Here is a 70,677-nt window from a genome sequence, read left to right as displayed (position 1 = left end):
AAACTGTTAAGTGAATTTCTTTTCTCTCCGTTCTCTCTCTTGCTTATAATCCCTCTCAACCCAAGCCTTCATCATGTCTCAATTCAACTCTTTCGATCCTCAAGCGCAATCTGTACTTGAATATTTTTCTGAGCACATAGCTAAAGAGCAAGCAAAAAAGGTTGCAAGTGAAAGACCCTCTAGGTTTCCTACTATGATTGTGGGTCTTTCCACTGGGCAATCTGCATCTAGAGAAGTCTCTCAATCCAGAAATGAAGAACCTCAGCAGCAAGAGGAAATTGACTCGGCAGACCGAGCAAGAGTCATCCCAATTACCCAGAGGACTGTTGCTATTCACTACAACTTCTCAGTTAGAGAACTCAAGGTTCTCAAAGAACTTAGGGTTAATTTTGAGAATTTGGCTGATAACGGCATCGACATCCTACCGGAGATGGAAGCACAAGGTTAGAGTAATTACTTTGAAAGGCTAACTGGGCCTATCTACACCAATCTAGTCAAGGACTTCTGGAAACATGCTGAGTGCGACAACTACTATGTTGTTTCACATGTTCTGGGAAGGAAGATTGTCATTTCTGAGAAATCAATTTCTCAACTTCTTGGAATGGAGTTCGGTGTTGGAAAGCGGTTCCAGAATGTAAGCAACGGGATTCGCGAGATGAAGTCAATAGTCAACAAGGAACTCTTTGTCAACTGGGACCAAAGAAGATAGAGTACAAATCCATTGATCTTTATCCTGAACTGAGGGTTTGGCACAAAATCATCCTCTCTTACATCATCCCTAGGACTCTGTCCAGTTCAACTGACTACATCAGCCCTACTCAGAAGTTGATGATCCTCTTAATCAAGAAGAAAAAGAAGTTGTGTCTTCCCTTCTTCATATTCACATATCTCAAGGAGTGCATCAAGAAATCAAGAACCACAGTCGGTGCCTAAAAGACTGCAATTTATTACATTCCCTTTGGAAAAATTCTCTCTGAAATTTTTATGGAGAGTAAGCTGGTTGAAGACCTGATTGCCACGGGCTGTACAGAGGATCTGACTGCAGCTTCTGGAGAAGCTTTCAATGTAAAGAATTTGAAGAGGATGAAAATCGTTGAAGAGATTGTTGTTCCTCCACCTGAGGAGCTTCAGGAAGAGATAATCCAGAAGAGGATTGTCATTGATGACTTCCCTCTTTGGACAAAGCTGGACTCTCCAGATGCAATTCAGGAGTATGGCAATCTTCTGAAGGAACAAGGAGTTGATGTGGAATTTGAATACTTTTTCAACTCTCTTCCAGATTGTCTGCCAAATATGTCCAGACCTTCCAGGAAAAGGCCTCAGGAGTCAGACTCAGAACCTGAGAAGAAACCAAAGAAGAAGAAGGTAAAGAAGATCAAGACGGAATCAAAGACTGCTAAGCCTCAATCAACTCAGAGCAGAGTTCCAAGGATCACCAGATCCTCTGCCAAGGAGACAAGTAAGTCTCAAGCTGTTGTTTGTTCTGCTCCTGTTATTATTTTTAATGTCATTCCTTCCTCCTCTTCATCCCAAACAATTCCTCCTTATTATTCCCCAATTGTCCCAAGATATCAATCTCTCACAACCCCTTTTCCCTCCACATCTGCAATTGCAGTCACCACCACTCCAGAACAAAACTCTCCTCTACCTCCCAAACCTGATCTTTTAGATCAGATTCGTCAAGCATCTTCTGCTCCAACTCCTCCAATTATGCATGTTCCATTTCCAAACAACCCAGAACTACCACAACCATCCTCTCCCATAAACACTTCCTCCACAGAAAAATAATTTCAACAAGTCGTAGAAAAGAAGATCTCTGGACCCCCAGAAGATATCTTTAATCCAATTCCACCATCCTCTTCTCTCTACAACCATACACCTCTGAACATAGTGTTTCCTCCTTTCTCTTCACCTGATTCCTCACAAGTCTCTTTGTCTAACTATTCCCCAGTTATTTCAAAAGACTTTGTGTTCGCTAACCCAGACGCACAAATCATTCCCACTCCATATCAGACTACTTCTGATCAAGTGACTCAGACTCTACCCCCAACTCCTGAAGCAGAAGGCAACCCGTTCTAACCAAGCTGTCGTTCCTCAACCCACTCCTCAACCAAACCTTCCTATCATTCCCTATACATATCCAGAGCCTACCACCCTTTTGGAATGCATTAACATTTTTAATGATAGGATGCATTGAGGACATGCATGCGTTCGCAGATCAAGAACGTTTTGATCAAGTTGAGGCTGCAAGGGTAAAGCATGAATCTCTGACTGAACGAAGACGAGCTCATCGAGAATCTAAAATGTTCATCAAGCTGAGAGAAGCAATTCAGAATACAAAGAATCAGGAAGAACATTCAGAGGAAGCCAATGCTAAGAGAGCTGAAGCTGAAGCCAAAGAAGCTGAATTGGAAAGACTAGTTGCTAAGGCTGAAGAAATGGCCAGAGCCACTGGTGCAAGACTTGAAGGTGCCAGAGTTGAAGCTGCTCAGAAAGAGGCTGCTCGCCTAGAAGCTCTGGAACAAGCTGCTAAGTTAGAAGTTGAAGCCGCTGCCCTGAAGGCCAAAGCTCTTGCTTCTACATCTGCTCCAGATCCGCATGCAACTTCTGTTATGGATGTCAGCTCTGCCTTAATTGTTATATCTGCTCCTACTACTTCATCAATTCAAGCTGATCCGCCTGTTTCTGCTCAACCTGATCTTACTGTAATAGTGCAAAGGCTCGATAGCGTTCAGAGGCAAATTGACGAACAAACTGCTTTCAACAAGAGCGTGCAAGAAATGTTTGCAGATATTATGAAGAGGCTTCCTGATCCTAAACCCTAGTCTTCTAGGATTTCCTTCTGTTGTTCTTTTCCTTCTAATTTTTACCTTAGTATCTTTTATATCTTGTTGATATTCATTTTATTCTCTGTGTTACTTTACCTTTTTATTTTATTTTTTATTTTTTTACTTTTACTGGTCATTTCTCATCATCTTCTAACACATCTCATACATACACAAAACGCTTTAAAAATCATAACTTCTTTTTATTCATTAAAATTTTGGTAACCTTTAAAATGGAGTATTTCTCCTCATTACATGATATCGTTGGCGCATAGCGTCCAACTGCCTCTCAATAGGCTGGATTTGTGTATGAAGTAGTGCCCACTCCTGCCTACACTCCTCCTTCTGCTCCTTCGTTTCTTCTGCTCGGAGCTCCAGCTCTGTTTCCCAAAGCATATATCTCCATGCGAATGTCAGCTTCTGCTCGAAAGAGCTCCCCAAGCTCCTCAACGAATTCCAGGAAAATTCGAAGATTGGCGTCCAGAATGGGATCCAGTCCCATCCCCAGTAGATGGTTGATCAGCTCTCGCATACTGCTCACTGAGGTTGTTTTGAAGTTCATTGCTGAGTAGAGATTCTGCTCGAAGGCACGCGCCCTCAACTCCTTCATATCCCTTTCCAAAGTTGACATGCTGGCTCTACGTGAGTTGTTTGAGGATTACTTTCAGAGTAAAAGTGAGTATGCAAGTTCTACCCGGAAGTCCTTCTATTTATACTCCAGGAACGGCTATCAGACTTTATTGCTGAAACACTTTTCCAAGAAGCTGTTACCAAGATCACCATTGAATGTCTTAAATTCAGTTGGTCGGTGGTAAACGTCAGTTCAACATTTCCCAATCTTTGGCCGGTGTTCTTCGCTCCATTTCTCTTCCTCTCTCTATTTTTACATATATTTTTGCTCTGATTATATGTGTTTTTATTATCTATCTTATTCTCCTTTCTTTTTGTGAACTTAGTCCTTTTCTCAGGGGGGGAGTACCTTGTACTTCAAAGTTAAGTTTTTCACACTCCATGTCCTTTTTGCTTATGACAAAAAGGGGGAGTACAACCCAGTTTTTGATGTTTTATTTTTCTTTTGGAGAATTTGAAGTTCAAATCGTTATGACTATAGATCTTTCATGAGGCACTAGCAAGGAATACATTTCACTTCTTCTGAAGTGATCATATGCTATGATTCCCTTAATGCTCTGATATACTAAATGTTTATATGTTATATTATATGACTGACTCTGATTGATATATCACTCTGATCATTTATCTATTTTAGCTCAGAATCTAGACTATTCTAACGTTTTCATTAAGTCATAGATTCAGGGGGAGCTTAGCTCATAATCAAGTTCATTACTTGGATTCAGAAGGAGCTATATAAACTATACATATCAGGATAAGTTTAACTCTAATACCTTAAACTCTGAGTGTATTCAATTTATTGTTTAAAAATTGTTCATCAAAATACTTGGTTTTGCCATCATCAAAAAGGGGGAGATTGTAAGACCAAGATTTGGTCAGGTGGTACAACTCTATGTTTTGATGATAACAAGTTTATTATTATGTATGAACAATTATGGTACTCTAATGTTTGTCTTTTCAGTTGTGGCAAACGGGCTCTGACTCTGATTCAAAGACTCAATATTTATCAGAAGTTGAAGACACAAGAGTAGCCAACGTTACGCTTCTGCATTCACTACGTTCTTCTGAACGGTAGCAAACGCTTCAGATGCTCTGAAGATTAAAGCTCTGATGTAGACTCTGAAAGATTCAAGCTCTAAAATTCTGAAGACCAGATGTTCTGAGGAACGGTCCAGAAGCTGAAGACTTGGAAGCTCTGAAGTCCAAGAGTAAGCTGGCTCTCAAGACCAGAAGCACTTCATGCTCTGAAGACCAGATGTTCTGATGAACGGTCCAGAAGCAGAAGTTCTGAAGGTTAGAGGATCCAAGCTTCCTTCTGACTCTGATCACACAGCTTCACAAGTTCCAACATGAAGCGTCGCCTAAGATCAAGAGTCAACTAGGCTAAGGCAATGTCATTGTCATTCGTACAAAAGCAAATGTACTATTCTGACCGCCTTACCTACGATGTTCAGCCACAACAAGCTCTGGAAATTCCAGCACTGCCCTCCAACGGATAGATTCTTTCAAAGGAAACAACCTCAACACCTTGGAGTATTTAAAGGTTGAAGACAGAAGAAATCAGCTAAGAAAACTATTGTGCAAACACGTGAAATACTTTGAGCGAATACCTTAGCAATATTTCTTCATTGTTCTTATTGTGTTTACTTCTACTTGTTTTAGAAGCATCTCTTTGTAAACCAAACTCTTTCACAAACTTTGTTTGTAGATCCTTGAGAGACCGGTGAGGTCAGTATTCTTGAGAAGATTAAGGCAAGGTTGCCTTAGTGCTGCTAGTTCTTAGTATTGTTAGTCACTGAGCAAGGTGTGCTAGTGCAGTTGTAACAATCTTTGAATAGTGAAATCACCTTAACGGGTGGACTGGACTAGCTTGAGTGATTCATCAAGTGAACCAGGATAAAATCCTTGTGTGCTTTTCTTTATCCCTCTTCTTTAGCACTTTATATTCTTTCACATGAAAGATTGTTATTATCTTCGAGAGAAAGCGGTTAATCTTCAAAACCCTATTCAAACCCCCCTCCCCCTTTCTAGTGTTTTTCATACCTTCAATATGTTGCAGTAGATCAAAAGTGCCTTGTGCAACCTTGCACAAGCAAAGGCACATATTAAATTTGTCTCCAATTATCTCCAAAAACTTGTTAATTTAAAAATAACTGAACAATCTTAAAAAAGAAATTGTGCAGCTTAAAGAAAAGGAGGAGAACCTTCCAATGAGACGTAAGGAAGAACTAATTCTGTCAGAATGTTTGAAAAGTCAAAGTTGGAATCTCAAGAGAAGGACAAGACAATTGAGACTTCTGAAGCTCATGTTACTTACTGGAGTTTGTGATAGATGTTGTAAGTTAAAGGCTCAAATGAAAGTTTCGGTGAATTTGTATTTAAATTTGCAATGAAAAACACCACTGGTTATTTAGTAATTTACGTTGTAATGTCCCACTTTTTGAGTATGATTGCACCGTTTTAAACTGATTACAAGCACAACCAACCTTTTCAACGTGGTCTCTAAAAGCAATAAAATTATTTCCACAAAGCCACGAGGATCTAACAATCCATATTTGATTATGTACGGTTATGTAAAACCACAGACAATGGAAAAGTTTCTTGTAAGCCATTTTAATTACTTCAATGATCAGGATCAGCTTTTTCAACGTGTTCATAAATTACTTCAACAATTAAAGATTTGCTCAATTGAGTAAGAAGGTATCTCAATTTGTGCTTTTGTAAGAAGAGCAAATGTTATTTTAGTTTTAAACTTAAGGTTACTGTAATGGCAGAGCAAATATAAGTATTTGTTTCTTTAAAAGATTGGAAGATATATGTGATGAGTGGACTCATCAAGTAGGGTGAAAAACCAATTCTCTAATGGTTTCACTTCAAGCCTTATACCCACAAAAAAAGTCACAAGCTAAAATCACAACTCACAAGACTTATCAAACTAATTAAAAACTAAAATTAACTTTTACTTGTTAAACTGCTATAGTAGAAAAAAAGTATCTGTACGCATTCATAAAGTACAATATTCAATTAAAAATGATAAAGTTATAAATAAAAAATTATGAAGTTCCACTAGATATACAATGTCTCTCCACCTTCATCTTCATCTTCCATCTTTCTGCGCCATATATCTAAAGCTCTTAACTACAAACATTAACAGAAAATTAAAACATGTGGTCATTTGGGAAAGCAAACACACATTGGACAGCAATGAACACGTATTCTAAAAAGCAAGCAAACATTTTACATACGTGACAACAAGAAAATTTTACTACACCGGAAAGAACATTTTACTATAGGAAGGATATGTTAAATAATCAGTGAAATAAATTGATCAACAATACATTTTAAATATATTTTTCTTGAGATATTTATCAATCAAATCAATAACCCGACTAAAATTATTCCCCCCTAAAATGACCATTTTAACATGTTAACAAATTAAATATGGAAAATGTGTCGAATAAAGAGTTTAAAATAGTAAAAGAAGAACCATTCCAAGTATATTAATCAAACTTCTTAAGAGGTGCGCAATTAGTTGCCTACTTACTAGTGTAGCTAGATGGATATGATAAATAACTAGGACACAATAAAATTAATACAATGTTCACAATTATTTACTATATATGTTCCGGATTGAACATTCTTTTAGATAGATGCCAAAGTCCCTTTACAGGATCCCAAAGCTCCCTTTTATAGGGAAAATACAAGAGGTAATAGTTTCTAAGCTAACTGGGCTAGTTGGGCCTTTGTTCAGGCAGAGCAGGTATATCCTCAAACCTTTGTAGATCATTGAAGAAGGTAACATCAAAGGGGAACACTAGGCAGGTCGGGTAAAAAGTTGTTATATCTATACAACCATCACCAAAACTCTCATGATCCACATAAGATTGTAATTCATTACGATCAGTTAAGGTTATGATATCAGGATCAACTTGATGGTGCAATGGATCTTCATTAATACACTCATCAACTTCCACATTATCAAGCCGCAAGGAAGACATGGAAAGTAACGGAATAGGATCTTGTTGATTCTGTTTCACATTCAAAACCTCATCATATTATTCATTGTGGCAGTAAATCACCAACGTCGTCATATAACTGTCTTACTCTTCTTTCATGAACAATAGTTCATCATCGTAAGATAATTGCATAATATCTAAAAGGTATCAGAGGATTGCCATTTCGGACCAGCGCTGACCCAACATTAAATGAGGCCTAAAGAAAACTTTAAAGTGAGATATTTTTACCTAAAAGGTATTTCTTTGTTAAAACTTTTTACGTACAAATAATTTTTTATTAATTTTTTTTTTTCGAGCTTTTTGAAATGCAAATTTCTAGCGGACTCCGGTGGAGATATCGTAAGCCGGTATTTCCCCTAAGGTTTACGCAGCTGATGATCTAACTCGTGCACTCGAGGTAGAGCACCTTGGAACCTTAACAGATCAATAACTCAGAAATATCAGGTATGAAAAGGATGAGAGGTTGTAGCAAAACAGTACAAAATATATGAGAGGATGTTTTGTGTTCGGTGTCTAGAAAGCTAGAACCTTTGTGGCCAACACCTTATATAATATAGCAGAGAATGGAAATAGGAAATCAAATACGTTTTTATTAAACTTATAATATAGTCATAAGTCATCAAATAAACCATCAATGCATAACTTTTTTATTTTTAAAACTAATGCATAGGGTAAATATCATTGATGATTATGAAAATAGGAAATCGTCACAATTAAGGGATCAACAAATTGTGTTTGTCGAGAAGGTGAAAAAGGAGAGAAACATAATTCTTATTAATATACTATTAATGCTTGGTTTTTTAGGACCGTTTTGGCTTAGTAAAAAAAATTGGGGGTCTTTTTTACTTAATAAAAAAATTTGGGGCCTAAAGCCCTTATTTGACTGACTTTGGCTTTGAATCGGCCCTATTTAGGATAAAAGTCATAACTTGATTGCCTACTTACTAGTGTAGTTAGATGGACATAGCCATGTAAAATAAATTACTATGACACAATAAAATTAATACAATGTTCACAATTATTTACTATATACATAAGGTGGTGGATTAATGGAGCGACTGTTTCCCTCTTGGAGGAATGGATGGTTTTCAAGATTAAGGAAATAGAATAAAAATGGGAAATTTGGGAAATAGTGATGATTGTCTCATGAGTGTTGTCTGAAAGGAGTGAGAAGGATGAATGTATTTAAGCAAAATGGCAGAGAATATCAATGTGAAAAGGAAAGTGGTGTTGGTGTAGAATGTGTGTGGCGTGAATTATGTAGGGATGAAAATGTCATGGTTATGTGAGCTTGTTGAAGGGAGAGAATGTGTGTTAGTGTGAGTTGACCGCATGAATTGTGTGTGAGTGGTAAGATATGTGAGGTTAGGAAAATGAAAGAAATGTGAGTTTGTGCATGAGGGGTGAATGAGTTAATTTTTTTTTTTACCTTTTTTTCATTATTATACCTTGATCTTATATTTAAATTCTTAACAAAAACAAATTTAAAAAAATTTAGTATTTTACTTTTTTTAAACCACATGCTTGGATGAAACTCCGGTTTTTCTAAAAAAATTGTTTAAATAATACATACATACTAACATGGGATGTATCATACGAGAAATGTGTTCTTATGTGATAAAGTAAGAATAAATCAAGTTCGTTAGATCTAATCATGAATGATCAAGATTAAAATATAAAGTCATGTGACATTTTAAAAAAGTCACATGACATTTTTAAGTGGTCATGTGAGCATTAAATTATTTTAATCTTGACCATTCATGATTAGATCTAATGATCATGATTTATTCTAATTTTCTCACATAAGAATATCTTTCTCATATGATACATCTTCTATACTATCATACATCTATATTTTTTATAATAATCTAATATACATATCTATATAACTTTTAAAAAATAATTAGGACTATAAAATTCCTAAAATATGTTTACTTTTTTTTTAAATAGAATGCGTGAAAATTGTTGAGTCTTAATCAGATAAGAGGTTTATGTGCTTTCCTCTTGTAACCAAAAAAAGATAAGAGGTTTATGTTCTATTATATGCATGCTGAAAAATCCTTGTTACGCCAATTATTGGAGTGGAATTGAAAGTGTCTCTGTGTCATCTCCCTAAAAAAACTAATGTCTCTGCTGATTGTTTAGCTAGTGTTGATGCAAGTTTTCCCTGTAATCTTTCTACTTTAAATGTTCCTCCGGAGAGGATGCACCGTTTCGTGGCTAGAGATATCTACATTTGTAATTTTTTTTTTCTTTTTTCTCATTCACTAAAAAGTTACATACTTACGGGAGTTTCTTTTTCAAGATAAAGATAAGCCTTCTGACTAAGTTTAAGTTAATTTCAAAAAAAAAAAATTAAGTTTGCCATTAATTTTTTGTTTTAATTCGATCAACTATATATTTTGCTTAAGGGAGTCTAGTTATTTTACTATAAGTAACTATACTTTTATGATTTAAATAAAATATAACTTAGACTCTTAAGTATATAAACTGGAGTATTCTGTACTGAAATATTTTTTTCTTCTCAATTTATTCTCCCCCTCAAGATTTTAGCTGAAGCTCTGCAATGCATTCTCCATTCAGACAATTTTGTTTGAGCTAGCTCTATAGGATCAAACATCTCCCTACCAAGTAATTTTAGTTGAAGTTATTCCCTATTTTAGTTTCCCCTCTTTTTTATGTATTTTTTTAATTATGGTTAAGTAGAAATTAAAATTATAGTCTAATGCTAAAATAAAATATAACTTAAATATTAACAATAGAAAAAAATTGGGTATTGATCGTCGTTACGAAATAAAACGATAGACACACTCTTTTTTCCCAATATTGACGGGTCTTACGCATTGAGAGAATAAGAACTCCTAATTAAGATAATATCTCTAATTACTTGATAATATCTATTACATAAACATATCATATTTGCATTGATTTTTCTCATGTTTATTAAAACCCCATGTATACAAAAAACTTGCCATATAGTGACGGCAGCTTACCGTTGGTAAAGGATAAAAAACCGTAGGTATAGCCCGAAAAACTTATACCGACGGACAAAATTTTCGTGGTTTTTAATTCGCTATACCACGGTTTTATATCCGTCGGTATAGTGTTTAGTGACGGAAATACATCCGTAAGAATAACACTTTAAGATTTACCTACGAATTATGCACCGTAGGTATAGGTAAAAAATCACTAAAAAAAAGTGGTATTTAGCGGCGGTTCAAACCGCTGCAATATTAGAGAATGTAAGAAAAGGATATGGCAGACCCAGCCGCCAGTGACTGCTTTATAAGTTCAAGATGAAGCCATTAAACCTAGAACGCTAACTTGGCATCATCATCCTAAACATTATACATCCATAATCACAAAAATGATATAGAATAGGATTAAAATGCTTCTCTTAAGCCATGAATCAAAGAATAATATAAGCATGTATATGAACAAAAATGCTCACAACCGACAAGTTACAAAATAATCTCTTACTAATACACTTGTTAAATCATGAGAAAGTAGAGTCCAAGCTAACTTAAGAAGCAATGAAACAAATATGAAATTCAGAAAAATCTTAACTAAACATTGAGTTATATTGTCAATTCTAAACATCAAAGAAGAGAAGTGATTTACGTGCTCACCAGCTACATAAGAGAAGTGAATGCCTCCTTCAGAAGCAACTGTAATTAAAACAGGTATTATGTATTAGTGCAAAAATTAATCACATGAAATCAAAAATTAAAAGAGAGACAAATAAATCCACAATCACAGAAAACAAAATGCAGTACCCCATCCAAAGCCACAATAGTTGCAAGGACATAGTCAAGTTGGCAAGCTCTGTGATTTGAAACAAAGATTCCAGCAGCTCCAGCTTGTATCTTAGCTACATTATTAGCATAAGATATTGGATTACATGCAAGATTAAGAAAATGGTCCTAATAAAGACAAAAGGACAGGCAACATTAGAGTAAATTTGTTTGATACACTTACTATCTTCAGCAGTAAGTACTCCCTCACCTTGCATACATAGAATACCAAAGTCATTGAGCTCGGGAAATTTTAATAGCCCTGGCAGCCTTCCTTTGAGCATTTGCACTAATGCTAGTTTATAAAATGAACAAGAAATAATCCGTAAGATCCCACAATTAAAAATACTTATAACATGCTTGGTACATAGGAAACAAAAGGAGAACTTACCAGTTTTCTACCAAAAAATGAAAGTAGCTAATAATTGTACTTCCATGGCCATACCCGAGGCCCTTGTTAAAGATATATACCTTCCTAAACAAAATACACGGGAGCCTGCAACAAAAATTTCTTCCTCAATACACAAATAAATACAATGATACTAAAGAAACGATTGAGGAAACATAACATTAATCTCAAAGAATCTAGTGTAAATGCCCCAGATAGACTTAACACCTTGTGACTTGTGAGTTGATAAACTTTCAATTGGAGAATGAGTGTTCAACTGATTACCCTGTCCAGCACCAAAAACTACACTTATCAAATTTATGCCATATATAAAATTATAAAGCACAAAGCACATACATGATTTATTTCTTTAATAATAAAAGAACCTCATTTTGTATCCTACAGAAATTAGCAAATAACACCATCATTTTATAGTCATACTTGGAAGTTCTGCAATTTGGCTCATTGATGTGAAGGATGAAGCTACTTCTACAAAGGGTGAGAGACAAATCCCCTGGAAACCATCTTATCCACCAGGTCTTCATGCTTTTTTAGTTGTCCAGCCTTACCCAGCAGCACTAGAACCATTTCCTGAACTTACAGATTAAGAATATTCTTTTTAGGTCTAGAAAAAAGTTAGCTTCCAACTTTCTATATGATTAGTGGGGAGATGGATAATTGAGTCATTGACAGCTTCATAGCAAAAACTACTACTATGTTATAATACAAAGCATGTCTTTATCTCCAAACCAAAAGGACACAAAACTTTAAAAGCATTGAAATGGAAGCTCTCTAGCCATAAACTTGTATCAACAAAGGGAAAACAATTAAGAGATGAAAACAAAAGCTCTAAAATTTTAACTCAATAACAAAAAGCTCTCAAGTTTTAACATGGGATTTATTTATCAGTTTTAAAGTTACCAAGGAACATAGGCATAAAACAAATAGCTAGTATGGCATACCTCATTGAGGACCATCCTAGTAAAAGGCCTCATTTGTGCAGGAAGGAATGCCATGATTCTTTTCCTAATCAATATGCCATGATCATTACCAAACAGTTGCAGCATCAATTACATTTTTTTTATAAGCCAATGAATTGAATAAATAGGAATACAAGGGGTATTCCAACCCATGGTACAGCTGATAAATGGAAAAGGAGACAGTTAATAAGCTAAACAAACAGCTCCTAATCTAAATATCCTAAGAGCCAGCGAGGAACCAAAAAACAAAGAAAACAAGTTGTTGCAGAAGCAAACAGCAACAATGAGGCCTAGGGGAATCACTCCACTGAAATGTCAACGTTCCCTTACGGTATCAGAATGCTCTGTCTCCACTCCTTTCTTATCTATGCCAAGCACAAATCCTGTCCAATTCAAAAGACAGTAACAATTTACCCACATGGTTTATGCATTAACAGAAATTGGGTCCAAAAACCTTCAGCCAATTCAAATTGAATCCAAACAAACTAGGGGATTTGATGTCTATTCAATTAAGGAGTAGCTGAACCCTTTTACAACAAGACCTTTGCTCACTAAAGTTATCAAAACTTGAGCTACAAAATCCTAAATGACATGATACCAAAGCCAAAATTTCGTTGAAATTCAAAGCTTCATTTCATATGAGTACAACTTTTACAAATTACATCATTTTCACTCCGAACAGGAAGGAAACAACAGTTCGAAAACTGCAGGTTCAACCCAATGGTTTCCAAAGTCTTTGATTGATCAAATTAAAGTATTAGACATAGATACTACCCAAATAACACCCATAATATTAATCCAAGTCAACATAAATCAATTTTTAAACCCTACGTCACTGAGGTAAATTAAGAAATAACTAGCCTCACCAATTTAGGATTTTGAATCAAAAACTATAAGCAAGTAAAAGAAGTGAATAGAAATAGGTGAAAGGATTTGAGAACAAGAACAAGAAATGAACATAAATCTATGCATCGAAATAGGTAAAAACGCTAGTTTAAATCAAAATATTTATAAAATGGTGAATTCCTAAACAATGTGCATAATCTTATATGTGATATGAGAAATTGTAAAGAAGAATATAAAGTTGGAAGGAACGAGTGTACTAAATTGATTGGTTGATGTTGCTCTAATGTGGTTTTGGTAGAGTCAAAGTCATGACTCACTCACTTGTCGGTACCGGGGACACACACACGTTTGCAACACGACACTAACTTCCAACAAGGCAGTTTCCTTTTCCTTTCTTTCCTTCTTCCTTCAGTTGTAATTTGAGCCTGTGTGCGGTTCTTTCCCTTTCTCATTCATATCGAAATGGACAATTCTTATTCTGCGTTTAACATGGGAGATGTTCGTTCCTGTTCCTCTTCTTCTCATACTCAGAGGGATGTCCACTACAGGTTACTATCTTTCTCTCTATTTCTCTTATTAGATTCTACTTTTGCTTTGGTTACACACAAAATTCGGTTTTGCTTTTTCAAGAATTGCAATATCAATTTGCTTCTTTCTATATAAATATCAATAATTATCCATCCAATTCATGACATGTTTTCTGATTCATCTTGGTTAAGATTTATTTTTTTTCGTTTTCAACTTACTGTTTAAACTATCTGTAGAGTGTTTTGTTTCTAGACCCTGTGAACCTTTAACACTGGTCAGATATAGACCCATGTGTTGAAGGGAGTAATACACTGAGATGGTATCTAATTCCCATTCATGATCCTGTTTTCATGGAAAATGGATTGGGTTATTTATTTTGAATCCTTATAGCATTTAAAGTTTGAAAACAGTTGAGGGAGTTCTTTTAAGTAATGTAAGTGATCACTTTTGGAAAAAGAAATTTTTTATGTCACCTAAGTCAATATTTGGAAAGATAAACAATGATTTGATACTTTCAAGGAGATTTGTTAGCAGAAACGGTAGTGTGAGCATTTTTGACCAAAACTATATTCAAAATGTCATGGGAATATCATGCTATACATCTCAAGTGCTCAAGCTCTACTTGGGCCACATCTTACCCTAGATAAGAGGGTAAATACTAAATAGCATGTTTGGATATTCAAGTTGTATTTCTTGAGAATTAAATATGAAACTCAGAAAGCTACTCACATAAACTTCTACATCCATAATTGATTTTGACTAAATAATTAATTGTTAAAAGATTTCTAAATATGTGATAAGCTTTGGACCCAAAAAAGGAAAGGAGTTAGCTTCCTACTCGACCTTATCTTCCTACCTAATCACAAAAACCATGTGTGTTTGTTACTTTGTTTAAATGTTGGGTGAATGTAAATGGTCGTTTGCCCAATCCAACCTCCAACATCCATTGGCTTTTTTGCCTTGGAATGTATGTGAGTGGACTTTGGACTTGGAGAGGGAACCAACAGAAAAACAAACTGAAGTTGTGTTTTGGTTTTCAACAAAAACAGGAAAACACACATCACAAACGCATAAAGAGAGAAGCTAGTTAATTCAACATGAATTTTCAATGAGATCAACTGAAATCGAAACATACATATTAGTTTCGGCCTCTTGAACTTAAAATTGAAAGGAAAGGGTTTCTTTGCCTTTCCCTTTCAATAAAAAGAAGCCATACATATGATTATGGCTATGATAAAATGATAATCATTGCCGCATCTTCTGGTTCCAACTACATTCTCTACTTCTGTAATTGTTGTTCATACTTCATACCATTACCACTACATAATTTACATTCAAGAGTTACCTGGTTCTTTTGATTAAGATTTCACATTATAATTCTGGTTTTCTTTCCTTTCTAGTTAGTAATTTCAATGTCTATCTCTATTTTTTTCACAGCTGTGGCACTTGCGGGTATGAGCTTAACCTTTCCTCCTCCAACAGAAACACCTCATCCATCGGTTCAACCAAATATGGGAAATCCATAAAGCGAGGTATCATACCATTCTTCAATATTGATGATAGCAGATTTACCCAGGTTGATGAAATCGAATGCGCCCCGCACTTTTCTAAGCACTCATGGGGTCTGTTTCGCCGGAAAACCAAGCTTCTTTGTCGCAAGTGCTGCAACTATATTGGAAATGCTTACGATGGTTACACTTCATCATCATTTCCTCTTGTTGTATCAAACGGAACAGAATCATCCCCTGCTGCCACTGAATCACCGAATCAGGCGAAATATAACATTCGCATTCGTGCCTTGCAGCCTTCATCATCTTCTCAAGAATATGGAATCTCTGTGTTTGCTTGAAATTTTATATGAAAATTACTACACTGTTAATTCCTACTCTGTTTGTTTTCCTCTTCCCTGTCTATCAAAACTGTAACATACTACTATACTAGTATATCATAGATGTAATTGTAAATGTTAAAGTGAATGAGTTTGATTTTTCTTATACTCGTTTTTTTTTTCTATGTTCCAAATACTCAATCTAACACTAAAAACTTTATAATAACTAGTGTTCTTTTTACCCGTGCGTTGCACGGGGAATATGTTTATTGTATTTGATACATCGATCATATTTTAAATTATAAAAAAATTTAAGATACTAAAAATGTAAGAAAAATCTTAATGAAGCAGATGATAAACACATATTAATCATGGAAAAAAAAGAATGTGCCTATTGTATTTGATACATCGATCATATTTTAAATTATAAAAAATTTAACATACGAAGAATGTAAGAACAATTATAATAAAGCAGAGGATAAACATATATTAATCATGGGAAAAAAAGAATGTGATAGTAGCACAAATTAGGGTTGTGAAAGATAAATCATAAAAATATGACATCATTTTGTTTATTTGAAGTCATAAAATAGCAATATATCAGATTTTGTACAAAATTTACGAACCTTAAACCGACAAAAATAATTTTGCATAGATTTCAAATTAGCCAACATAGATTTGTTTTGGCAATAAATTTTAGGTGCAGAAATTTCTCCTCTCCATTTATAACTGAATGCATTCAGTTCGTATCCCATTTGATTTTATTTGAAATTTAACATAATATCAATCAATTAGTTTAGAATATAATGATACTTTTTATATAAAATAAAATCTCACGTTACATATACATAAAGAAATCTCTAAAGTTGAAAAGAAGATTTTAATATTTTATGAAAAAGTTTCTCATATTTAAAATTTTTAAATTAGCCAACATAGATTTGTTTTGGTAATAAATTTTTGGTGCAGAAATTTCTCCTCTCCATTTATAATGGAATGCATTCGGTTGGTATCTCATTTGATTTTATTTGTAATTTAACAAAATATCAATCAATTAGTTTAGAGTATAATGATTGTTTAAAAAAATATAATGATACTTTTTATATAAAACAATATGTCACGTTACATATGCATAAAAAAATCTCTAAAGTTAAAAAGAAGATTTTAAAATTTTCAGTGTAACACATGTCAAAATAGGAGAAGGATTTACTTATACATAGGTGACAACACCTTGAAACATCATTACAACAAACATTGATCTTTGCATGCTCTTTTTTGCCACCATTTATCAAGAAGTGTGGTTCTTTAGAGCTGTATAGTAGCCACCAACTGTATTTAGAATAACACATTTTATACTATTCTTGGTGTAGAACTCATGCTCCATTTCTTGCAAATCCATCACATATCATCAATCAGCGTCATGCTTCTTTGGTAGTTCGGAGCATCAATGTCTTTCTTTTACTCTACAACATTGGGAATGATCTTAAATTGTGCAAGATGATGCATCTGTTATAGAAAAAAATACAAAACCAAATTGCAAACCAAGCAAGAGCTTACATTGCACATGTGAGATGGACAAAACAGATTGAGAGGAACAATGAAATAATGTTTAGGTAGTGGAAAACAATTGAATTACCAAAAAAAAATGTGAGCAGCAGACATGCAAGTCCATAAAACCCGGATAAGAGTTAATAATATTTTTATACTAAGCAATCAGAATGTGTGAAGGCTATAATAAATTTCTTCCCTTACCTAAAATTGGGATGAGAAGTGATGTCCATAGAGCTCAGCAAAGTCTCTATCCCCATTATATGAACCAAGAACTGTGTAGGCCATAAATTGGTGAATGAAAATAAGGAAATTCTATATGATTCATTCTCCTTATCCACATTCCCTTTCCATTCAGCTCATTAACTGTGTTAAGGCTTGCTTCCCACTAAGCAAAAGTTCAAGTATCAGTTATGAAGCCAAACTAAATGTAACTTATGAGTTATAAAGATGCAGCTATGAGTACAACTAATACCCATGGATGTGACAGGTATAAAGATGCAGTTCTCGGACCATAACCCCAAACATTCTTGAGCCAAATAGGAAACTGCCTGAAAATCAAATAGAATCAGACCTTTAGTTAAGCAAATTTAGAATTTTAACCCATGTACTAATTGAAAAAAAGCTTCCACTATTGAGATAGTAAAGCAAAATAAAAGAGACTATAGCTATGTCTAAAAGCGATTTACAATTGACAACAAAAAAAGCTATTAATTAATAAGAAAAATAGCAAAATCTGGAATTGAAAGCAATCATATGAATAAGTATCTTACCTAAATCTCATTTCTTTAACTGGGATCTTGGGTCAAATTTGTTGGACGTCCCTTCTTCTGAAAGAGTTTCTCTGCCTTCATGATGCTGACATTGTAGATGAAGTTTTGACAGCCAAAACTGGAAGACAATGATGCAATTAAATAAACTTGCAATGGGAAGGATAAAAGCATGCCGATTAAGAACATTCAGAATAAGGGTTGCATAAGAGAAAGCATCACAACATTAGTTTATTTAAGAGATATGGAAGCATCACAGAGACCACCAACAAATACTAAAGCATATATGAAATTAAACAAAACAATCACAAAATAGGGAACAATGAACAAATTAAGAGAAAATTAAAGGACATGGCTTTTAGGAATTGAATCAACACTACCAAATATAGTGCTCACTAATTAGGTCAATCAAATTCAACAACAAAAAAACATTTAGGAAGCGAAGCATAAACATTTATGTCAAACACTTACACAATTATCAACTTACACAATTATCAACACCACATTAAGCAAGTTGCATACTCGAGTAATCTTCCTCATTTTTCCTCCATGTCAACCGGTTCACAGTGGAGACATGTAGGGGAGGAGATGACTGATGCAGTATTAGTAAGGAGCAATTTAGGTAAATCTTAGATAATTAAGGCAAATCTTTTAATATTTTAATATTTTATGAAAAAGTTTCTCAAATTTAAAATTAAATTTAAAAAATTGGTTTCAAGATTTGTTATGGAAATAAATTTTAGGTAGGTAAAAAAAGTTTATTTTTAGAGTATTAATTAAATTTTATTTTATTTTTATTGAATTTTCGGATTTTTATTTAATTAAGGATTTTATGAGTTTTTATTGTGATTTGATAGTTTTTATTAATTAATTTTTAAGGTATTTTTATTGAATTTTTAGTTTTTTAATCTTTTAAAATTTTAAAATTTTATGAAAAAAAATTTCAGATATTAATAATCTATTTAAATCATGATGAAATAAATTTAGTAAGGAGTAATCTAGGTAAATCTTAGATAATTAGGACAAATCTTTTAAATCAAATTTAAAATTTAAAAAGCTACTAAATAAAGATGGATAAAAACTACAAAAATCTAGAAATCACAATAAAAACTCATAAAATCTTGAATTAATTAAAAATCCGAAAATTCTATAAAAATACCATAAAAATTAACTAATACTCTAAAAATAAATAATAAGATAAATTAAGATAAAATCCTGAAATAAACAACCTAAATCCTAATCAAATCTAAAATTTAAAAAGGTACTAAATAAATATAGATAAAAACTATCAAAATTTAGCAAATCACAATAAAAACTCATAAAATCTTGAAGTAATTAAAAATCCGGAAATTCAATAAAAATACCATAAAAATTAATTAATACTCTAAAAATAAATCAAAAATAAATTAAGTTAAAATCAAGAAATAAACAACCTAAATTCTAATCAAATCTAAAATTTATAAATGTATTTTTTTATGCAAATTAACCTGAAAATGACACGTGTAATTTTTTTCTGAGAATTAACGTGAAAATGACACGTCACTAAGAATTAACGTGAGAATGACATGTCACTAAATCTGCCTGATAGAAGTTCTTCTTTTCTAATATATATTGATTGATATTGATATTGATTGATATTGATATAAAATTTAAAAATGTACTAAATAAATATAGATAAAAACTATCAAAATCTAGCAAATCACAATAAAAACTCATAAAATCCGGAATTAATTAAAAATCCGAAAATTCAATAAAAATACCATAAAAATAATTAATACTCTAAAAATAAATAACAATATAAATTAAGATAAAATACAGAAATAAACAACATAAATCCTAATCAAATCTTAAATTTAAAAATGTACTAAATAAAAATAGATAAAAACTATCAAAATCTAGAAAATCACAATAAAAACTCATAAAATCCGAAATTAATTAAAAATCCGAAAATTCAATAAAAATACCATAAAAATTAATTAATACTCTAAAAATAAATCAAAATTAAATTAAGATAAAATCAAGAAATAAAAAACCTAAATCCTAATCAAATCTAAAATTTAAAAATATATTTTTTTACTAAGGAGAAATAAGGTAAGGAAAAATCAGGGCACATGTGGCAAGTGGGGCCAAGGAGAAAAAGCTTACATGTAAAATATTAGGTGAGAATTAATCTGGGAGCGACACGTCACTAACTTGGCCTGTGAGAGCGACACGTCATGCTAGAAGTTGTTCTTTTCTAATATATATTGATTGATATTGATTAGGACCCTAATAATTAAGTTCTGAAGTGTAAGAAAATAATCCTTGTCAGTGTGAGATTAAGTTATTGGATCAAGTCAAGAATAATCAAACTGTTAAAACTGAGGCTAGTTCGGAAGAGTATATTTGAATCTATCTAATAACATACACGTTTACGTAAGTATAGACGTTTATGTAAGTATTTGTGATAACTTAAGTAAATGAATTTAATGTGTATGCACTATGAGTGTAAAATTTCATTACCACTACTTTTGAATAAGTGGCCACAAATGATTAGATATTTGTGCTTATGACTTAAATATAAGCTGTTTTGAACTTATTTTTATAAATTGTTCAAATTAGCTTATGAAAAATGTTTATGATGGTGGAGCTCGCCAAAGAAAATTTGTTCGGGGGCTGAAAGAGCTTGTGACGAGAGTCACAATCGAGGTGGCCTCCCACCATCAAATAGACAGAGATGAGTCTTCGAAGGATAGCTCAAGTGGTAAAAGCTATGGGTGGGATGAAGGGTGAATGGTGGGTTCGAACCCTGAGGATGACTAATTTACTAACATTACTAACAACTAACATTTGTCTATCAAAAAAGAAAAAAAAATAGACAGAGATGATCGGAAATAAGACTTGCAGGCATTCGTCGCCGGAAAACTCAAAGGCATGGATATTTCTTCTTAATTGATTTCTTCTTACTTGATTTCTTCTCGCCAATTAGTTACATCTAAGATTCTTGTACCTCAAATTAATTTCGTTGCAAATGTTGCACCCCCATGAAATTCCCTCACACATGCACCAGAGATTGTCCATATTAATCATGTATCCCACCAATATCTTTGATTGGGGGAAGTCTCAAATTCGAGTGGCAACTGGTTAAACATCCATTATCAAAATGTAAATTTTTCTGCATCTAATCTTGCACACCATGTTGTCACTCAAGATTCGTACTTATTGGTATAGTTCGTCATGAGATCTCGGGCGCATCAAGTTATTGGTCCAGTAGCAAGATGAGTGGAGCTCTAGAAGAAATGTCCTCTCAAATAGCAGTGGCTCCTATACATTATCCTGCTCAGGCACATAGTCATCAGATTAAGGGGTTAAGGATTCTAAATCAAAGGATACTTCTGTAAATGAGATTTCTTCTGATTCAGTGTTTGGAGGGGATACATTCTCAGCTAGCTTATTCAAGCGGAAGCAAGTCTATTCTATGCACGGTCTTTATTCCGGAAAATCTTTGTTTTCATCTGCTAATTCATGTATGTGGACTTCTAATATGTAAACTCATCTTGACTTCCATTGAGATTGTAGGATTTTGTGTTATACTAAATTTGATCTAAACATTTTCTAAACAACATATCCAGATCATTTAACAACGGAAGTAAAATAAAAATCATGTGACATACCTCCAGCCATTACGAGAAATTGAGATTAACGAACTGTTGTCTGCTTTGATTTCCAACCCCTCACTCACTCAAACTAGATGGTGTTGTTTTCTGAAGTGAGGAGCAGGTTTAGTGAACTGTTGTTTTCAGAGAGCATCAGAAGTTTGTTTTATAGAGTTTTTCAGTCCATCACAAAACTCACACGTCATTGAATAAAAAGAGGGGTGGTTACCTGAATTCCCTTAACTCACTTAGGGGTATCATGATTCCCTCACTAAGTTAGTGGGCTGAAATTAACCATTAAATGGATCATATACTGATTAGTTTTTATCTTAATTAAATAAATAGAAATCTATTATTTAATCTTTAATTTAAACTTAATAGATAAAAAACTAACATTTTGCTTATAGACAACCTTAATGACTTCCCTCATCATCTTAATGTTCTTCTGGTTTCTCTCAAATCTTATCCATAGCTTCCTTTCTGGAGTGTCGATTTCCAAAACACCAACTACTGCTTCGTGCCTAAGAAGAAACCCTCTCTAAACTCCCTCAACGAAGAGAAATCAAAATCGTGTTTTTTCTATACAAAAATTGTGTAACCTGGTATAACAGATCAAACTAAGCGGTACAAATTTAATCCTCTTTTTAAGGGTCCACATTAGGTAAACCCATATATTATAAATCTAATCTTTTTCCACTACTTTCTCTTAAGCCTTCTTCTTTCTTCTCATTTTAGGCTTAATTCAATCGTAACTAACTAATGTGAAACTTCATTATTGGCACTTCTAAACTATCAACACCTAACTCTAACTCTACTACTTTAGCCACGTGGGGCTTCATACTCAATTTTCTTTGTTGTTTCTTTTTTGTCTTAGTTAGTTCCTTTTTTTTTTTTTTTTTTTGGTCAATATCTTAGTTAGTTCCTTTGTCTGAAAGGAAACGCTTTAGTTCTTCAACTGCAAGCATCTAAGCCCAACTCAGGCCTGGGCCGGGACCCTTATTTTACATCCGAAACGTAGTCATAAAGCAAAAAACATGTTTGTGCTGCCTTCCACAATATAATTCCAATCATATAACCCTTTAAACTTATAAAGCAGATTTTCCTTCATCGACATAACCTAATTACATATGATCCAAATGGTGCCACATTTCCTCCACCTCCCTCATCTCATGCACTTGTAGAATTTTAGTTTGATAGATATATATATTCGATCACGTCTTGTCATTTTCGTTTGGTCCGAATAAAACTTTCCTCTATCATTATCCCCATTCACTGTGGTCCTAATGCCATCGATCACTCATCGATAAAATGGCCCTGTGCAGGGAACCAATCACACCATTAGGCACATTCCAAGGGCCTAATCGGACAACCACACATGCAAGATGGGAAAACAACACATAATTGCGGTGAAGTGAATCATTATTGAACAAATAATTTGAAATCAATTCCTTTCAATTTGCTAGCACTTTAAGTCGCTTTGTCTTCTTTGAACCTCGCGCATAGCAGAAGTTTGTTAACTCCGGTTTTCCCCATTTTTTATGCTAGCACTTTAAATCATGAACAAGAAAAATAAAAACACCATCCACAAGTGTTTGTTAATTTGAAAATTTGGCAACAAGACATTCTCCCACTAAGACAACTATAGGACAAGTTCTGTAGCATTATGCAAGAGGGACCTTTTGCTTCATTGTTTCCCACTTTGGGTACCTAACATGGGTGCTTCAGTATGGAAGGGATTAATCAAATATTCATCTTATTTAACTATTTTTCAACAAACCCTTTTACAGCCTGTACCATCTATAATATATATAGTGATGTTGAAATTAGAAAAAGAGAGAAAAAAAAAAGTAAGAGAATTACAAGAAGAACCCCTCTTTAAAGCACTACTGCCCTTTTCTTTTTCTTTCTTGTAATCTAAAGCACATTTTTGACAAAGCTAATTTTGACTCTACCATATGGATAGTATTAGATAAAACTTTAATTTCACCCTTGAAAGTTGAGGTACCAAAGTCACATATGGTGGTGTCACTTTCTTTAAAGACCCCTCTTTATTCCATGGTCTTCTTCCTCTTTGTCAGAGTCCTCATCATCCAACCTTTTCTCACCTTCACACCTTCCACCTTGCTGGTGTTGCTGCTGACGTGGCACGTGCCTTTCTTCCACCGGATGAGCTGGAACATGTGGCCTATCCGCTTTCGCCACCTAAACGCATCACGTGACTTGCCATGCTCTATCACGCTCTTGATGGTGGTGGTGGTACCCTTGTTGTTTTGGTGATGGTTCCATGACATCTTGTTGTTGCAATTCTCAAGGGACACCTTATTAGAGACCGTGCTCTTTTCCCACGAGGCCACTCCATTATCTTCAAACTTGATTGAGATAAATGAGTCTGCAAAGTTAAAGTCACCCCAAAATACATCATTCTCAGTTCGGAGGCAAAAGTTAAAGGAAAAAATTGGCAAAGATTGAGGAAAAGAAGAAAATACTTTTATGTGCATATCTAGAAATCTTTCTAGAATTGATTATAAAATTAGAATCAATTTTGAAGTGAAACTACCATGAGTAGCTTCTAAGTTTTAAAATTGATTATGAAGAAAGAAAAGTTAATTTAGTATGATATAATACGATCAATAGTCTAGAGGTATCTTTTGCTCAATGGTTCTCCACTTGATGTTACGCAGTAGTGCAGTACTAGTACTCTTTGCACCTAAAGAACTATTGATTTTGGATGCATAGAAGAAGACATAAAAATCAGTGTGCTGTTTCACACTTGCTCTAAATTAAGATAATGAATGCACACCTAATTGCTGTGCTTGTCTACTATATTGCCGACGGATTTGAATGAATGCAGATTCAAGATCAAATCAAATGTACTATTTGGAACATTTTTTTCTGGACACTGTATATTAGACACTGACACAGGGGGATTATGAAAATTAAAATACATATATATCTTCAATAAAGGCAATGGCATCATATAACTTTCAATTTCAAAAACATGAAATGACATCTTGCCAGATTAGTCATGTACCCCAATTCCCCCCACCAAATCCATAGGCCATCCAGACATATAATCTTGCAATATAATTTTCCAGTGTCATTATGTTCTTGGCGTTTGCCTCTGACACTCATGCCACGCCAAGAAGAAAACAGTGACACAACTAAAAAACCTTCCCTTTCTTTTTGTCTTTACACACTTAACAACTACGCTTTTTTTTACCTTAATTAAGTTATCATCACAATCTAATCTTCCACATTAAGACACGCAAACATGCACTGAAATATGATAATTCTCAGTGCTATTGATTATTGAACATTACTAACAACAATATAAGCAAACTGCTTGGGTTTGTGTTGAGTAAATGTAAATTCGCCTACTCTAAGAAGTGTATTCTATTCGCTGAATATGCATTGAAAATCATGATTCTGATTTGCGAGGTAGAAAATATTGTTCTGAATTTAAAACCAAAGGGGCACTAAGAAATTACCTTCTGGACTGGGAGAGGTAACATCACAGTCAAAATTATCAGATTTCCATTCTTGGCGACTGAAGAGAGAACCAAAAGCAAAGATCTTGTGAATGGAAGAGGCTGGTTTTGTGTGTACAGAACTTTGAACCTTGTTTGAAGCTTTGGAGGAACGGTTCTTGGAGTGTTGGCCCTGTGTTGCAGCTACAATGAGGAGCCTCTCATTCAAGCACAAAGGGCAAACACCAACTACTACTTGTTTTGGGTGGAAGTAGCAGCATGGTTTCTCTTCTCTGAATCCGCTTCTATTATTCATTGTTTTGGGTTGAGAAGAAGAAGAAGAATGGGTGGAAGGAATGTTCAGACTCAATGTGATGTGAATTGAACTTTTTTTCAAAGTGGTGGAAGGTGTAGTTGAGACTTGAGAGTTGAGATTGAGAATATATATGATGGGAAAGTGAAAGTAAATGGAAGATCGTGAGTGTGGCCCCACTGGAACAGGATGTTTGAGTCAGAACAGTGTGTGTAACTGTGTCAGAAGAGTGTTGCGTCGTGTAATGTAATTTACCTAGTGGATCATGGATTTATGCAGCACAACAGATTCCTATGTCTCAACTCTGATAAATTGACGTCCCGAATGATAGTTCGAGTAGTAATAGTTACATGCATATGAGTTATGTTGGGGGAGATTCAGTGATCGATCCCTAAAAAGTGTAATTTATCTTTCTGATTTAAAAAAAAAAAACCTCAGATAAATTGATAAAATGAGCCTATTAGTTTATTGAGGGTCTTTTTTTTTTCATAATCAAGTATCTCTACAACCTTTATCATTTCTTCATGTCACTGTCCTAAGTAGTAGTTAGAGGTGATTAATGAGTTTTTTCCATTCATAAAAATTGTGAATCAAACTTCTAATTACTTACTTAATTCATGAAGTATTTGTTAGATAGTATAGGTTATTTTACTACTTTTCTTAAGGGTAGTATCGTATTTTTAGTCTTTTACTTGTTGCCTAATTACATTTGTTCATTTGTTTTCTATTATAACATAAGTCGTCACAATGTAATCCTAATAGACTTTCGTTTTCTCTTCTCTCATATTCCTCTCCTCTTTTCTCTTACCATTACTTATTTGCTTCTTTAACATGGTACCAAAGTAGGTCCCATGTTTAAATCTCATATAAGGCATGTCGTGCAGTTGGGTTGGCTAGCAGTTGCTAGTAGGTCAGCACCCCGCCTGCTGTGTGATCAACATTCGAGACGGGGTATTGATTGTAACACTTTATGGATAAGAGTTCCATCGTCACTTTGGTCTTTAATATTATGGCTCAATCTTAAAAGAACTATTAGCATTACCATTATTACTAATCGGGTTTTTCGTATCCACAAGAACTGTGGATACAAAAAAATAGAAGAAGCTAATAGGCTCCCACATGTTTGCCCTAGCTAATGAGGTGAAAAAAATAGAAGAATGCAAAAAGATCCCGAAAAAATTGATTTATGAGGCTTAAAACATTGTCTCTGCGAGCACGGGCACTATAGCTCTTAGAAACAGGCACCATCACACCCAACTTTTCCAACTCTGAGCTCTCATGTAAAACGGGTGCTGAAAATTTAATATGTTGTTCACAACATGCATATTTTCAATCTGTTTGAATAGAGCAACAATAATATTTATACAAAGAGAATGAGCCCACACACGAAGCCATATCACTTTAGTATAACCTGCAAACCAAAAGCTATGAAAAATACATAAAAATGCCTAATAAATATATAAAAAAAATCATAAAACAACATAAAAATGTATGAACTAAAGACTTAATGTTTTGGAAATGAATCAAATACCCTAATTATCCTATTAAACCAAATGCAGAATAACTAAATAAATTTATGAATCCAAGGCTCAACAAAAAACGACTAACAAGCCAGAACATAATCCAAAATCCCTACCAACATAGCCACAATGAAGCCCACTCCGCCAGAAACAAACCCAAATCAAAGCCGTGGGAACAAGAGACCTACACAAGCACACCTGCCGAAAGAAGGATAAAAAAAGCATCACAAAGGAGCCACATGAGATGAACTACAAGCCAAACCAACAACCAAAGAATAACACCAGGAACATCGACAAACTCAACCTCCAGCACTAGAACATAGGGCAAGAAATTGCTTCGCCAAGCCCTCAGTTTCCACCTCTTCTGGCCCATTAAGAACGATCCCCTAACTCGTACTGACAAGCCATGCCTTTCGGGCCCATTAAAAACGACCCCCAAACTCTTACTGACAAGCCATTCCCTCTGAGCCCTCGTCAAGAGTATGAGATGGTTACGAAAATCAAACATCGCTGCTTACAATCTCCCCATCCCTCTACGATCCTACGACGGAGTCACCACTACGATCCTACGACGGAGTCGCCACTTTAGGTTTTCTTTCCCTTTTCCCCATTTTTAAAACCTGAAATCACTTTGGAGTAGATAAATTCATCTCTTCTTAACTCCACCTAACCCAAGGGAGCTGAGATTGACCTAAAAGGAAGAGAGGGAGTTCCCCTAACCCCGATACCAGCCAAGAATCTTAACCTCAACAACAAAGCAACCGAAGACACATGCCCCACCAAAATAGAAAGGCCATGACCCAAAAATTTCTAACCCAATGCAAGCCCCAAGCGACCCCAAAAAGAAGGGGCTAGACCTAAGGAGAAACGAGATCCACAAGAAAAGAAGATAAACAAATGCTTATGTTTTGCATCTCGAATGAAATAGTCATATTAACTCCGAATGATATCATGGCAGCACACCCCAAAAACGACATCTCCTAGAAACCAACAAGCACTAAACCATTGTTTCCAGTCTTTTCAGATTCCCAACGAGTACCATCACTTCGCGCGCAACGCCCCACTCAGAACAAAGATAGAAGCTACCACCGAAATTCCCCCCTTTAACTTCTAGGGCAAGAGAGCTTGTAAAAGGAGGGCTCATAATTACTTATCCAGCCCATGTCCCTATCTCCAACAGGACTATGCACAACTTTGGGAGGCCCTTGATCAGAAGGAAAACTATGATCCGCTTCAGAAAAATTGTACGCATATCTTCATCAACTAAAATCTTGATCTCATTTAATTCCAAATAAAAAAGAGAATGAGAGCTAATAAAGAAACGAGAAAAACTATCTCGAATAGAAGATTAGTTGAACTGTACTTTTTTTCATCGTTTATGTTAGAATAGAATATTATAATAGAATATTATAATATTTATTCTTGATTTATTATGATGTATATACATCATAATAAATCAAGAATAAATATTATAATAAATCAAGAATAAATATTATAATATTTTATTCTAACAGCTTATGGTTTACTTTAGGACAAAACTAGATGTAGTATGCAATGCAAGTGTTGTTTTTACTTTAGAACACGTGGTTTATATATAAGTGTAAATTGAGAGAGTTAATCACATTAAAAAAAGGCTTAAATAAGTGTTTGGTCCCTAACTTTTACTAAATGTTTGGTTTTCATCCCTAGCCGGAGCAAAGGTGGGTTTTAGTCCCTAACCTTTGTCAAAAGGTTTGGCTTTAGTCCCTCCGGAGCTCTGGGTCAACGTCGGAGCTCCGGTGGCCCATGTGGCATTTCCACGTGGGATTAAGGAGGCCAGGTGTTATTTTATTTTTATTTTTATAAAAAAATCAGAAATTAACTCACTAATTAAATTAAATTGATCTCAAATTTTTGTTCATCTTCATCATCTTCATGAATCAATACTCAGAACTTCCCATGTTAAATTTAAAAGCTAGCTAGTATCCATCATAAAATCCTTAAATGGAACCTAGCAAAATCGCCACTCAAACCCAACACCAAACCTTGAAAGCTGATAAGAAAACCCATAAATTCATCGAACCTCCTCCCCCCACACCCTCACGCCCACCAACCTGCAATCCACAATTAAAAATTGAAACTTTAGAAGAGAAAAAAGACAGATCTGTTAACCCAACTTCAAATGCCACTTCAAGAATCACTCGCAGCCATTTGTAACACCCCGATTTCGGTGGCGTCACTTTAGTAACCAAAAGTAAACTTAATGCGGAAAAACGTGAATATTTTTTTTTTGATAATAACTAAGACAAGACTGAATTAAATAAAACTCAACGATAACAATAATCAGAACTAATATACAATATATATAAACAGCCCCCGCTGTAAGTAGCAACCTCGTCACGAGTGAACCTCCAGTGACGGGTAATAGAAGAGTAGCGCCCGTAGGCAATATGTACAAACCAAATGAAAAGGTAAGTGTCCGCAACACCATCCCTCAAAACTGAGAATAAGTTGACCCAATGGCCTGAAAATAAGACCTCCTAAGTCCAACCAATTCTCTGTGATTCCCATAAGGAAACCACACAAAAAGCTATAGGCGGAACTACCCTGTCCCCCAAAGAAACAAATGAAGCAAATACTGTCAGAGCTAAGACTCTACTCCTACACTAATCCTAACTCGAGGAGCTCACACCAGCACTAAACCTACGTGCTAGCATGATCGTCGTCTGAATCAGAATCCAGAACGACTAAGTCTACCAACCCTATCCGTCCTCCCCTCGCACCCGCGATGCGCTCCGATGCTGGACTCACGGGCTTAGGGCCCGAACCCTGATCATCAATGATCGCAACTGGGGGTGAACTGGACTCTACCGAAGGCACTCCCACTGGCTCCTCCTCTGAGGGATCCTCGTCCTCTGAAGATGACGGTGGCGGCGGTGCTCCTCCAAATGCTGGTCCACAGTGAACGCCCGGTGGCAAGTTGAAGCTGACAGAGCATCTCCGCAGCACTCCTGACCTCAAGAGTCCTCCACTATCTACATGGTCCTCCATGATCCTCCCGGAGTACGTCGCGCGGTGGCTATCGGGGTCTACCACCCACGAACCGGGGTCATCCTGGTCAATCATCTCATATCTGATCCCCCACGAAGAGTGGACCATTGTGAACCAGTCCGCAATGGACATCTGACAAAAGGCGTTGTCCGCCAAAACACACACAGAAGACGCGAGGGTCAACTCCAAAGAACTATGTAGATAATAAACCCAATAGGTACAGATAATAGATATAGTCACTTAGGCTTATAGCTAGGGATAACATCCTAGGGTTGCATATTCCACAATAACATAAACGCAATAATAACAGATAGCATGTTCCAGATAGGATTAACAATTACCAATCACACTCATCAACTAAATTAATATGCATGTTGCATGATATGCAAATGACGGTTAACCCAGTTAACCAATATGCATTCCGGAACGGATGGACATCAACGGATCAGCCCTAGCACCAGCCACGGTGGGACCATTTCGGCCCGCGTGCCTCTTACTCCAACCACAGCGGTAGTCAGATCAGCCGTAACCCGTAGGTCTGCCATTTCGGTCTGCTACAAGAGACGTCTACAAACGCTCTTACACGGCATTCCGGGTCTTATGACCTTTTTGGAAACCGACGAGGTCCAAAGTACGTCCTGTGTTAATACCTCATTAATGTTGCATGAATGCAGGATGATTAGTCAAACAACGTCTCCGATCTCACTCGACACGTCGCCACGTGTTCTAAGTAAATTAAAGTCTCTAAAAGCTTACCCTAAGGTAAAGTCGATTCTACGACAAAAGACACACTTCACAACAACACATAACTCACGATGATCTCCAAATCATCCGACTCATCTCAATCCGATGGTCGTAACTGTTCAACGAACAAGAGTATCAACATACTCGGAAACTAACGGTTCCCCGGACTTATCCCCAGGATAGCCCAACAACACACAGCTGCTCCAACAGCACAAGAGCATCAACATACTCAACACAGCTGCTCCAACAACACAAGAACATCAACATACTCAACACTTCTCAACTTCCTCAACACTTAGATCCGACGACACTTCTCGTTTTCCAAAACTAAGATTTGCATCCCAAGCTTCCTTTCGAGTTTATTATCATTAATTGAAGATTTAGAGGTTGTTTAATGTCTTATGAGTTTTCTTTACAAAATAATATCCTTTTAGTCTTATCGCAAATCCTATAAGTTCTCGGGATCTCCTAATCCCCAAATGACACCAGAGAATGTCTCGATCCATGAAACACCATAACAAGGCCCGAATCTCATTCGTCCTATCAAACTTTCTCAAAACTCTCAAAATAAAATCGGCATGACCTGCCCGCTATTCTCACTTTTCAGAAACTTTGATTTCATTGCAAAAGCATAATTACATCATCACAGTCAATCAACATGTCATATATCAACATATTAAGCAATAACCACATAGCACTTAGCATATAAGGCATGCATCACACATCCTAAATTACCCAATTAGCACTTAGCATGTAATTCACTCTCAAAAACATTCAGTAGATGAATCATCTACATTGTCAGCCGAAGCCTCAGAAAACATTTTTCCAATCAAACACAAACAAGTGCATAAACAGTAAATCAAGTTGAAAGTATCGACACCTAAGCATTAACTAGAGATTCAGTGAGAAGCCCTCACCTGTAGGTTCTCCAGAGTGATCTTCGAAGTCTTCCTCGCAAGCAAAGCGTTGCTCCTCAGGAAATTCCTCAAAAGCACCTTTAAGGTAAACCACAGAAATACTATCAGAATCTATCGGAAACTAAACTATCAATGCTCACTAAGGTTACACGAAGTAGTACATGCTCCGAGGTACGATAATCTAGCGCGAAAGGACAAGTTTTCGAAAAAAGAATTTTCCCCATCCTCCCCTATAGGGCTCGGCCACTTTTGGTAATTGTGGGGCTCGATTTTTCTTCGATCAAACTTGGTTCCTATGCTATCATTAGCCGTAACTAAGGGTATTTTGAACTCGGAAAAATTATCGGATCAAAAACTGTCGCAGGGGTATTTTGGTCATGATTTTTAGCTCAGAAATTCAAAACTGAAATTTCGAAAAACAAATTGGATGGGGACGTCACCAACGACGTTTATGACAACTAATCCTACTAGCACTAAGCTAAGGCGATAGTTTTCAGCCCAAAGGTTGAAGCTTTACTCCAAAAATGGGTATTTTAGGCTAAAATTGATTCCGGCGGAATTTCGGCGACATAACGGAAAATCTAATCCGGCAGAAGTGATCTTGGGCATGTAAGGAAGAGGTTTAGAATCAGAAATGAAATATTCAGGATAGTTTTGCAAAAACCTCAAAACTATCAGCTCAGAAAAGTCTACAGAAAAGCTATGGAAAAAGCGATCAGAGGTAAGGATTAGCGACTATACCTCGAAACCTTGAAGCAGCAACTGATTAATCAACGATCAAGCAAGTAATGAAGAAAATCTCTTCTTCCTCTTCCTTCTATGGAGCTCGCGGCCTTGGAGAGAAAATGGAGGAGTTTTTGTGATTTTTCTCACCTTTCTTGCTATATATAGAGGTTGGCAAAACGCGGTAAAATGAAAGTTTCGCGAATCTGATTTTTCCGGCTTCATTCTCCATGAATTCTAAGATATGTTTTGGCGAAAGAATTCCAAAACTAAAATGAGGTCTCCTTGTATTTTTTGTAACTAATGCAAAGTCGGTGTAAAACTATTTTACCCGATAAGTTGCTTTTTGCATCGAATGTCGGAATAGAAAACTTCATTCTGAAGAAAGATTGAAATCATCAAGAGAAATGGGTGTACGCGTGTAGAATCTTCATTTGAAGCTCTGAATAGAAAAAGTCTTCATTGTCGGTTGATTCTAGGGTTTTGAAATACCAGGGATTCGGTTTCGGCAAACTTCCGATGATTGGAATCAGACGTTCGTAGATCCTAGAGTTTCGCCTCGAAACAATTGTGATATATGGAAAAAGAGAAGTTCTAACATTTCTCTGAAGATTTTTGGAATAAGTTTCCATCGTGACTTAAAGCGTAAACTAGCTATTTACTAGGGTTTCTGACCTAGGTTTAAGCGTGTAACGATCGTGCTATAACTTTTATCGACTTTGGTACAATCCTTAGACTTTTCCTGAACTTTCTCCTTCATAAATTTATTTCATTTGGTAAACTCCTGTTCAGGTTTCCTTTCACAAAACATCAACCCTAATCGTGAATAAGATTTTATTCACTTAGCATAAGCTTAAAAACTTGGGTCTTACACCATTAACCCAACCTTGAAGCAAGCCGAGTTTCAAGCAGAAGCTGAGTCGATTCGGCGTGTTCCCTGCTGAAAAGCGGGTTATTACCCAGGGCCAAACGGGTCAGGAACTCCGGTGCGGCGTCGTTTTTCCCCTCGGCGATTGCAGATGCGGCTTCCATTAGCGTCTGTTCGGAACACACAGAGGCAGGTGACGCCGTAGAGGAAGATGAAGACGACGTCGTAGATGAAGTAGGAGATGACGAATCAGGTTTCTGCGCCAGATCCGATCCGGAACTCGAACAACCCGAACCTGCAACTGGACCGATCAGGTTCTGATAAGTCTCTGACTACTCACTGGTTGTGATCACAAAAGCAGCATCAGGTTGTAACACCCCGATTTCGGTGGCGTCACTTTAGTAACCAAAATAAACTTAATGCGGAAAAACGTGAATATTTTTTTTTTTATAATAATAACTAAGACAAGACTGAATTAAATAAAACCCAAAAGCGAAAAGCAATAGAATTAATATACAATATATAAACAGCCCCCGCTGTGGTAGCAACCTCGTCACGAGTAACCTCCAGTGACGGAAAGAAAGTGTAACGCCCGAAGGCAACATATACAAACCAAATGAAAAGGGTGAAGTGCCCGCAACACCATCCCTCAAAACTGAGAATCAGCTGACCCAATGGCCTGAAAATAAGACCTCCTAAGTCCAACCAACTCTCTGTGATTCCCGTAAGGAAACCACACAAAAAGCTATAGGCGGATCTACCCTGTCCCCTAAGTAACAAATGAAGCAAGACTGTCAGAGCTAAAACTCTACTCCTACACTAATCCTAACTCGAGGAGCTCATACTAACACTCAAAACTATGTGCTAGCATGATCGTCGTCTGAATCAGAATCCAGAACGACCAAGTCTACTAACCCTATCCGTCCTCCCCTCGCAACCGCAGTGCGCTCCGATGCTGGACTCACGGGCTTAGGGCCCGAACCCTGATCATCGATGATCGCAACGGTGGGTGCACTAGACCCTGCCGAAGGCACTCCCACTGGAATCTCCTCTGAGGGATCCTCCTCGTCTGAAGACAATGGTGGTGGTGGTGGTCCTCCAAGTCCTGGTCCACAGTGAACGCCCGGTGGCAAGTTGAAGCTGATAGAGCATCGCCTCAACACTCCTGACCTCAGAAGTCCTCCACTGTCCACGTGATCCTCCATGATACGCCCCGAATACGTCGCTCGGTGGCTCGCGGGGTCAACCACCCACGACCCGGGGTCGTCCTGATCGATCATCTCATACCTAATCCCCCCCGAAGGGTGGACCATGGTGTACCATTCCGCAATATTCATCTGACAAAAGGCGTTGTCCGCCAAAACACACACAGAAGACGCGAGGGTCAACTCTAAAGAACTATGTAGATAATAAACCCAATAGGTACAAATAATAGATAGCCACTTAGGCTTATAACTAGAGATATCATTCCTAGGGTTGCATGTTCCACAAAATCATAACGACAATAATAACAATTAGCATGTTCCAAGTAAGTTTATCAAATAGCAACCACACTCATCAACTAAGTCAGTATGCATGTTGCGTGATATGTATGCAGGTTAACCCAGTCAACCAATATGCAATCCGGAACGGATGGACATCAACGAATCAGCCCTTCACCAGCCACGGTGGTGCCATTTCGGCCCGCGTGCCTCTTACACCAACAACAACGGTAGTCAGATCAGCCGTAACCCGTAGGTCTGCCATTTCGGTCTGCTACAAGAGACGTCTACAGACGCTCTATCACGGAAATCCGGGTCTTATGACCATTTTGGAATCCGACGAGGTCCAGAGTACGTCCTGTGTTAATACCCCATTAATGTTGCATGAATGCAGGATGATTAGTCAAACAACGTCTCCGTCCTCACTCGACACGTCGCCACGTGTTCTAGGTAAATTAAAGTCTCTAAAATCTTACCCTAAGGCAAAGTCGATTCTGCGACAAAAGACACACTTCATAACACACATCGCTGCTCCAACAGCACAAGAGTATCACATACTCGGGAACTAACGGTTCCCCGGACTTATCCCCAGGATAGCCCCACAACATAGCTGCTCCAACAGCACAACAACCAACGCTGCTCCAACAGCACAACAACAAACGCTGCTCCAACAGCACATCAACAAACGCTGCTCCAACAGCACATCAACAACAGACTCAACACTTGGATCCGATGACACTTCTCGTTTTCCAAAACTATGATTTTCATCCAAAGCCTCCTTTCGAGATTATTACCCTTACTTAAATATTTAGAGGTTGTTTAATGTCTTATGAATTTTCTTTTCAAAATAATATCCTTTTTAGTCTTATCGCAATTTCTATAAGTTCTCGGGATCTTCGAATCCCCAAATGACTCCAGAGAATGTCTCGATCCATAAACCCTATACAAGGCCCGAACCTCGTTCGTCCTATCAAACTTTCTCAAAACTCTCAAAATAAAATCGGCATGACCTGCCCGCTATTCTCACCATTCAGAATCTCAGATTTCCAGTACAGAGCATATTTAAATCATCACAATCAACAACATGTCATATATCAATAAATCGCATCATAAACACTTAGCACTTAGCATATAAAGCATGCACCACACATCCTAGATTACCCACATAGCACATAGCATGTAAGTCAATCTTCAAAAACATTCAGTAGATGAATCATCTACATTGTCAGCCGAAGCCTCAGAAAACATTTTCAATCACACACAATTCCAGTGCATAAACAGTAAACAATGTCGAAACATCGACCCTAAGCATTAACTAGAGATTCAGTGAGAAGCCCTCACCTGAAAGTTCTCCAGAATGATCAACTAGTGCTTCCTCGCACTCAAAGTGTTGCTCCTCGGGAAATTCCTCAAAAGTTCCTTTAAAACAAAATCACAGAAATACTATCAGAATCTATCGAAAACTAAGTTATCGATACGTACTAAGGTTACTCGAAGTAATCTATACTCTAAGGTACGATAATCTAGCGCGAAAGACAAGTTTTCGGAAAAAGGAAATTTCTTCCTCCCCCTTAATAGGGCTCGGCCACTTTGGCTAATTATGGGGCTCGATTTTTCTTCGATCAAACTTGGTTCCTATGCTTTCATAAGCCGTAACTAAGGGTATTCTGAACTCGGAAAAATTATCGGATCAAAAACTGTCGCAGGGGTATTTTGGTCATGATTTTTAACTTAGGATTTTCAAAACTGAAATCCCAAAAACCAAATTTTGCAGGGACGTTACTAACGACGTTTATGACAACTAACCCTACTAACACTAAGCTAAGGCGATAGTTTTTAGCCTAAAGGTTGAAGCTTTACCTCAAAAACTCCAAAAATGGGTATTTTAGGTTCAAATTGATTCCGGCGGAATTCCGGCGACATAACGGAAAATCTAATCCGGCAGAAGTGATCTTGGGCACATATAGAAGAGGTTTAGAATCAGAAATGAAAGATTCAGGATAGTTTTGCAAAAACCCATAAACTATCCGCTCAGAAAACTCTACAGAAAAGCTATGGAAAAAGCGATCAGAGGTAAGGATTAGCGACTATACCTCGAAGCCTTGAAGTAGCAACTGATTGATCGACGATCAAGCAAGAAATGAAGAAAATCTCTCCTCCTCCTCTCCTATGCAAACTCGCGGCCTCCTTGGGAAGAAAATGGTGGAGTTTTGTGATTTCTTCTCACTTGCTTGCTATATATAGAAAATGGTAATTCGCGGGAAAATGAAAGTTTCGCGAATCTGATTTTTCCGGCATCATTCTCCATGAATTCTAAGATAGGTTTTGGCAAAGGAATTCCTAAGCTAAGAAGATGTCTCCTTGTATTTTTGGCAACTAATGCAAAGTCGGTGCAAAGTCGGTGTAAAACTATTTTACCCGATAAGTTGCTTTTTGCATCGAATGTCGGAATGGAAAACTTCCTTCTGAAGAAAGATTGAAATCATCAAGAGAAATGGGTGTACGCGTGTAGAATAATCATTTGAAGCTCTGAATAGATAAAGTCTTCATTGTCGAGAAATTCTAGGGTTTTGAAATACCAGGGATTCGGTTTCGGCAAACTTCCGATGATTGGAATCGGACGTTCGTAGATTCTAGAGTTTCGCCTCGAAACGATTGTGATATATGGAAAAAGAGAAGTTCTAACATTTCTCTGAAGATTTTTGGAATTAACTTCCGTCGTGCCTAAAAGTGAAAATTAGCTATATACTAGGGTTTCTGACCTAGGTTTAAGCGTAAAACGTTCGTGCTATAACTTTTATCGATCATAATGCAATCCTTGAACTTTTCCTGAAGTTTCTCCTTCATAAATATATTTCATTTAATAAACTTTCGTTCAGGTTTCCCTTCACATTACATCAACCCTAATCGTAAATGGAAATCTCTTCCACTTATTCTAAGCTTAAAATCTTGGGTCTTACACAGGTTCTTCTCCTTTGTCGTTGTCTTCTAGAAGCTGTTCTCCAACTCCTGAAGCCGGTTCAGACCCAAATTGGAGTTCCGGTAGTGAAAATTCTGGTCCGGAGGGTTGTGGGGGTTCGCTGGTGATGGTGGTGTTGGGTGGGAGTGGGATGAGAAGAAGGAAGAAGAAGATGAAGGGAATTATGGGTGCGCCTGGGTTTTGAAGATGAAGAAAATGGTTAATTTTCTAGGTATAGAAGATGAACTTCTGCCTTTTGGTGTTTCAATTTTAACGAATGAATGAAATTAAATAGGAGGTAATTAGGTTTTTATTACAGACGTAAATTCCCATATGTTTTTAATTTCATTTTTTTATTTCCACCTCACCTCAATAATCTGATGTGGCAATGTCACATGGGTCACCGGAGCTCCGGCGATGACCAAGAGTTCTGGAGGAACCAAAACCTAACCTTTTGACAAATGTTAGGGACTAAAATCCACCTTTGCTCCGGTGAGAGACGAAAACCAAGCATTTAGTAAAGGTTAAGGACCAAAAACTTATTTAAGCCTTAAAAAAATGAGTGTGAATTTCTTAATGAGCAGCAGTAGAAACCCTTACTCATTGTATTGTATAAATTATTAAATTTATCAAAACAATTATAAATAAGTAAAAATTCAGAATAACAAACTACTTTTCTATGCAGCATTTCTGATCATTCAATTTTAATGTATTCAACTGGACACATTAAGTTCAAAAAAAACTGGACACATTAAATTCACAAGGAAACAAACTAGAAGCATCTTCGTGTCCAAATCAAGACCTCTTCATAAAAACAAAGAAAAAGAAAATAATGAGTAGGAATTTTCAGTGGATAAGGTCAAAATATGCGACTGCCACTTGATTTGGGTGTTTAGAGGCTTGAAAAGATCAAACTAAAATTGTTGTTCATGTGGGTTCTTAGGCTATATGGCCCGTGTCATTAATTAAATATCTAAGAAGACCAAAAAACGTGTTGACAAAAAAATGGACCAGCATGAAAACAGTTTTACAACCATATGCAGCAGAAAATTCTCCCAATAATTTTCTTTAAACCAAGTGAAATTAAGTATCTTTTTCTTTCAGTAAACTTGTATCCATTCATCAATTATCAAATCAATGTCGATACGACGTAATCCAAAAACAGCATAGTTCTACTAAAGATGAAAGTTCTTGAATTGAAAAAGTTGCTTGGCAGAGAGCATTTGGCATGTTATAAATTATGGCATGACAGTTAAGCCAACCAACAACTATAGTCCAGTGACGGAAAAAAGGCAAGCTCGCTATATATAACAATGGCGACTCATCATCAACAAAGCATATTGACATGAATTTTATTACACAAGTTAAAGAAATGCTGGCAATTAAGCTTATACTACTAGGATTCTTATGTTGGTGAGATAAAATTGTATTGCTCAGAGACTCACATACATACCCCACATAAAAATTGTTTTCACGAATATTCTTCCATCTTGTAGCATGTCTGCGTTTGAACATGTTGCATGTGATGCGCATACTCTAATTGATTAAACTTTAAACATTCTAACGTATTTTTTACTTTCTCAAATAAAATATGTAAGGTAATGTAACTTGTAGTGTATAAATAACACTACATTTTTATAGGAAAAAGTAGGGAAAAGTGTAGTTGTAAAATTGAATTGGAGAAAAGGGAAAGTATATATGACTGGATAGACATTGTGTGGAGTGTCTCCATGAAACATCCGAAAAGGCTTAAATTAAAGGTGATGGAAACAAACAAACTAAGGGTCACATGGGAAGAGGAAGTGGGGGGATTGTTTCTGATTTGGTTGGCTTCAACTTCAAGTCATGCTCACATCATGACCCAAAGTCCTCAAAGGTAAGGGTTAGTTCAAGTGGTAAAAGTTAAAAAACATAAGGGTGGAATGAAGGGTGATGAGTTTAGGGTAGGGTTCGAATATGATGAGGGACTAATTTACTAACATTATTAACAATTAACATTTTCCTTTATAAAAATAAAACATCATAGCCCAAAGTTTTATGTGGGTCTCCACTCCTTCATGTTCTCATTCTTTCATGGGATTATTATGGTTGATGGCTGAATGTAGCTCGTCTCTAAGCAATTGACTAATTATTTATGTCTGTTAGATGATCTGGCAATTTCGTGGTTGACTTTTTAGCTTGGAATGCTTCTACCTACTGTGAACAAATGTGGTGGAAGAGATTCCCTCTGCGGCTGTCCACTTAGTAACTTATGATGTATTGACTTCTATACCTATTTCTTATCAATGTCATTGCAGTTTGATTTTAAAAAGAAAAACTTGAAAACTGAAAATTATATCATTATATACATCTTTTGTGGTAAAAAGTGTTTGCATGTCAATTTCATGATAGTCTATGTTAAATTGTAATTCCTCCTTAAATTGATACGTAAAATGTAGAATAAAATGTGATAAAATATTGTCTTAAAATACTGGCACCCTCAGGACTTGGTTTAAATCTCCTCACACCCCTTTTTTTTTTTTTTTGTAAAATTTGTGATTTATTAGTAGGGACTAAATTGCAGACGTTTGTCACATTCAGGGACTAATTTGTCTAATGTTTGCCACGTCAACATTTAACAGCCACATCATCTTCATCAGTTGGACTAACTTGACCGACGTTTGCCATTTTCAGGGACTGACACTTTCAACGCATACCACATTCAAGAACCAAAGTGAGTATTTACCAAAGGAAGAATTGAAGTTAAAACATAGCACAAACGATGTACAATAAACTTCTTCTCTTTGTTGTGACTGCATTGTGTCTCTCATTTTGATTCATTCACTCATCTTTTTTTTCTATCTCATTTTCACTTGCTTTGTTTTTATATTTTTCTTTTTTTCTATTACATCACATATCATATCTTTCATTTATCACTTATTTGTTCACATATCTCAAGGTGGAGGTGGACTAGGAGAATGAACATAAGTATTTCCAAATGTAAAATATCTAATTCAGAGGAGACAAATAAATGATGGAATAATTGATAAAACATAGGATAGGTTCGATAAAGATCACCACTATGGACGCAAACTCATTATTCAACATTTTGACATTCTACTCCTAATTCGCCTCACGCTATGCGCAATAAAATAAATTTTAAAATGGAAAAAAAAAATTAAAATAAAACTACTACACCCTCCCAGAGGAAAATTGTTTTGAAGTAGCTTAGTTTTGCTGGAATGAGCAAACGGATCAAGCGTATAACTTTGCAAGGTCTTCTTGAAAAGTCTTTCTAATGATATCTCTCTTGAGCTTCAGAGCTGCAGTAACAAGGCCAGTCTCAGGAGTCCATGGGTCAGAAAGCACTTTGATTTTTGCAGGAATCTCAAATTTCTCCAAACGTGCCTTTTTTGCTTCCTGCAAATGGTTTCACAAAATTAAAATAACAAGAAAAGAAATAACAATGCATAATTTGAAACAGCTAGCCATGAATATGTAACAGGTTTTACTTGCTAGAAATAAACAGCACAATTTGAAGCCTTGTAAAAGCATTACAACTACAAAATTTATCATAATTTTTATCTCCGGTGTTAAGGTAAAACTCGTTTGAGCAAGTGAAAGATGGAAAAATAGAAATAGGGAGGCAACAAAAAAACTTGGAATGGAAAGCCTTTGAATTTTAATCATTAATGTTGATAGATGCTGAAAAATCACTTCAATTGACAAAAATTTGTGGGTGGATTGAAAAATGATGACTTGAACTCCATCTTCAATCATCCCCAATTTTGTTGCCAAAGCGAATGTTAGATGATATTTATTCCAATTTTTCACCTCCCCCTTTTCCAACGGCTCAAACAAGCATATTCTAGGACAATTTTATATGAAAAATTGGTATGAATCTGAGAAGTTGACTTAAACCATAGCTTTAGATCTTAATGTTGATTTTTAGCAAATGTCCCTTCTTAAAACTAAAATTCAATCCCAATGATTAAGAACCTGTTTGCTATTCTCAAATTTATCATTCCAAGGCAATTGAATGAAAACCCATGTCTCACCTTAGTTAAGAAAACCAAAGATTGTGGGATTGCCAACCGAAAAAACAAACAAGCTCTAAGTTGTAAAAGGACTCTGGTGCTAAAGTCATACCTTTACAAGTGATGCATGCACCTCTTTCACAGTTTCATCTTTGCTGCACAGTTCTGAAAAATCAGAATAAGCAATTCCATGCTTTGAAACCCAATCCTCCAATTTGGGATGATGAACTGCCACAAGTGCCACACAATAACTATGAAAAGGATCAGCATGCACCATGATGTTGTCCACAAAGGGGCTTCCAAGAAGAGCTGCCTCAACCTGAGTTTAATTAATTAATAATTAATTATTCATTTAATATTGAATTTGAAATAGTGCATTCTACAAACCAATATTCATACCTTTCCCAAGGACACATATTCTCCATGCTGCAGTTTAACTATGTCCTTTTTTCGATCAATGATCTCAAGGCAACCATCCAGATGAAATCTCCCTATGTCACCAGTGTAAAACCACCTTACTCCTCTTTCATCAACCTTAACAAAAGATACAAAAGTAAATATAGGTAACAATAAAAAAAACAAGGACAAGTCAAAATTTCAATATCATAAGTGGAATATGCTGTTTCTTAATTGCTCTGTTTTTGTTTCTTTTTCTATTTGCCTTGGCCAGCGTTTTCCTCTGTAGCTTGGCTTCCTTGTATTTGCTCCTTTCTGTTCCGTTTTGGTTTTGACCTTGCTTGTATTTGGGTTTTAGCACCCCTAGTGCTATCCTTATTTATTCATTTGGAAAAGATTGGCAAAGATTGAGGAAAAGAAGAAAATACTTTTATGTGCATGTCTAGGAATCTTTCTAGAATTGATTATAAAATCAGAATCAATTTTGAAGTGAAACTACCCTGAGTAGCTTCTAAGTTTTAAAATTGATTATAAAAAAAGAAAAGTTAATCCAGTATGATTTAATACGAGCAATAGTCTAGAGGTATCTTTTGCTCAATGGTTCTCCACTTTATGTTACGCAGTACTAGTACTCTTTGCACCTAAAGAACTATTGATTTTGGATGCATAGAAGAAACAATAATGATTCATAGACATAACTACAGTAAAAACACCCCAAACACCCCTTTTTCCTGCGGATTTGGCCAAATAATACACTGAACTAACCACCTAAATACACATGACTAACCATAAAGCACATAACCGTGTAAAGTTGAAATTCCTAAATTAGGGATTTGGCCAAATAATACACTGAACTAACCACCTAAATACACATGACTAACCATAAAGCACAGAACCGTGTAAAGTTGAAATTCCTAAATTAAGGATTTGGCCAAATAATACACTGAAATAACCACCTAAATACACATGACTAACCATAAAGCACAAAACCGTGTAAACTTGAAATTCCTAAATTAGGGATTTGGCCAAATAATACACTGAACTAACCACCTAAATACACATGACTAACCATAAAGCACAGAACCGTGTTCTGTGCTTTATGGTTAGTCATGTGTATTTAGGTGGTTAGTTCAGTGTATTATTTGGCCAAATCCGTAGGAAAAAAAGGTGTTTGAGGTGTTTTTACTATTCCTATGTCTATGAATCTTTTTCCATAGAAGAAAACATAAAAATCAGTGTGATGTTTCACACTTGCTCTAAATTAAGATAATGAATGCACACCTAATTGTTGTGCTTGTCTACTATATTGCCGACGGATTTGAATGAATGCAGATTAAATCAAATCAAATGTACTATTTGGGACATTTTTTTCTGGACACTGTATATTAGACACTGACACGGGGATTATGAAAATTAAAATACATATATATCTTCAATAAAGGCAATGGCATCATATAACTTTCGGTGCCCACTAGGGTGCACAAGTAGCACTTTGGTCCACCGGTGGACCAAGGGTTATTCTAGACTTTTCCTCTTCTTGTTCTTCTCTCCCACTTTCTCCACCTTCTCTGAACCGGACCATTTTCCCCTCCTCCTCCCGCCGCTCAACTGGTTCACCCCCACTGTGATGCACGGCGGCTTCGATCATTGGAGCTCTGTCAAATTTTGGTGGCGAAAATAGAGGAAATTGAAAGACCCATCTCCTTCCATGTATCTGTACCTATCCCAACTGACAACTCTGAGCCTCTACTTGTGTCATCTAGGTTCCCGCCAATCTCCTCTGTTTCTGACACCGGTGACTCGGCCACCACTGTCTCCTGAGAAGAAGAGCCCTCTTGTACCAGTGTCTCCATTGCTGATGAGGAAGAAAATCCTGATTGTGCCTCAAATTCGTTATCTGTTGATCCTAAGCCCATCCCAAGATGCATCTCTATCGAGATGTCAATGATTTTGCCATCAACCTTTGCTTGAATGATTTTGTTTGGAATCAGAGGCACCAATGAAGAGATTAGGATTTCCATGGCAAGGGAAGAAGCCAGAGGAGAAAGAGGGAGAAGATGCTAGGGTTGACAATTTACATCTTTGCCCTTTTACCATCCATTCAATCCTAACCATTCAATTCAAGAATATTCTAAAATTCTTTGATCTAACGGTAATTAAGCCTGGTCCACCGGTGGACCAAAGTGCTACTTGTGCACCCTAGTGGGCACCATAACTTTCAATTTCAAAAACATGAAATGACATCTTGCCAGATTAGTCGTGTACCCCAATTCCCCCACCAAATCCATAGGCCATCCATACATATAATCTTGCAATATAGGCTATGTTTGACATGTCATTTATTTGACTAGCTTAAAGCTTATTTGACTAGCTTAAAAGCTCTTCAAAAATATTTGGTGAATGAGCTTATTTCAGTAGCTTAAAGCTTTAAGCTATAAGCTACATAGCTTATTAAATTTATTCACATTTTTATCGTTATTATTTTATTAAAATTTCACCATTACCCTTATATATTTATAAAAACACTAAACATATTTTCCTCTCACACTTACGTATGCAGTTCCCGCCACACCGCTGCGCATCATAAGTACTAAAAATATTATATTAATAAAAATAAGTAAAAATCAATATTATATTTTTAAGATGATAAATAACTTGTGTTAATAAAATATTTAAAGTGATAATAATTTTAATATTAATATCATATATGTATTAACGTGAAAATAAAGTAATGTTAAATATAAAAATAATTATACAAGTATATCCTTTTATGTCATTTTACAATTTCAGCTTATTTAACATCTCGTTTTACCAAACACTTTTGTTTCAATCACGTAGCTTTTCAGCTTTCAGCTAGCTTATCAGCTTTCAGCTATCAGCTAGCTTATAAGCTTTCACCTAGTTTTTCAGCTTTCAGCTAGCTTATCAGCTAAACATGCCAAACATAGTCATAATTTTCCGGTGTCATTATGTTCTTGGCGTTTGCCTCTGACACTCATACCACGCCAAGAAGAAAACAGTGACACAACTAAAAAACCTTCCCTTTTTTTTGTCTTTGCACACTTAACAACTACGCTTTTTTTCACCTTAATTAAATCATCATCACAATCTAATCTTCCACATTAAGACACGCAAACATGCACTGAAATATGATAATTCTCCTCCAATAATAAAAGCAAATTCATGGACAATAACCCCTGCCCCAACCACACTATGGTCCTGACCAGTGTTTTAAATTAAATTGTTGTCCACACTATGGTCCTGACCAGTGTTTTAAATTAAATTGTTGTCTACGACCGCAATTGCGTCTGCAGTATAGAGGATTTTTGGATTGTCACAGATTTTTGGATTTCCACAACTGCAAAGCAATCGCAATTGCAACTGCCGCATTTGTTCACAATTTTATAATGGCACGTCAATCGCAACCTCAACCACAATTTAAAAACTTAGTCTTGACAAGTGGAAAACCTCTCATTTTTAATATCGCAAAAATGCTAACAGTTATATTTTATAATCATATCCAAGAAAAACCTCGCATTTTTCCAGTTTTTCTTATAAAATTAGAAAAGGGAGATAGATAAATAGAAAGATAAAAAAAATTAAAAAAAAAAAACTCTGTACTATTGATTATTGAACATTACTAACAACAATATAAGCAAACTGCTTGGATTTGTGTTGAGTGAATATAAACTTGCCTACTCTAAGAAGTGTATTTTGTTAGGTGAATATGCATTGAAAATCATAATCCTAATTTGCGAGGTAGAAAATGCTGTTCTGAATTTAAAACCAAAGGGGGCACTAAGAAATTACCTTCTGGACTGGGAGAGGAAACATCACAGTCAAAATTATCAGATTTCCATTCTTGGCGAGTGAAGAGAGAACCGAAAGCAAAGATCTTGTGAATGGAAGAGGATGGTTTTGTGTGTACAGAATTTTGAATCTTGTTTGAAGCTTTGGAGGAACGGTTCTTGCAGTGGTGGCCCTGTGTTGCAGCTACAATGAGGAGCCTCTCATTCAAGCACAAAGGGCAAACACCAACTACTACTTGTTTAGGGTGGAAGTAGCAGCATGGTTTCTCTTCTTTGAATCCATTTCTATTGTTCATTGTTTTGGGTTGTGAAGAAGAAGAATAATGGGTGGAAGGAAATTCAGACTCAATGTAATGTGAATTGAACTTTTTTTTCAAAGAGATGAAAGGTGTAGTTGAGACTTGAAAATATATATGATGGGAAAGTGAAAGTAAATGGAAGATCGTGAGTGTAGCCCCACTGGAACAGGATGTTTGAGTCAGAACAGTGTGTATAACTGTGTCAGAAGAGTGTCGCGTCGTGTAATGTTATTCACCTAGTGGATCATGGATTTATACAGCACAACAGATTCCTATGTCTCAACTCGGATAAATTGAAAAATTGAGCCCATTAGCTTCTTCAGTTCTTCTACTGATGATCTCTTTTTTTTTTATAATCAAGTATCTCTACAACATTTAGTGATGAGATTAATATCACGTTTTATGATTAGTGTACTAAGCAGTAGTTAAAAGTTGCTAATGAGTTTTTTTCATTAAAAAAATTGTGAATCAAAACTCCAACTACTTTTTTAATTGACGAAGTGTTTGTTAGATAATATAGGTTATTTTAATATTTATCTTAAGGATGGTATAGTCATTTAGTCTTTTACTTATTGCCTATTTATATTGTTGATTTGTTTTCTATTATAACACAAGTTGTCTCAATGTAATCCTAATATATTTTCGTTTTCTCTTCTCTCTTATTCCCCTCTATTTTTTCTCTTTGCATTACTTCTTTGCTTCTTTAACATGGTATCAAAACAAGTCCCATGTTCAAATCCCACAGACGGCATGTTGTGCAGCTGAGTTGGTTAGCAGGTCCTGGGGGTTGTTGCTTGGTAGTAGGTCAGCATCCCGCCTGCTGTGTGATCAACGTTTGAAACGAGGTATTGATTGTTACACTTTATGAATAAGAGTTCATCCTCACTAACAGCAATTACTTTTGACGTTGTGGTAAGTGTTTGAGATTCAACAAGTGATATTAAAGCTGGGGGATTTGGATTGTAGGCACTTCAGTGTGACGATGGAGTCTAGGAAATTTGATTGGTGGTTCATCTATGATGTGGTTTGCTGTGGATGAAGTGGTTTTGAGATTTGGTGCTTCTCCTTCCAATACTAAACATTGTAACATCCCACCTTTAACCTACTAGCTTAGGGAGTCAGATATAATATTTATTTATATTATTATTACTTTATTTTAGAATTAGAAATTAAATTATATTATCTGAGGGCTTATTTTTGAACATATGCTTATATAGGGACTAAAGTTTGAAAAGAGGAACTCTCTAGGGACTTAGATTTGAAAATAGTGTTTCCAAGAGGACTAAACCGTCAAGCTGCTACCAATTTTACTATTCTGCAGCAGAACACTTCTCTTACTACAAGATCAAGAAAACCATTTTTGATGATAGGGCAGGGGGGAGCTCAGAACTCGCCCAACACCTCTGAATCACCACCTCTCCATCATTAACCTCTGCTAAGCCCCTGTTTCTTCTTCTTTTCTTCTCCACGCACACACACCTCTCGGCCTCTCCCTCTTCTATTCCAAATTCTCCAATTCTTCACCAAACTCTTGAGAAAACCTGTCCATCATGCCTCTGTGACCTCAAATAATCGATCTTGGCGAAGAAAACACAAGAAACCAAGCTGTATCAACGAGTTTCTCAACCTGAGAAAACTCCGGCGAGAGTTGCAGACCTGCAACTCGCCTTTTCTCTTCAACCATTGTGACCCAGGACACGAAACCGGTACTATTCAACTCCTGGACGTGCGTAAGCCAAGGCCCAACCCTCCGTTAACCTCGGAGCCGCGACCGCCACCGTCTCCGGTCGTCTTCTCCGGCGATATCTCGCCGGAAAATTCCCAGAACTTGGTAAAGCTTATACCATTCAACTCTAAACCTTCCTCTGAGTTTAAATATCATATTAGTTTTGAAAATTTCCCAGAACTTGGTAAAGCTTATACCATTCAACTCTAAACCTTCCTCTGAGTTTAAATATCATATTAGTTTTGAAAAATTCGAAGTTTTACTATGAAAGTCGAAGAGGTTCTTGTTTCAGCTTTTTAACCTCTTGTATGCGTGTTTTCTCATGATCAGAGGGTTCTGAGACGTTCATTAGACTCATGGGAACTCAATGATCATGACGGGAACTATTTTCAGAAGCTTTACTGAACAAAAGGCTGAAATTTTAGAAGAGAGTGCCTCTCGGCCTCTCCTCTTCTATGGAAAGGAGAAGGGCCTGAGCCAGAGGCTCTGAGGGCTCTGATTGCCCTGTATTTTCACTAAAAATCGTTACACTTGCCTCTGTATTGGTTAGCTTGTGGAAGAAGATTGGGTTAATGAATTAATTAAGCCTAATATGGCTAATTTAACCTTAATCATGACTTAAACTATGGCTTAGTAGGCAAGCCAAGCATGGACAGATCTGGACCTCTGATTTGGTGACAATGAGATATGGTTTTGGACTAAGTATGAGGATGAAGAGAAAGATTATGACCAAAGGCTTAATATCTTAACCCTAAAAATTGATTAACAAGGCTTAATGAAACATAATTATGCATATATGTGCTAAGGAACTTAATTTATTCTTATTTGCAGATCAAGGACAGCTTTCTCTTCTCTTTTCAGATTGTGGGAAGGGGAGAGTACAAGCTTCAAGGCTATAGATGGCTATATAATTGCAGGAGTTTGACACAAAATATATTTGATTATTTGCTATTCGATATGGTTGTTAATTTATGCAGGTTATATGCATGGATGTATCTCTGTTTTTGTGTGTGCATTAGAAGTGCAGGTTATAACATGCAATAAAGGAGATACATGGAACGAACCTTGAAGGCATTATTGAAGAACCAAGGAATAACTATTAAGTGATCAACAGGGGATGATAAATAAAAGAAATAAACTTCTTTTTCATATAGGAAAATGAATTCAGAAATTAACTAGGTGGAAAAAGACTTAGTTAAATTGCTTCAAAGGTTTATGCATATCATTATATTTTACTGTTAATCACTGAATAGCAGGTATTCTAGGTCATGGTTCAAGTGAGGATATTTGTGAGCAAATGCCTTCAAGAAGATTACTCAATGATGAGTAATAAGGACTGTGTATGGTCCTAAGAAGGAAAGGGGGAGATGATTGATGACTGTTATATATTTGTCATGCATCATGGATTATTTCAGGGAGTATAAGGAGTAGGAACGTGCGACAACTTCCACCTAGACCCGGAAGTGCACCCGGAGTGGATGCTCGAGATACCTGAGGTGGCACTTCAGAGGTGAAGTGACCTGGGGATAATACAGTGGTACGACTCAACACTAAGCCATGAGAGGGATCCCCGTGTGTTCAGACTTAGTGTAGTGGGAAGGCCATGAGTGTAACACCCCAATTTCTCAACTGAGGAGTCACATTAGTAACCTAACAAAGTCTAAGGACCAATCTGCAATCCCTAAAAACCAAGGGAATTTTTTTTCTGTAAAACAACTAAACACTTCGGCTAAAAGGTTGGAAACATACCATAACTTTATTTAGATAACTTGTTTCCCGATATACAGTAATAATAGTTTACAATACCATAAGTAAGGTTCAGAATGAACATGCGCACTTTAACAGTGGCGGAAGCAAGACTTTAATAACAGAGTTCTCATAAAGTAAAAGAGACTCCAACATAATCCACAAGAAGAGAAGCAAAGCTGCTTCTCATACCTCTACTCCACCGCTTACAACTCGATCTCCAACTCGAGTAGCTATGCCTCGGCGGAAGGATCTCCATCGCCTAATAGCGTTAAGCGCCCAAACAACAAGTAGCAAATAGAAAGGGTTAACTCCATGCAATTACCATGTATAAAAGAGAAAAATCATGCTGTTCGAATTTAATTACCTGGCATGGTAAATAACTAGCAACATAACTCAACTCATATATCAACAACTTAAACATAAATCGGACTCAGATAATAATAACCTCAACAATGTAACATCAAATCAGATATCAATAAACCGATACGAAAATCCAACAACATAGGGTCAGGTGTTAGTTCCCTATAATGCAACTATATGCTGCTAACAAAATGGATCGATCAATATCGTCTCTCAAGACGGGACAATGATAGGACACACCTCCTCATCGCCACTTATAACGTCATACATGACGGGACAATCATAGGACACACCTCCTAATCGCCACTTAACGTCACACAAGACGGGACAATCATAGGACACACCTCCTGATCGCCACTTAGCATCTCGCAAGATGGGACAATGATAGGACACACCTCCTCATCGCCACTTGACTCAAGCCCTATATGCCAAGTCAGACAATAACAAAGCCCACCCAAGGACCAATCCAAAGTAACCACATGTTCCATCCACCAGGAAGCAGTAACGACAGAAACCAGTAAACGGCCGAAGCCTCTCAGAAAACATTTTCCAAATTCAGCATAATAATCATAATCATCTGCCAATCAATATAAACATCTTCATCTCAACCACAGGCAGTGCGATAAAAGCATGCAAGACTCAAAGACGCTCTAAAACCGAGTTACCCTTACCTTCGTGAGTAGAAGTTGGGCATGGAAATTGCGAACCTAGAACAAAGAAAACACAATCATCAACACAAGCTTCACTAGGAGCAACACGATCTACTAATACTAATCGAAATTGTAAAGAAAGCCTCTAAAGCTTCAGAGTTCCTATTTAGGCACAAATTGACAACGGAGACTTCGTTCGCTAAAACGAGCATAACTCGAGCTACAGAACTCAGAATGACACGAAACCAGCGCCAAAATTTCGACAATTGAAAGAGCTACGCAATGGCTCAGGTCATAGAGACCCAAAAATTATTTTTGGACACGGTACCCAAGCAATTAGGTTTCGGCCACTATGGAAAATCTTCGATCTAAATCAATTCACAAGGTAGTTTTAGGGTAAAACTAAGGCAAAGAAATTGTCGGAACAATTTTCGGACAATCGGGTCGAAATACGACTATCCAGGGGCATTTTGGTCCAAAATAAAGGCTCAAAACTTCAAAGTTATCAGTTCGGAAAACAAATTTGACAGCATTGATCCTCATGACATCCGTGACAACAAATCCTAAAGGCACGAAGTCAGATTACAGCTTTTCGACAATAAAGTTTCGAAATGTGCGACTAATGGGGTTTTGAATCAATTTTTCAGATCTTGGACAACTGAATCGCAATCGGCGATTACTGACAGAGGTTTTAGACTCATGGGAACATAAGGAACATAACCCAACCAAGAAATCAAGGAAATCGGACAATTTTAGAAAAAGCTCAAAACTGTGAGCACAGAAACGACTTCAGAAACGCAACAGAAACAGTAAACAGAGGTAGGATTCATGCTAGTTACCTCAATACCTAGAAGTAGGGACGAACTGCACGAAGATTGGTCAAGTTTTCGCGAAAATTTCTCCTCTCCTCCTCTCTCCTTGCTCGCGGCCTTGAATGGGTGAGAATGAAGAGATTTTGCTTTTTCGAGCTATTTATAGGCAGGTGAAATCGCGGGAAAATGAAAATTTCGCGATTCTGATTTTTGCAGCACGTCCACCGAGGAATTCTAAGAGAGATTCTGACGTCAGAATTCCAGAACTCAAAACAATTATCTATGATTTGGGAAAAACGATATCTAAAATCCCAAAGGCGGTGTAAGTTAATCTGTCCCGTTAAACTACTTTTTGCTATGATGCTCAGACGACAAAACTTCCTTCTGAAGAAAGATTGGAAATGTCGAAACAAATCTGGCAACGCGGACGGAAACTTCGTTAGAAGTCCCGAATAGAAAAAGTCTTCATCCATCGCTCGAATCTAGGGTTTCGAAGCAAGGAAATTAGCGTCGTCGGACTTCCGAAAAGTGAATACTATCGTGCGTACAGTCTAGAGTTCCGAAATGAAACGCTGGTCGAAGGAAAAATAAAGAAAATCTTTAAATTTTCCAAGGATTCGAAATCTCACTTAAAACGTTGCTCTAAAGCGAAATTAGCCTATTCTGGACACGCTTGCCATAAGGCGGGTGTGCAGACGACTCGCTCTAATTCCTAAAATGACTACGCAACATTCCTCAAGCAATTCCTGAACTTTCTTCTTCATTAATCTTTCTCAAATATCAAACTCCTGTCACGCTTACACTGATTCTACGCGTGAGTCGGAAATTAGCTTGTTCTGAAAATCCAGGTCTTACAATGAGAGGCTGTGTTATCCTTACTGTAAGCTGAAATGGTAATCATGGCTCGGTAAAGAGTGGACCTGGGATGGTGCCATGTTCCCGAGTGACGTTCCGAAGGAGAGGCTGTGTATAGCCAATGGGCCCAACATTCAGTTGGATATCTAAATGGCTGTCGTGAAGGCATGCATTGCATACTCATTATATATGTATTTATATGATATTGATTTGTTTTCTCTGTGTTTGCATATGTGTGACTAGTTGTGGACTAACTTTTGACAAACTGACTTTATATATCTATTTATATCCGAGTTGTTCTGTATCTCACCCTTACGTTTATTTTTATAGAGTTTGGAGCGGCGACTGATGGAGCTGCCAGTGGAGACCATTGTGGCTGACTTTGTTGTACCGGAGGGATGAGAGATTAACACTAGGACAAGGATTTAGACATATACATGGATGTCTACTTTTTGGTACCGTCACCCAGATGGCGCACCTCCAGGGTATCCCGTTTCTTTTCCTAGGTCCTTCACATTTTACTTGCTGGACTGGGCGGGTCGGCGCAAGCCTATTGACCCGCCTAGTAAAGCTAAAGCCTTATGGATAAAAGCGTGGGTCCTAGCTTGAGGACGTGGGTCCTTCCATGAACATTCTAGATAAGGACCACTCCCACTATAAAAGGGGTGTCCTCACCTTGTACTAGGTACCCTTTTGATCATTAATGAGATAATTTCCTTATTCATACATCACATATATTCTTTTAGCTCTGCTAGGGTTTATCAAGGACACTCTAGATCCTCTATTAGACCTTAGACCGGAACATTGGCGCCGTCTAAGGCTCTTTGTAACACCCCGACTTTCGGGAGTCACAATTAGTAACCTATTAAATAAAATGGAATTATTTTCCAACAAGGATTTAATAAAATCGGGTATATTTTTTTTCGTTTGCTTTCTTTCCAAAACATTTCCAAAACCTGATATGTATACTCTTACCCAAACCCTTACATCCGGCCTTGACAAGGCAAACACCCGTGAGTGACGACGGATGTTCAAGACATATAAAATATACAGTGAAGTAATGTCTTAACCGACAACAAAGTTCAAAATGCGATAACACCCTAAGTCCAATATACTTCCTACAATCCCCTCACTGGAGATTCGTAGAAGAGTAATGCATCGAAACCTACCCAAGACCAAAGTAAGTAATACAATCATCCCTACGAGCTTCAACCAATGACGATAAGCTTTTCAACCCAAGGCTCTAGCCTTACATCTAACTATTACTTCCACAAGTCTTCGGTTGTGTAATTCTAGATCCCTTAGAACAAATGTCCTGCACGATGCTGGGACAATCGATTAGAACATCATACAACTGAAAGATCTGAACACAAAACAACAAACAACTAAAAGGAAACAAGACACAGGAAGTTGTTAACCCAGTTCGGTGAAACTACACCTACGTCTGGTTAGCTTTCGCCCAATGAAAAGGAATTCCACTATCTCAAGAACTAGGTATTACAGACCCACATGAACACATCAAGTTCATTGTTCTTAACCTAATCTACCCAGTGGTATTCTACTTAGAACCACAGCCTAAGTATGAGAGCCCCTCTCACTTTTCCTCAATCACTACCACAGTGATTGGTGAACAACAATAACACAGAGTTTGTTTGACACTCAAACACAACACAGAACTCAGTCTCACTTTATAGAATCAGTGAGCAAGACGAGTTCACAACTAACAAAGACAAAGAACAACTTACACTCTTAAGAACACTTGATCTTCAAGGTAATTCTCTCGATCAACTTCAAGCTTCAGGTCTTTGTCAATATATACTTCAGCAGAGGCGGCTAGGGTTTCTTTGGGCTGAAGAACACTTTGATCCAACTCATATCAGCAGAGAATCTTTCAAGATCTGATATGAGTGATCAACAAGTAAAAATAGAAACAAATCTTTTTAATCACAGATTTGCTTCAACAATAACAACCCGCAACTGGCTCCCAACACATAGTTACTTGACCTTCAAGTAAGCACAGATCATACCATAAAGCATAACCACAAGGGACCCACTTGCATGCCAGCAGGGGCGGATGTCCTGGCCTTCATCAAGGCAGATGTCACAACATCGGCTAGGACATCAGGTTGTTTTTAACAAAATTGATGACAACAAAGGAACAACAGGTTGGTTCACTCACTCCAAGGATGTAACACCCCGATTTCGGTGGCGTCACTTTAGTAACCAAAAATAAACTTAAAGGGGAAAAACGTGAATATTTTTTTTTCGATAATAATATAAACAAGACTGAAATAAATATAACGCAAATGCGAAAGACAACAGAACTAATATACAATATATATTACAGCCCCCGCTGTAAGTAGCAACCTCGTCACGAGTAACCTCTAGTGACGGAAAGAAGAAAAGTGTAACGCCCGTAGGCAATATGTACAAACCATAAGGAAAGGTTAAGTGTCCGCAACACACACCTTCAAAAATTGAGAATAAGTTAGCCCAGATGGCCTAAAACAAGACCTCCTAAGTCCAACCAACTCTCTGTGATTCCCGTAAAGAAACCACACAAAAAGCTATCGGTGGGAAACTACCCTGTCCCCAAAGAAACAAATGACAGTCAGAGCTACGACTCTACTTCTACACTAATCCTATCTCGAGGAGCTCACACCAGCACTCAAAACTATGTGCTAGCATGATCGTCGTCTGAATCTATATCCAGAACGACCAAGTTTATGTACACTACCCGTCCTCCTCTCGCAACCGCAATGCGCTCCGGTGCTGGTCTCTCGGGCTTAGGGCCCGAACCATGATCATCCATAACAGCAACGGTGGGTGAACTGGACTCCGAAGAAGTCACTCCCACGGGCTCCTCCTCTGAGGGGTCCTCGTCCTCTGAAGATGACGATGGTGGTGGTCCTCCTAATCCTGGTCCGCAGTGCACACCAGGTGGCAAGTTGAAGCTGACAGTGCATCTCCGCAGCACTCCTGACGTCAAGTGTCCTACCCTATCTACATGGTCCTCCATGATTCGCCCCGAATACGTCGCTCGATGGCTAGCGGGGTCAACCACCCACGAACCGGGGTCATCCTGGTCGATCATCTCGTATCTAATCCCCCCCGAAGGGTGGACCATTGTGAACCAATCCGCTATGGACATCTGATAAAGGGCGTTGTCCGCCAAAACACACACAGAAGACGCGATGGTCGACTCCAAAGAATTATATAATTAATACCACCGATAGATACAGATAAGAGGATAGCCACTTAGGCTTATAGATAGGGATAACATCCTAGGGTTGCATATTCCACAATGAATATAAACGACAGTAAATCACAGTTAACATGCCTCAAGTAGAACTAACAAGTATCAAAACACACTCATCAACTAAGTCAGTATGCATGTTGCATGAGATGCAAATGACGGTTAACCCGGTTAACCAAATGCATTCCGGAACGGATGGACATCAACGGATCAGCCCTAGCACCAGCCACGGTGGGACCATTTCGGCCTGCGTACCTCTTACTCCAACAACAACGGTAGTCAGATCAGCCGTAACCCGTAGGTCTGCCATTTCGGTCTGCTACAAGAGTCGTTTACAAACGCTCTTACACGGAAATCCGGGTCTTATGACCATTTTGGAATCCGACGAGGTCCGGAGTACGTCCCGTGTTAATACCTCATTAATGTTGCATGAATGCGAAATGATTAGCCAAACAACGTCTCCGACCTCACTCGACACGTCGCCACGTGTTCTAGCTAAATTTAATGTCTCTAAAAGCTTACCCTAAGGTAACAGTCGATTCTGCGACAAAAGACAACACTTCACAACAACACCTAACTCATGATGATCTCCAAATCATCCGACTTATCTCCATCCGATGGTCAAAACTGCTCAACGAGCAAAGAGTATCAACATACTCGGAAACTACCTGTTTCCCGGACTTATCCCCAGGATAACCCCACAACACAACTGCTCCCAGAGCACAAGAGTATCAACATACTCAAAAACCTCTCAACTTTCTCAACACTTGGATCCGACGACACTTCTCGTTTTCCAAAACTAAGATTTGACTTCTAAGCTTTCCTTCGAGATTGTTATCATTACTTAAAGATTTAGAGGTTATTTAATGTCTTATGAGTTTTCCTTATAAAATAGATTCCATTTTGTCTTATCGCAAATCTTATAAATTTTCAGGATCTCCTAATCCCAAATCACTCCCAGAGAATGTCTCGATCCACTAAACAACAACACAAGGCCCGAATCCTCGTTCGTCCTATCAAACTTCCTCAAAACTCTCAAAATAAAATCGGCATGACCTGCCCGCTATTCTCACTACTCAGAATCACAGATATCATTGGAAAGTCATAATTAAATCAGCACAATCAACTAACATGCATATATCAACATATTCTAAAATAACCACGTAGCACTTAGCATATAAAGCATGCATCACACATCCTAGATTACCCACTTAGCACGTACCATGTAATTCACTCTAAAAAACAGTCAGTAGATGAATAATCTACATTGTTAGCCGAAGCCTCAGAAAACATTTTTCCCATCAAACACAATCAAGTGCATAAACAGTAAATCAATGTCGAAAACATCGACCCTAAGCATTAACTAAGGATTCAGTGAGTAGCCCTCACCTGAAGATTCTCCAGGGTGATCTTCTAACTCCTCTTCACAAGCAAAGCCTTGCTCTTCAGGAAATTCCTCAAAAGCACCTTTTGAGCAAAACCACAGAAATCAATCAAAATCTATCGAAAACTAAGCTATCAATACTCACTAAGGTTACACGAAGTAGTACATACTCCGAGGTACGAAAATCTAGCGCGAAAGGACAAGTTTTCGAAAAAGGAATTTTCCTCCTCTTCCCCTATAACTCTCGGCCACTATTGGTAATTGTGGGGTTCGACTTTTCTTCGATCAAACTTGGTTCCTATGCTATCATTAGCCGTAACTAAGGGTATTCTAAACTCGGAAAAATTATCGGATCAAAAACTGTCGCAGGGGTATTTTGGTCACTATTTTTAACTTAGAATTTCAAAACTGAAATCCCAAAAAGCAAATTGGATGGGGACGTCACCAACGACGTTTATGACAACTAATCCTACTAGCACTAAGCTAAGGCGATAGTTTTCAGTCCAAAGGACGAAGCTTTACCCCAAAATGGGTATTTTAAGCAGAATTGAAACTCGACGGTAGTTTTTCGAGAATCGGCGCAGTATTTTTAGCTAGACATGCTCAGGAGAACGTAGGGAAGATGTTTAGAATCAAAAATGAAGTATTCAGGATAGTTTTGCAAAAACCTCAAAACTATGAGCACAGAAAGACATAGAGAAAAGCTATGGAAAAGACGATAAGAGGTAAGGATTAGCGACTATACCTCGATACCTTGAAGTAGCAACTATTGGATCAACGATAAAGCAAGAAATGAAAAAAAACTCTTCTTCCTCTTCCTTCAATGGAGCTCGCGGGTTTTGGAGCGAAAATTGGTAAGATTTTTGTGATTTTCTCATCTTTCTTGCTATATATAGAGGTTGGAAAAACGCGGTAAAATGAAAGTTTCGCGAATCTGATTTTTCCGGCTTCATTCTCCGTGAATTCTAAGATATGTTTTGGCAAAAGAATTCCAAAACTAAAAAGAGGTTCCCTTGTATTTTTAGCGACTAATGCAAAGTCGGTGTAAAACTATTTTACCCGATAAGTTACTTTTTGCATCGATTGTCGGAATGGAAAACTTCCTTCTGAAGAAAGATTTAAATCATCAAGAGAAATGGGTGTACGCGTATAGAATCTTCATTTGAAGCTCCGAATAGAAAAATTCTTCATCGTCGGTTGATTCTAGGGTTTTGAACTATCAGGGTTTTAGTTTCGGCAAACTTCCGATGATTGGAATCGGACGTTCGTAGATCCTAGAGTTTCGCCTCGAAACGCTTGTTATATATGGAATAAGAGAAGTTCTAACATTTCTCTGAAGATTTTTGGAATTAATTTCCATCGTGACTTTAAGTGAAAACTAGCTATTTACTAGGGTTTCTGCCCTAGGTTTAGGCGTATATCGATCGTGCTATACCTTTTATCGATTATGATGTAATCCTTAGACTTTTCCTGAACTTTCTCCTTCATAAATTTATTTCATTTAATCAACTCTTGTTCAGGTTTTCCTTTCACGATACATCAAACCTAATCGTGAATAGAATTTATTCACTTGGTATACACTGAAAAACTTGGGTCTTACATTACTACCCTCCAAAAAGAAAGTTTCGACCTCGAAACTTAAGGGTCAGTAAAAAGTTCTGGATACTGTTCTTGAATCTTCTCCTTCAGCTCCCATGTCGCATCACCGGTGTCTTTATTCCAAATGACTTTCACTAACTCGATCTCTTTTCCTCTCAACTGTTTTATCCTGGTGTCACCAATGCTAATTGGCGGTGTCTCGAAAGACAGATCATCCTTCAGCTCAATATCATCCAGTTCGATAACATGTGTCGGATCCGCAATATATTTCCTCAGTTGTGACACGTGGAATACGTCATGAATGTTCGATAGAAATGGAGGCAGTGCAATCTGATAAGCGACTGGTCCTATTCGACGAGTGATCTGATAAAGTCCAATTAACTTTGGCGTAAGCTTCTTTGACTTGATTGCTCGACCAACTCCCGTAGTCTGAGTAACTCGCAGAAATACATGATCTCCTTCTTCGAATTCCAGAGTTTTGCGCCTTTGATCTGCATAACTCTTCTGTCTACTCTGAGAAGTCTTCATCTTCTCTCTGATCTGCTTGATCTTCTCAGTCGTCTGTTGCAGAAGTTCTGGTCCTACTAACAGATTCTCTCCATTTTGATACCAACATAAAGGTGTTCTACACTTGCGGCCATACAAAGCTTCATACGGTGCCATACCTATTCTTGTATGAAAATATTGTTGTATGTGAACTCAATCAATGGCAATAGGTTATCCCAACTGCCCTTGTTGTCTAACACGCAAGCTCGTAGCAAATCCTCCAATGATTGGATAGTTCTCTCAGTCTCTCCATCAGTCTGTGGATGATAAGCAGAACTTAGTCTCAGCCTCGTTCCCAAAGCCTCCTGAAGAGCTCCCCAAAAATGTGAAGTAAACTTTGGATCTCGATCGGAAACAATACTGGTCGGTATCCCATGAAGTCGTACAATCTCTGCTATATATATCTCTGATAGTTTCTCCACGTTGTACGTAGTCCTCACAGGTATGAAATGAGCCGACTTAGTCAATCGATCCACTATTACCCAAATAGAATCATATCCTTTATGAGTTTTTGGCAAAGCCACTACGAAATCCATCGATATGCTATCCCATTTCCATTCTGGTACATCCAAGCTTTGTAGCATACCTGAAGATTTCTGATGTTCCACCTTTGCCTTCTGACATGTCAAACATGCAGCCACATACTCCGCCACTTGTCTTTTCATTCCTGGCCACCAAAAATTCACCTTCAAGTCCTGATACATCTTTCCAGGATGAATGCTTAACTTGCTCTTGTGACCTTCGTCCATAATCAACCTCCTCAAGTCAGGGTTGTTAGGTACGCAAACTCTATCCTTACACCGTAGGATATTGTCACTTCCTACCTTGAATTCCGGGTCCTTACCTTGACTTACCAAGTTCCTTTTCCCAAGCAGAAACTCATCTTGTAACTGTTGGTCTCGGATTTCTTCCATCAATCCATTGGCAATTCTGATCATTCCGAACTTCAGTTCTCCTTCGGATAATCTCATATCCAAGCTCAAATCTCGGAATTGTTCCAGCAGTTGAAGCTCCTTAACCATCATCGACGAGATATGCATCTTCCTGCTCAAGGCATCAACAACAACATTCGCCTTTCCAGGATGATATTGCAGAGTAAACTCGTAATCTTTGAGAAATTCCATCCACCGACGTTGTCTCATGTTCAGCTCCTTCTGCTCAAACAAGTACTTCAAGCTCTTATGATCACTGAATATGGTGAAATTGCATCCATATAAGTGATGTCTCCAAATCTTCAGCGCAAATACGATTGCAGCTAGCTCTAAGTCATGAGTTGTGTTGTTCCTTTGTTGTCATCAATTTTGTAAAAAAAAACAACCTGATGTCCTAGCCGATGTTGTGACATCTGCCTTGATGAAGGCCAGGACATCTGCCCCTGCTGGCATGCAAGTGGGTCCCTTGTGGTTATGCTTTATGGTATGATCTGTGCTTACTTGAAGGTCAAGTAACTGTGTGTTGGGAGCCAGTTGCGGGTTGTAATTGTTGAAGCAAATCTGTGATTAAAAAGATTTGTTTCTATTTTTACTTGTTGATCACTCATATCAGATCTTGAAAGATTCTCTGCTGATATGAGTTGGATCAAAGTGTTCTTCAGCCCAAATAAACCCTAGCCGCCTCTGCTGAAGTATATATATTGACAAAGACCTGAAGCTTGATGTTGATCGAGAGAATTACCTTGAAGATCAAGTGTTCTTAAGAGTGTAAGTTGTTCTTTGTCTTTGTTAGTTGTGAACTCGTCTTGCTCACTAATTCTATAAAGTGAGACTGAGTTCTGTGTTGTGTTTGAGTGTCAAACAAACTCTGTGTTATTGTTGTTCACCAATCACTGCGGCAGTGATTGAGGAAAAGTGAGAGGGGCTCTCATACTTAGGCTGTGGTTCTAAGTAGAATACCACTGGGTAGAATAGGTTAAGAACAATGAACTTGATGTGTTCATGTGGGTCTGTAATACCTAGTTCTTGAGATAGTGGAATTCCTTTTCATTGGGCGAAAGCTAACCAGACGTAGGTGTAGTTTCACCGAACTGGGTTAACAACTTCCTGTGTCTTGTTTCCTTTTAGTTGTTTGTTGTTTCGTGTTCAGGTCTTTCAGTTGTATGATGTTCTAATCGATTGTCCCAGCATCGTGCAGGACATTTGTTCTAAGGGATCTAGAATTTCAATTGGCATTAGAGCAGGCACCCCTGTTCTGTGTGGGTGAGCTCCAGGGAGATAGTTTCTTGATCTCATGGACAATAAGGAGGGAGGATCGATCAACAGGCCACCAATCCTGGATGGCTCCAATTATGATTACTGGAAGGTTCGAATGATAGCTTTTCTCAAGTCTATTGATATCAAAACTTGGAAGGCTGTTGTCAAAGGCTGGAAGCATCCTGTCAAAGCTCAAGCAGAAGGAAGTACATCTACTCCTGAAGAAAAACCTGAGGATGAATGGACAAGTGCTGAAGAAGAAGCTTCTCTGGCAAACTCAAAAGCAATGAATGCTATCTTCAATGCTGTGGACAAAAACATGTTTAGATTGATTAATACTTGCACTGTTGCCAAAGATGCTTGGGAGATTTTGAAAACAGCACATGAAGGTACAACCAGGGTGAGGATGTCTAGACTCCAGATGCTTACTACTCGTTTTGAGAACTTGACAATGACAGAAGATGAGACTATTTCTGAATATCACATGCGTGTGCGTGATCTGTCAAATGCTTCATTTGCTCTAGGAGAACCTATGTCAGATGAAAAGCTTGTGAGGAAAATCTTGAGGTCTGTAACCAGCAAGTTTGCAATGAAGGTCACTGCTATTGAAGAAGCTCAAGATATCAGCAGTTTGAAAGTGGATGAGCTGATTGGTTCTCTGCAGACTTATGAGTTAAAGTTGGGTGAAAAACCTGAAAAGAAGACCAAAAGCATTGCTTTTGTATCCAACACCACTGAAGGAGATGATGCTGATAGTGAAAGTGAGAATCTATCTGAAGCTCTGGCCCTTCTTGCTAGAAAATTCAACAGAGCACTAAGGAAGATAGACAGAAGGACTAGGCCAAATGTCCAGGACATTAAGTCAGACAACTATAAAACCTACAATTCCCAGCGAAAGGTCAAAGAAGAGGACAAATCAGGCCAAGACAAGGGTGTTCAGTGTCATGAATGTGAGGGTTATGGTCACATTAGATCTGAGTGTGCAACCTACTTGAAGAAACAGAAGAAAGGCATGGTAGTGACATGGTCAGATGAAGATACTGAGGATGAGGAAGAATTATCTGTCAACAAGGTTAACGCTTTCTCAGGGGCTGTCAATGACTCAGATTCCAGTGGTGATGAAATGACATTTGAGGATTTGGAAGAGACTTACAAACTCCTACATGTTAAATGGAAGGAAACTTGCAAACATCTGAAGGAGCAAGAAGATGAGATGAAACAAGTTAAGACTGAAAATGAAAACCTAAGGGAGACCATTGATAAACTGCAAGATGATTTGGATAAATGGAACTCAAAATTAAAGGATGTTGAAACTGTTGAAAAAGCCAAGCTTCTGTTAACCATAGCTGATCTTCAAGAGAAAGTAGCTACATTGACAGCCAAACTGGAAAATACCTACAAGTCAGTGCGTATGCTGAATAGTGGATCTAATATGCTTGAAGAGATTCTGGAAGAAACAAGCAAGCAAGGAAAGAGTGTTAAAGGCATTGGTTTCAGTTATCAGTCTGGGAGTAGAGGAAATCAGAAAGCATCAAGGAAGTTTGTAAGAGCTAAAGAAAACTCTGAGTTTAAAAACCCAGAGAACTATCAGATGTCAAGCCCGATGTCACAACATATGCCTCCACATCCTACTACTCAGAAGGCTACTGCTCAAATTCCATGGAGATGTCATTATTGTGGTAGGTTTGGTCACATTAAGCCCTACTGCTTCAAGCTATACGGATATCCTCAGATCCAGAAGGTTCTCAAGACATCTAAGAGAGCTTGGGTACCCAAAGGAGAAGTTTCATGTCTTATAGCACACACATCTTTTAGAGTCTCATCAAGTGAAGACTGGTATTTTGATAGTGGCTGCTCAAAACACATGACTGGGAATAAGGAGTATCTAGAAAATCTCAAGGAATACTCCAGTAAATCAGTCACCTTTGGAGATGGGGCTAAAGGAAAAATCAAAGGCATTGGGAAGTTGGTAAACACTGGATCTCCTAGTCTGAACAACGTTCTTCTTGTCAAGGGGTTGACAGCAAATCTAATCAGTATAAGTCAGTTGTGTGATCAAGATCTGGATGTGAAGTTTAGCAAGACTGAATGCATGGTTACCACTAGTGATCAAGAGATTGTGATGAGAGGTGTCAGGTCCAAAGACAATTGCTACATGTGGATTCCACAAAAGAAAGCCCAAGTGTCTAGATGTTTGATATCAAAAGTGGATGAGTTGAATCTATGGCACCAACGTTTAGGTCACATCAATCTCAAGAGTATGCAGAAAGTTATCTCTAAAGATGCTGTACGAGGGCTACCAAAACTGAAAATAGATGAAGAAAAGATATGTGGAGAATGCAAGATTGGAAAGCTGACCAAAACATCTCATGCAAAGCTTCAGCATCCAACTACAACAAAAGTCCTTGAACTTCTTCACATGGACTTGATGGGACCCATGCAGGTAGAAAGTCTAGGAGGTAAGAAATATGTATATGTCTGTGTTGATGATTATTCCAGGTTCACATGGATTGACTTCATGAAGGAAAAATCAGAAACCTTTGACATATTCAGAAGGCTATGTCTGAAACTTCAAACTGAGAAGAATTGCTCTATAGTAAGAATCAGAAGTGATCATGGACGAGAGTTTGAGAACTCCAAATTCTCTGACTTCTGTGATTCAGAAGGAATAAGCCATGAATTCTCAGCTCCAATTACACCTCAGCAGAATGGAATTGTTGAAAGGAAAAACAGGACTCTTCAAGAATCCACCAGGGTTATGCTTCATGCAAGGAAGATTTCCAACAAGTTCTGGGCAGAAGCCATGAACACAGCCTGTTACATTCACAATAGAGTAACCATTAGAGCTGGAACCACAGTCACTCTATATGAACTCTGGAAAGGAAGGAAGCCAACTGTGAAACACTTTCATATCTTTGGGAGTAAATGTTATATTCTGGCTGATCGTGAACAAAGAAGAAAGCTAGATCCTAAGAGTGATGAAGGAATTTTCATGGGATACTCTACAAACAGCAAAGCTTACAGAGTGTACAATTCCCGAACAAAGGTAATGATGGAATCTGTAAATGTCTCTATTGATGATAAACCAAATGAAAGAGAAGACATTGGTGCAACTGAAGATGATGATGGTCCACATGTCACAGCCGATGTCCCAACTATTGACCTCGACATTGAATCAGAAACCAGTTCTGATGAGCAAGATCACCAGATGACCCCTGCAAATAAAGCTCCATCGATCAGAATTCAAAAGAATCATCCTCAAGAGAATATTATTGGTGACCTCAAAGAAGGAGTTACTACCAGGGCTAGAAGCTACATTGCTCATGAATGTTTTATATCCAAGGTAGAACCCAAAAATGTCAAGGAGGCTCTGACAGATGAATACTGGATAAATGCTATGCAAGAAGAACTTGATCAATTCAGAAGAAATGAAGTATGGGATCTCATTCCTAGGCCTGAGGGAGTAAACATCATAGGAACCAAGTGGATTTTCAAGAACAAGTCAGATGAGAATGGTGTAGTAACTAGAAACAAAGCAAGACTGGTGGCTCAAGGATATACTCAGATTGAAGGAGTAGACTTTGATGAAACCTTTGCTCCAGTGGCTAGGTTGGAATCCATAAGACTTTTGCTTGGTGTTGCTTGTCTTTTGAAGTTCAGATTATTCCAAATGGATGTTAAAAGTGCCTTTCTAAATGGTTATCTGAATGAGGAAGTTTATGTTGAACAACCAAAGGGATTCACAGATCCACATCATCCTGAACATGTCTACAAACTCAAGAAAGCCCTGTATGGATTAAAACAGGCCCCTAGAGCTTGGTATGAACGCCTTACAGAGTTTCTGGTGAGCAATGGTTATTGCAAGGGAGGAATAGACAAGACATTATTTGTGAAAAATGAAAGAGGAAAACTCATGATTGCACAGATATATGTTGATGATATTGTGTTTGGTGGGATGTCGAACTCGATGGTGGAACATTTTGTCCAACAAATGAAGTCAGAGTTTGAGATGAGCTTAGTTGGTGAATTGAACTACTTTCTGGGACTTCAGATCAAACAAATGGAAGACTCAATGTTTATTTCCCAGAGTAAGTATGCTAGGGGCATCGTCAAGAAATTTGGACTTGAAAAATCTGGACATAAAAGGACTCCTGCTGCTACACATATCAAGCTGTCTAAAGACAATCAGGGAGAGGATGTTGATCAAAGCTTATATAGAAGCATGATTGGAAGCTTGTTGTACCTCACTGCTAGCAGACCTGACATTACCTTTGCTGTTGGTGCTTGTGCAAGATATCAAGCTGCTCCAAAGACCAATCATCTCTTACAAGTGAAAAGAATCATTAAGTACATAAATGGTACTTGTGACTATGGGATTCTTTATACAAATGATACTAATTCTTCCCTTGTAGGGTATTGTGATGCAGATTGGGCAGGGAGTGCTGATGATAGAAAGAGTACATCTGGAGGGTGTTTCTTCTTTGGAAACAACTTAATTTCTTGGTTTAGCAAGAAGCAAAACTGCGTGTCTTTATCCACAGCTGAAGCTGAATATATAGCTGCTGGAAGCAGTTGTACTCAGCTTATTTGGATGAAGCAGATGCTCAAGGAATACGAAGTTGAGCAAGATGTCATGACATTGTACTGTGACAATTTGAGTGCTATCAATATTGCCAAGAACCCTATACAACATAGCAGAACCAAACACATAGATATCAGACATCACTTCATCAGGGAATTAGTGGAGGATAAAATTGTTACTTTGGAACATGTCCCCACAGAGAGACAATTGGCTGACATCTTTACCAAACCCTTAGATGCTGCTACATTTGACAAATTAAGAGGAAATCTTGGGATTTGCCTCTTCGAAGAAGCATAGCAATTAAAGCCCCTTTTCTGTCTAACGGCTAGTTTCCTCGTAACTACCATTAACTGCCGTTGGGACATCATTGCTTCCTTCTCACTCAACTGCTATATAATCATCACCAATGACTTCATCACATTCTCACCACAAGTTGCCAATCTTGCTCTAACAATTTCTGATTCTCATCACTTACGTTTCTCTCAATTTCTTGTTTTTGTTCGTTTGCTTTACCAGTTCATCATGTCTTCAAGCAAGAAAGAGTCTGTGAAAGGAAAGATAGAGAGAACTGCTGGTGGTGCTAGGGTTATGGGTTTGCACACAAGTTCTTCCTCTCAATCTAAGAAGAACTCAAGAACTCGTTCCAAGAAGCACTACAAGTCTCGTGCAACCCCAATGCAAAACCCAGAAGCCCCTGTGCCTGAGGAAGTCTCCAATACTTCTGTCTCTGCAAATGTTGAAGACGATGTCGCGACATTGTCTGATAAGCCTGCCAAGGAAGTTTCACTCTCAAAGGATTCTTCCTCTTCATCCAAGAGTTCTGATTCCAAGGCTGCAAACTCAATGGATGTCTTGTCAGAGGAATCGATGAAGACCCCTCCCACTGTTCATGATGTCTCTGATGATGAAGATTCAGAGGATGTGCCTCTGGCAAGTGTTGCTGCCAGAATGCTTAAGCGAAGAAGAGCATCTGTTGAAGAAATCCCTGTTGTCAAGAAGAAGAAAACCAAGATCCCTACTGGATCTTCAAAATCAAGGGCAACCGATGCGTCACGGAAAGGCAAGCAGAAAGCTGTGGAATCATCAGGGAAGAAAGCCAAGAAGACTACTGGGAAAAAGCATAAAGGTTCCAGAATCGATTTGGAGACTGAATCAGATGTTGAAGGCGATGTCCTGGACATCACCGCCTCGGAGAAGAAAATGTTCTCTGGTAAGCGTATTCCCTCAGATATTCCTAATGTTCCTCTAGATAATGTGTCTATTCATGCTCCAGAAAATGCCTTCAAATGGAAATATGTCTATCAAAGACGTGTTGCTAAAGAAAGGGAGATTGATTCTGATGTGTTAGCCTGCAAAGAGATCATTGCCTTGATAGCAAAAGCAGGGTTGAGGCAGACTGTGATGAACATAGGAAAATGTTATGACAAGCTTGTAAAGGAATTTATTGTCAATCTCTCTGATGATGTTAATAATTCTGCCAGTCCTGAATTCAGGAAAGTGTTTGTCAGGGGTAAGTGTGTGAATTTCTCTCCTGCTATCATCAACCAAACCCTTGGAAGAAGTGTGGTTGAATTTGTTGAAGAAGAACTTTCTCTGGATACGGTTGCTGAGGAATTGACTGCTGGAAGAGTAAAGAAGTGGCCTGCTAAGAAGCTTCTGTCAACTGGGGTTCTGAGTGTGAAGTATGCTATTTTGAATAGGATTGGAGTGGTGAATTGGGTTCCCTCTAACCATACTTCTGCTGTTTCTGCTATGCTTGCCAAGCTTCTCTATCGCATTGGGACTGAAATTGCTTATGACTTTGGCAACTTTGTGTTTTCCCAAACTTTGAAGCATGCAGATACCTGTGCAGTGAAACTCCCCATCTCTTTTCCTTCTTTACTGACTGCTATCATTCTGAAACAACATCCTAATATCCTCACTGTTGATGATGTTCCTGTGCCTAAAGGCCCTCCCATCACCTTGGACCAACGGTTGTTCCTGGACCCTCATGTCCTGGACATTGATCTGCCATCCAGTAGGACATCTGTTCCTGCCTCTATGTCTGCCTCAGGCACTCACAGTGTCATTGCTGAACTTGAGGCCATTTCCAAGGAACTTCAAGAGACGATCAGGATTGCTGCTGCTAGGAAGATTAAGGTGGATGCTCTCATTCAAACTCTCAAGGAGGAAGCTGGTCAAGAGGGTGAGCATGCAGCTGATGCTGAGAGGGAAGGATCTGCAGAAAATGATGAGGAACACTCCTCTTCTTCTGGTGTTTAGTGCATCTCCTTGTTGATTTTTAGTTGGCCTTGGTTCAATTCTTTCCATCTTTGCCAAATTTGTGCTAAAAAGGGGGAGTAGTAGTAGAGTAGTAGTTTGTTGTGGTTGTTTTTTTTTGAAGACTTGGTATTCTGGTTATGTTATGTAATAAGTATGCAGCTTTGTCAAGACAAGACCAGTTCAGGAGATATTTTATGTTCAAGTGTTCAAGTGCTACAAGCTAGCTTCTGTTCAAGTAGTACCAAGTGTGCTTGCTTAGTTTGTACTGTGTTGCATATGGGTTCTATATACTTTATGCAGTGTTTATTTGGATGCATCTTTTGAGGGGGAGTTCCTCCATGTTTTGGCTGTTGTGGATGCATTGGTTTGAGGGGGAGTATTCCTGCTGCTGACTCTGATGATTTTGATATTTTTTCCCTCTCTGGTAGTGAAGTTGTTTTTAGTCAAAATTTGACAAAGGGGGAGATTGTTGTTCCTTTGTTGTCATCAATTTTGTAAAAAAAAACAACCTGATGTCCTAGCCGATGTTGTGACATCTGCCTTGATGAAGGCCAGGACATCCGCCCCTGCTGGCATGCAAGTGGGTCCCTTGTGGTTATGCTTTATGGTATGATCTGTGCTTACTTGAAGGTCAAGTAACTGTGTGTTGGGAGCCAGTTGCGGGTTGTAATTGTTGAAGCAAATCTGTGATTAAAAAGATTTGTTTCTATTTTTACTTGTTGATCACTCATATCAGATCTTGAAAGATTCTCTGCTGATATGAGTTGGATCAAAGTGTTCTTCAGCCCAAATAAACCCTAGCCGCCTCTGCTGAAGTATATATATTGACAAAGACCTGAAGCTTGATGTTGATCGAGAGAATTACCTTGAAGATCAAGTGTTCTTAAGAGTGTAAGTTGTTCTTTGTCTTTGTTAGTTGTGAACTCGTCTTGCTCACTGATTCTATAAAGTGAGACTGAGTTCTGTGTTGTGTTTGAGTGTCAAACAAACTCTGTGTTATTGTTGTTCACCAATCACTGTGGCAGTGATTGAGGAAAAGTGAGAGGGGCTCTCATACTTAGGCTGTGGTTCTAAGTAGAATACCACTGGGTAGAATAGGTTAAGAACAATGAACTTGATGTGTTCATGTGGGTCTGTAATACCTAGTTCTTGAGATAGTGGAATTCCTTTTCATTGGGCGAAAGCTAACCAGACGTAGGTGTAGTTTCACCGAACTGGGTTAACAACTTCCTGTGTCTTGTTTCCTTTTAGTTGTTTGTTGTTTCGTGTTCAGGTCTTTCAGTTGTATGATGTTCTAATCGATTGTCCCAGCATCGTGCAGGACATTTGTTCTAAGGGATCTAGAATTTCAAGTTGGATAATTCTTCTCATGAACCTTCAGTTGTCTTGAAGCATAAGCAACTACCTTCCGATGTTGCATCAGCACACATCCCAAACCTTGATGCGAAGCGTCACAATACACTTCATACGGTTCCTCTGGTTGCGGTAAGACGAGTACAGGTGACGTCGTCAAACGTTCCTTCATCGTCTGAAAACTAGTTTCGCACGCTTCGGTCCATGCAAAAGGTTGATCCTTCCTCGTAAGCTGAGTCAAAGGTCCAACAATCTTGGCGAAATTCTCGATGAAGCGACGATAGTAACCCGCCAAACCAACGAAACTCCTGATCTCAGTCACTGTCTTTGGCCGTTCCCATGATAATACAGTCTCTACCTTTGCTGGGTCCACAGCTATCCCCTCCTTAGAGATCACATGGCCTAAGAATTTTACTTCTTCCAGCCAAAATTCGCACTTAGAAGGATTGGCATACAACTCCTTCTCCCTCAGCACTTGTAAGACTTGTCGCAAGTGCCCCTCATGATCCTCAGCATTCTTTGAGTAGATCAGAATATCGTCGATAAACACCACGACGAATCGGTCCAAGAATGTATGGAAAGTCCTATTCATGTAATCCATGAATATTGCAGGTGCATTTGTCACCCCAAATGGCATCACTAAGTACTCATAGTGTCCATAACGGGTTCTGAATGCCGTCTTCTAGATATCCTCAGTCTTGACTCTGATTTGATGATAACCCGACTTCAGATCGATCTTTGAGAATATTGCAGCTCCTCGCAGTTGATCCATCAAATCATCAATTCTAGGTAACAGATACCTATTCTTGACGGTTACCTTGTTCAGTTGTCGGTAGTCGACACATAATCTCGATTTTCCGTCCTTCTTCTTCACCAATAAGACTGGCGCTCCCCAAGGTGAAACGCTTGGTCGGATAAATCCCTTCGACAAAAGATCTTCTAGTTGGGACTTCAATTCCACTAGCTCCGCAGGTGCCATACGATATGGTGCAATCGAAATCGGCCCTGTTCCCGGTACGATGTCAAT

At 37.7% G+C, this 70,677-nt stretch overlaps 3 protein-coding genes and 1 long non-coding RNA gene across 4 annotated transcripts; 1 reads left to right on the top strand and 3 right to left on the bottom strand.

The window, feature by feature from the left end:
* Window positions 1-11,462: 11,462 nt before the first annotated feature.
* Window positions 11,463-13,725, bottom strand: LOC130737799 (uncharacterized). The gene is made up of 5 exons (XR_009018961.1): window positions 12,616-13,725; window positions 12,095-12,244; window positions 11,882-11,939; window positions 11,657-11,761; window positions 11,463-11,560 (listed from the first exon to the last, which is right to left on the bottom strand). It is a non-coding gene; the product is annotated as an uncharacterized LOC130737799 (long non-coding RNA).
* Window positions 13,726-13,833: 108 nt separating this feature from the next.
* On the top strand, window positions 13,834-16,001 carry LOC130737792 (uncharacterized protein At4g08330, chloroplastic-like). Its single transcript, XM_057589636.1, has 2 exons — window positions 13,834-14,027; window positions 15,445-16,001. The coding sequence occupies exons 1-2, from the start codon at window positions 13,942-13,944 to the stop codon at window positions 15,854-15,856; spliced, it is 498 nt and encodes a 165-aa protein (XP_057445619.1). The 5' UTR covers window positions 13,834-13,941; the 3' UTR covers window positions 15,857-16,001.
* Window positions 16,002-23,512: 7,511 nt separating this feature from the next.
* Window positions 23,513-25,681, bottom strand: LOC130737785 (uncharacterized). Its single transcript, XM_057589630.1, is given in 3 exon segments — window positions 23,513-23,935; window positions 23,938-24,174; window positions 25,274-25,681. Coding segments are annotated over 3 exon segments (648 nt in total). The 5' UTR covers window positions 25,569-25,681; the 3' UTR covers window positions 23,513-23,819.
* A 15,118-nt stretch (window positions 25,682-40,799) lies between these two features.
* Window positions 40,800-46,176, bottom strand: LOC130737767 (long chain acyl-CoA synthetase 9, chloroplastic-like). The gene is made up of 4 exons (XM_057589614.1): window positions 46,030-46,176; window positions 42,223-42,357; window positions 41,936-42,142; window positions 40,800-41,206 (listed from the first exon to the last, which is right to left on the bottom strand). Exons 1-4 carry the CDS (start codon window positions 46,051-46,053, stop codon window positions 41,042-41,044), a joined length of 531 nt encoding a protein of 176 aa, XP_057445597.1. The 5' UTR covers window positions 46,054-46,176; the 3' UTR covers window positions 40,800-41,041.
* Between the last annotated feature and the right edge of the window lie 24,501 nt (window positions 46,177-70,677).

The sequence above is a fragment of the Lotus japonicus genome, chromosome 1, assembly GCF_012489685.1.
Source record: "Lotus japonicus ecotype B-129 chromosome 1, LjGifu_v1.2".
Taxonomy (NCBI): Eukaryota; Viridiplantae; Streptophyta; class Magnoliopsida; order Fabales; family Fabaceae; genus Lotus; species Lotus japonicus.
The sequence above is the reverse complement of the archived record's forward strand: the minus strand, read 5'-3'. Positions and strand labels throughout refer to the sequence as shown.

What these genes read in the sequence shown, in the direction of transcription:
- LOC130737792 (XM_057589636.1), top strand. Translation starts at nt 13,942, where the DNA reads ATGGACAATTCTTATTCTGCGTTTAACATGGGAGATGTTCGTTCCTGT. An exon ending in CAGAGGGATGTCCACTACAG is followed by an intron (nt 14,028 to 15,444) that starts GTTACTATCTTT and finishes TTTTTTTCACAG; the next exon opens with CTGTGGCACTTGCGGGTATG.
- LOC130737767 (XM_057589614.1), bottom strand. Translation starts at nt 46,053, where the DNA reads ATGTTTCCTCTCCCAGTCCAGAAG. An exon ending in TTCCTCTCCCAGTCCAGAAG is followed by an intron (nt 42,358 to 46,029) that starts GTAATTTCTTAG and finishes TCTTTTGTTAAG; the next exon opens with GTTGATGAAAGAGGAGTAAG. An exon ending in TGCATGCATCACTTGTAAAG is followed by an intron (nt 41,207 to 41,935) that starts GTATGACTTTAG and finishes AACCATTTGCAG; the next exon opens with GAAGCAAAAAAGGCACGTTT.